Here is a 72,089-nt window from a genome sequence, read left to right as displayed (position 1 = left end):
CATAAATGACTGCCCCCCTTCTGCTCTCCTCCCGTCCGAAACCAACAGGACCCAGATGGAAGGGAGAGGCGGAGGCTGCAGGCTCGTTGTCCCTCCTCCTCCTCTACTGTCCTGCCCACCCCCTGCCACTCACTCCCAGTGCACGGAGATGCCCTCACCTAGCTGTGAGGTACAGGAGGGCACTGTGTGGGTGGTGACCTCCCAGGACTAGGAGCACACATGCCCTCAGCTCACAGAGCTATACACAGCCTCTATATACTGCATGTGTGGACCTCACTGTATATACACAGCCTCTATATACTGCATGTGTGGACCTCACTGTATATACACAGCCTCTATATACTGCATGTGTGGACCTCACTGTATATACACAGCCTATATATACTGCATGTGTGGACCTCACTGTATATACACAGCCTCTATATACTGCATGTGTGGACCTCACTGTATATACACAGCCTCTATATACTGCATGTGTGGACCTCACTGTATATACACAGCCTATATATACTGCATGTGTGGACCTCACTGTATATATACACAGCCTCTATATACTGCATGTGTGGATCTCACTGTATATTTACACAGCCTCTATATACTGCATGTGTGGACCTCACTGTATATACACAGCCTCTATATACTGCACGTGTGGACCTCACTGTATATACGCAGCCTCTATATACTGCATGTGTGGACCTCACTGTATATACACAGCCTATATATACTGCATGTGTGGACCTCACTGTATATACACAGCCTCTATATACTGCATGTGTGGACCTCACTGTATATACACAGCCTCTATATACTGCATGTGTGGACCTCACTGTATATACACAGCCTATATATACTGCATGTGTGGACCTCACTGTATATATACACAGCCTCTATATACTGCATGTGTGGATCTCACTGTATATTTACACAGCCTCTATATACTGCATGTGTGGACCTCACTGTATATACACAGCCTCTATATACTGCACGTGTGGACCTCACTGTATATACGCAGCCTCTATATACTGCATGTGTGGACCTCACTGTGTATACACAGCCTCTATATACTGCATGTGTGGACCTCACTGTATATATACACAGCCTCTATATACTGCATGTGTGGACCTCACTGTATATACACAGCCTCTATATACTGCATGTGTGGACCTCACTGTATATACACAGCCTCTATATACTGCATGTGTGGACCTCACTGTATATATACACAGCCTCTATATACTGGATGTGGGGACCTCACTGTATATATACATCCTCCATATACTGCATGTGTGGACCTCACTGTATATACACAGCCTCTATATACTGCATGTGTGGACCTCACTGTATATATACATCCTCCATATACTGCATGTGTGGACCTCACTGTATATACACAGCCTCTATATACTGCACGTGTGGACCTCACTGTATATACACAGCCTCTATATACTGCATGTGTGGACCTCACTGTATATACACAGCCTCTATATACTGCATGTGTGGACCTCACTGTATATACACAGCCTCTATATACTGCATGTGTGGACCTCACTGTATATACACAGCCTCTATATACTGCATGTGTGGACCTCACTGTATATACGCAGCCTCTATATACTGCATGTGTGGACCTCACTGTATATACACAGCCTCTATATACTGCATGTGTGGACCTCACTGTATATACACAGCCTCTATATACTGCATGTGTGGACCTCACTGTATATACACAGCCTCTATATACTGCATGTGTGGACCTCACTGTATATACACAGCCTATATATACTGCATGTGTGGACCTCAGTGTATATACACAGCCTCTATATACTGCATGTCTGGACCTCACTGTATATACACAGCCTATATATACTGCATGTGTGGACCTCAGTGTATATACACAGCCTCTATATACTGCATGTCTGGACCTCACTGTATATACACAGCCTATATATACTGCATGTGTGGACCTCACTGTATATACACAGCCTCTATATACTGCATGTGTGGACCTCACTGTATATACACAGCCTCTATATACTGCATGTGTGGACCTCACTGTATATACACAGCCTTTATATACTGCATGTGTGGACCTCACGGTATATATACAAAGCCTCTATATACTGGATGTGTGGACCTCACTGTAAATATATACACAGCCTCTATATACTGGATGGGGGACATGTATCATTATTTGTGTATAGTAGAAGCATTTTACCCCTTTTCCCGAATTCTAAATTATGTGCAGAAGCGCTAAATTTATCAATCAAGCGCAATGAGCTTCATAAATTGCGGGTAAATATAGTAATCTCCTAAATCCACTCTATGGAAAATAGAATCGATGATTTAGAGCATCTTGCTACGTTAAGTCCAAGATGGCTTATATTTGCGCAAAAAAAACAGCTCTTGCTGCAAAATTTTTGGTGTAAAAAAAAAGTACGCAGTTAATAAATCCATGTGTACTATAGATGTCACTCCAAGGTACCCTGATTCAGCCACATCTGGACGACATGCTCTACCAAAATGTGCGCAAAAAAATTGCGCAAAAAAAGGGCTTGCGCAAAATTTTGCGCAAAAAAATACACACAAAACAGGGGTAAAATCTTTGATACATGTCCCCCGATGTGTGTACCTCACTGTATATATATATATACACACAGCCTTTATATACTGGATGTGTGGACTTCACGATATATATACATAGCCTCTATATACTTGATGTGTGGACATCACTGTATATATATACACACAGCCTTTATATACTGGATGTGTGGACTTCACGGTATATATACACAGCCTCTATATACTTGATGTGTGGACCTCACTGTATATATATACACACAGCCTTTATATACTGGATGTGTGGACTTCACGGTATATATACACAGCCTCTATATACTTGATGTGTGGACCTCACGGTATATATATATATATATATATATATATATAAACACAGCCTCTATATACAGGATGTGTGGACCTCACTGTATATATATATAAATACACACAGCCTCTATATACTGGATGTGTGGACCTCACTGTATATATACAGAGCCTCTATATATACTATATGTGTATGTGGTAGGCCTCTGGGGTAGGAGTAATGCAGTCAGGGTATTGCTTCAGTATATCAGGGGTTTCCCAGTAACGATAGGTGCATATGAATAATGACTGAAGGTCCACAAGATGGTTGAACTTGAACTTGGATAAACTTTACTTAAAGGCTTGCGATACATCCAATTACAGTAACAGTCTCATCAATACAGTCTCTAGACACTTCAGTGACTGGCAGTTGTTGCGGACCTTGACTTGTTTTATATGTCTCTAGATTTTGGGTTAATTACGAAGATCCGTCTGGATTTAGGGGATAGATAAGGTCCGGTGATCTTGCAGAGTGTTTAGGGATTGATACACTCACGGTTTGGTAACGATCAGCCGTTGCCGCAAGGCTCGGGCCTAAACTCACTGATGACAGCAGCGCAGATCCTTCTCTCATGAAAGCCCGGGAACAAGAGAGCGAGCTATGGCCGCCACTCCCTTATATGGGCAGGGGCGGGGTCGTTTTAATTGGTCCGAATATCTGTCACTCACTGTTACAAGGAATTGTGGGCGCAATACGTCATAGGGACCTCCAAAGGTCCTTAAGCAAAAACCATAGAGTTTACCCGATCACGTGACCCGCAGGTCCTGTCACGCTCCGTACAGGTAATTAACCACTTATATACATTTGTACAATTATATTTATATAAATCCTGAGTAAACTGTAGGATAACTAATATCTAGATGAGAGGTGACAAGGGGTGAAATAAATAAGAAGGACCCCGACGTCCTAGGGACTCTGGCTATGGGGACCTATATACAGGTACCATATAGGATGCGGTACCGGGACACCACATGTACATCTCTCTATATACTGGATGTGTATATCTCTCTAAATAATGCATGTTTGGACCTCCCTGTATACATCTATACACATCTCTCTTTATACTGGACATATACATCTATCTATATAATGCATGTGTGGTCCTCACTTTATACATCTATAAACCTCTCTATATACTGGATGTGTATATCTCTCTATGTAATGCATGTTTGGACCTCATTGTATATATCTTTACACATCTCTCTTTATACTGGATGTATTTACCTCTCTATATAATGCTTGAGTGGACCTCCCTGTGGACATCTATACACATCTCTCTATATACTGGATGTATTTACCTCTCTATATAATGCTTGAGTGGACCTCCCTGTGGACATCTATACACATCTCTCTATATACTGGATGTATTTACCTCTCTATATAATGTTTGAGTGGACCTCCCTGCGGACATATACACACATCTCTCTATATACTGGATGTATTTACCTCTCTATATAATGCTTGAGTGGACCTCCCTGTGGACATCTATACACATCTCTCTATATACTGGATGTATTTACCTCTCTATATAATGCTTGAGTGGACCTCCCTGTGGGCATCTATACACATCTCTCTATATACTGGATGTATTTACCTCTCTATATAATGCTTGAGTGGACCTCCCTGTGGACATCTATACACATCTCTCTTTATACTGGATGTATTTACCTCTCTATATAATGCTTGAGTGGACCTCCCTGTGGACATCTATACACATCTCTCTATATACTGGATGTATTTACCTCTCTATATAATGCTTGAGTGGACCTCCCTGTGGACATCTATACACATCTCTCTATTTACTGGATGTATTTACCTCTCTATATAATGCTTGAGTGGACCTCCCTGTGGACATCTATACACATCTCTCTATTTACTGGATGTATTTACCTCTCTATATAATGCTTGAGTGGACCTCCCTGTGGACATCTATACACATCTCTCTATATACTGGATGTATTTACCTCTCTATATAATGTTTGAGTGGACCTCCCTGCGGACATATACACACATCTCTCTATATACTGGATGTATTTACCTCTCTATATAATGCTTGAGTGGACCTCCCTGTGGACATCTATACACATCTCTCTATATACTGGATGTATTTACCTCTCTATATAATGCTTGAGTGGACCTCCCTGTGGGCATCTATACACATCTCTCTATATACTGGATGTATTTACCTCTCTATATAATGCTTGAGTGGACCTCCCTGTGGACATCTATACACATCTCTCTATATACTGGATGTATTTACCTCTCTATATAATGCTTGAGTGGACCTCCCTGTGGGCATCTATACACATCTCTCTATATACTAGATGTATTTACCTCTCTATATAATGCTTGAGTGGACCTGCCTGCGGACATCTATATACATCTCTCTATATGCTGGAAGTGTGGAACTCTCTTTATACATGTATATACACCTCTCTATATACTGGATGTACTGAACTTTCTGTATACACACCTCACTAGATACTGAATGTAAGCACCTCCCTGTATACATACCTCTATATATTGAACGAGTGGACCTCTCTGTAAAGATGTATAGACACCTCTCTATATATTGGATGTGTGGATGTCTCTGTATATACTCTATTTATACACACCTGTATTATGTCCAGGATGAATATGGGAGAGAGGCTTGGAAGACTTGAATGCCTGCTTGTCACTGGTTTAAACAGCGGCACAAATGAGTCCTTACCAACGCGTCCTTACCAATGGCAGAGATGCGGCGTGCCAGTGTTTACACCGTTGACATGCAGGCAAGCTACATTCAAGTCTTCTAACTCTCTGTCCCATATTCATCCCGGACATAATACAGTGCACCTTATCTTATATATTAACCCCTTAAGGACTCAGGGTTTTTCCGTTTTTGCACTTTCGTTTTTTCCTCCTTACCTTTTAAAAATCATAACCCTTTCAATTTTCCACCTAAAAATCCATATTACGGCTTATTTTTTGTGTCGCCAATTCTACTTTGCAGTGACATTAGTCATTTTACCCAAAAATGCACGGCGAAACGGAAAAAAAAATCAATGTGCGACAAAATCGGAAAAAAAACGCCATTTTGAAACTTTTGGGGGCTTCCGTTTCTACGCAGTGCATATTTCAGTAAAAATTACAGCTTATCATTATTCTGTAGGTCCATACGGTTAAAATGATACCTTATCATCATTCTGTAGGTCCATACGGTTAAAATGATACCCTACTTATATAGGTTTGATTTTGTCGCACTTCTGGAAAAAATCATAACTACATGCAGGAAAATTTATACGTTTAAAAATGTCATATTCTGACCCCTATAACTTTTTTATTTTTCCACGTACGGGGCGGTATGAGGACTCATTTTTTGCGCCGTGATCTGAAGTTTTTATTGGTATGATTTTTTTTTGATCTGACTTTTTGATCACTTTTTATTCATTTTTTAATGTTATAAAAAGTAACCAAAATACGCTTTTTTGGACTTTGGAATTTTTTTGCGCGTACGCCATTGACCGTACGGCTTAATTAATGATATATTTTTATAGTTCGCACATTTACGCACGCGGCGATACCACATATGTTTATTTTTTTTTTTTTTTACACTGTTTTATTTTTTTTATGGGAAAAGGGGGGTGATTCAAACTTTTATTAGGGAAGGGGTTAAATGACCTTTATTAACACTTTTTTTTTACATTTTTTTTGCAGTGTTATAGGTCCCATAGGGACCTATAACACTGCACACACTGATCTCTCATCCTGATCACAGGCGTGTATTAACACGCCTGTGATCAGCATTATCGGCGCTTGAATGCTCCTGCCTGGATCTCAGGCACGGAGCAGTCATTCGTCGATCGGACACCGAGGAGGCAGGTAAGAGCCCTCCTGGTGTCCGATCAGCTGTTCGGGACGCCGCGATTTCACCGCGGCGGTCCCGAACAGCCCGACTGAGCAGCCGGGATACTTTCAGTTCCACTTTAGAAGCGGCGGTCAAAGCTTCTAAAGGGTTAATACCGCACATGGCCGCGATCGGCGATGTGTGGTATTAGCCGCGGGTCCCGGCCGTTGATTAGCGCCGGGACCCACGCGATATGATGCGGGATCGCGGCGCGATCCCGCTTCATATCGCGGGAGCCGGCGCAGGACGTAAATATACGTCCTGCGTCGTTAAGGGGTTAAAAAAATTGGCTTTACTTTTACTCTTTCTTTCCATTAAACACAGTAACCAAGTCTGGTCCTTTCCACATTACTATTGCTATCCATGCTATACATATCTGTTCAACCACATGATTATGCATATTCATGACCCTTTGACCTTTGCACTGCCCTCCATTTTGTGTGTTAATTATATTGTAATATTTAAACCCCACATGTTTTATGCTGTGTATGTACTGTATCAATCTGAAGAAGGGGTGGACTAACCACGAAACGCGTCATTGTTGTACATGAAAAAAGCTGCTGAACTTTCTACCTCGTGACCAGAGTGTGATATATCCTATTGGATTGCTGAGCGCCTGCTATCAAGGTTTTTTTTCTGCATTTCTTAACCAGTACCTCTGCAGGACACCGGCTGGCTGTTCCAGGGACCTTTGGACTGCACTGATCCATACCATCTTCACAACCCCTATACGGGGTGATATGCGCATTTCCTATATGCTCAAGGTGAGCGGCCATTTTATAGAGCCTGTACCCCCCTCTAAAAAGGGACACCCCCTCTCCTCTATCTAGGGTAACACACAAGGCGCCGTCCTTTGGTCTCTCTTTTTGTTTCTACCTCTATATACTGGGCGAGTTGACCTTCTTGTATACATGTATACACACCTCTATATAGTAGATGTGAGGATATGTATGTAAACATATATACAGTGCTCCCACAAGTTACAATAATAATTGGTTCTAGGATGAGCATTGCATGTTGAAACCATTGTATGTTGAGTCCAGAACTCTATGGAACCCAAAATGTCACCCAAAAATATGAAAAAATTAGGATTAAAGAAAATTGAATAGATAACTAATATAGATGAAGCAAGTGCTTACATATAAAAGTATGAAAGATCTGCTGGGAGCTGTAAATCAGTTAAATCACACTAAATGGACAATGATGTCATCAGGCTACATGGAACAACCCCTTTAAACTAATAATTTATTCTTGAGCTTCATGTTCTGGCTCTGGATAGATTTTTTTTTTTTCATTGAAAATTGTGCATAGAGTAATGGGGTATGCTAGAAAAAACTTACAAAGGGGTCAGTTGTAGTGTTGAGCGGCATAGGCCATATTCGAATTTGCGAATATTCGCGAATATATGGATGAATATTCGTCATATATTCGCGAATATTCGCGTTTTATTTCCGCATATGCAAATATTCGCGTGTGCGAAAATTAACATATGCGAAAATTTGCATATACAAAAACCCGTGCAAGCAAAAATTTGCATATGCGAAAATTTGCACACCAGTCTCACACAGTAGTATTAGAGCCTTCTTTACACCACACAAGCTGGAAGCAGAGAGGGGTGATCACTGTGATGTGTACTGTGAAAAAAAAAATACGAATATTCGGAATTACGAATATATAGTATATATATAGTGCTATATTCGCGAATATTCGCAAATTTGCGAATATGCGATATTCGCGAATAAAATTCGTATTGCGAATATTCGCGAGCAACACTAGTCAGTTGTACAGGCTGGCTCATACCACCCCCTGTCCCACTGGAAGGGCCAGTGAATGTTTATCTTCTTTCCCTCATTTGTAGGAGAACAGGTTGACAGCTGGTAAGGGTTGCTCCTTTGACACTAGTGTTTTTGTGCTTGTGTTGAATAACTGTGAAGAGTTTGAGCCCTGAACAGGTTCCCTTCACCTGGTTTATAAACCCTATCATTGGTTGAACTTGATGGACGTGTCATTTTTCAACCGTACTATATATTATGTAACTATATAACTATCCTGCCACCAAAACAGCTCTGACCTGTGAAGTCATAGGGGGAGATTCATCAAAAGCTGTGGAGATGTTGTGGAGAAGGTTGACCAGTTGCCCATAGAAACCAATCAGATTGCTTTTTTAATTCTTAACAAAACCTCTAAGAAGCCATCTGATTAGTTGCTATGGGCAACTGGGCAACTTTTCATCTCCACAGGCGTTCATAAATCTCCCCCATTGACCCTACTACACCTCTGAAGGTATCCTGTAGTATCTGGCATTAACAGCAGATCCTTTACGTTTAGTACAGGAACATTCTTAGAGATCTCCTCTTTTGGAGAGCCTCTAATCCGGTTATCCAGCCATCACATTTGGCACCCTATCTGATATTCCTAAAACATGACTGTTTCTGTTTTGGGCTGATATCCCTAGTCACATTGCAAGTCTCTTTAATAGGTCAGATGTTGAAATAACGGGTAACTACCTATAGGGAGCGGTAAAGCAAATTGTCTTTATTCTGGAGGAGAGCTTTACCATGTACTTTAACCTCTTAAGGACCCATGACGTATGCATACGTCATGGTCTTTTCCTGGAAGCGGATCCCTGCTGAAATCCTTCAGCAGGGATCCAGGGCAAACGCCGAGGGGGGCCATGTAGGAAATCGCCCTTGTGATCTGCGGCGATACCGGGCTGATCGGGTCTCTGGGACCCGACCGCCCGGTAATTTTGCATGACAGACAGCCAGGCCAGCCAGGACCATGCTGAAGGCTAGGAGTGAGGTGGCAAGCCTGCCACCTCCTCCAATCCCCTGCGATTCTTCGGTTAGTTAACCGACCAATCGCAGGGGGGGGGGGGGGGGCGGTTACTTCCTCCCGTCCTGCCCGGCCCCTGGAAGTCCGGAGAGGACGGGAGGAAGACCGGAGGACGCGGCGGGGGACGGGGGAGTGCTTACTCGTCCCTGAAGACCCGGATCCTGGCGAGGAAGATGGCGGCGGCGACAGGTGAGTGGATCTTCAGCCGCGGTCGGGCCCTTTACAGCAATGCACGTCGCTGGCTCTAAAGATGTTGCCGAACTACTACTTCCAGCATGCCTGAGAATGTTTGGGAGTTGTGGTTTTGCAACAACAGGAGGCACACTGGTTGGGAAACATTGTCTGTTTCCTAACTCAGTGTTTCCCAACCCGTGTGCCTCCGGCTGTTGCAAAACTATAACTACCAGCATGCACTGATAGACTGTGCATGTTGGGAGTTGTAGTTTTGCAACAGCTGGAGGTCCCCCCCCCCCCCCTGTGAATGTACAGGGTACATTCACATGGGCAGGGGCTTACAGTGAGTATCAGGCTGCAAGTTTGCGATGCAGCAAATTTTGTGCGGCAGCTCAAACTCGCAGCGGGAAAATCGATGTAACCCCCCCCTGCCCGTGTGACTGTACCCTAAAAACACTACACTACACTAACACAAAATAAAATAAAAAGTAAAAAACACTACATATACACATACCCCTACACAGCCCCCCTCCCCTCCCCAATAAAAATGAAAAACGTCTGGTACGCCACTGTTTTCAAAATGGAGCCTTCAGCTGTTGCAAAACAACAACTCCCAGTATTGCCGGACAGCCGTCGACTGTCCAAGCATGCTGGGAGTTTTGCAATAGCTGGAGGCACCCTGTTTGGGAATCACTGGCGTAGAATACCCCTATGTCCACCCCTATGCAAATCCCTAATTCAGGCCTCAAATGTGCATGGCGCTCTCACTTTGGAGCCCTGTCGTATTTGAAGGCAACAGTTTAGGGCCACATACGGGGTATCGCCGTACTCGGGAGAAATTGCCTTACAAATTTTGGGGGGCTTTTTCTCCTTTCACCCCTTATGAAAAGGTGAAGTTGGGGTCTACACCAGCATGTTAGTGTAAAAAAATATTTTTTTTACACTAACATGCTGGTGTTGCCCTATACTTTTCATTTTGACAAGAGGTAAAAGGGAAAAAAGCCCCCCAAAATTTGTAATGCAATTTCTCCTGACTACAGAGATACCCCATATGTGGGCGCAAAGTGCTCTGGGGGCGCACAACAAGGCCCAGAAGGGAGAGTGCACCATGTACATTTGAGGTGATTTGCACAGGGGTGGCTGATTGTTACAGCGGTTTTGACAAACGCAAAAAAAAAAAACCCCACATGTGACCCCATTTCGGAAACTACACCCCTCACGGAATGTAATAAGGGGTGCAGTGAGAATTTACACGCCACTGGTGTCTGACAGATCTTTGGAACAGTGGGCTGCGCAAATTAAAAAATTTGTACAGCCCACTGTTCCAAAGATCTGACAGACACCAGTGGGGGGTAAATGCTCACTGTACCCCTTGTTACGTTCCTCAAGGGGTCTAGTTTCCAAAATGGTATGCCATGTGGGGGTTATTTTGCTGTTCTGGCACCATAGGGGCTTCCTAAATGCAACATGCCCCCCGAGCAAAATTTGCTCTGATAAAGCCAAATATGACTCCTTCTCTTCTGAGCATTGTAGTTCGCCCGTAGTGTGCTTCAGGTCAACTTATGGGGTACCTGCATACTCAGAAGAGATGGGGTTACACATTTTGGGGGGTATTTTCTGCTATTAACCCTTGCAAAAATGGGAAATTTGGGGGGGAAACACACATTTTAGTGAATTTTTTTTTTTTTTTTACGTATGCAAAAGTCGTGAAACCCCTGTGGGGTATTAAGGCTCACTTTATTCCTTGTTACGTTCCTCAAGGGGTTTAGTTTCCAAAATGGTATGGCATGTGGGTATTTTTTGCTGTCCTGGCACCATAGGGGCTTCCTAAATGCGACATGCCCCCGAGCAAAATTTGCTCTCAAAAAGCCAAATATGACTCCTTCTGAGCATTGTAGTTCGCCCGTAGTGTGCTTCAGGTCAACTTATGGGGTACCTGCATACTCAGAAGAGATGGGGTTACAAATTTTGGGGGGTATTTTCTGCTATTAACCCTTGCAAAAATGTGAAATTTGGGGGGAAACACACATTTTATTGAATTTTTTTTTTTACATTTTTTACATATACAAAAGTCGTGAAACACATGTGGGGTATTAAGGCTTACTTTATTCCTTGTTACATTCCTCAAGGGGTATAGTTTCCAAAATGGTATGCCATGTGGTTTTTTTTTTCTGGTTCTGGCACCATAGGGGCTTCCTAAATGCAACATGCCCCCCAAAAACCATTTCAGAAAAACGTACGTTCCAAAATCCCCTTGTCGCTCCTTCCCTTCTGAGCCCTCTACTGCGCCCGCCGAACACTTTACATAGACATATGAGGTATGTGCTTACTCGAGAGCAATTGGGCTACAAATATAAGTATACATTTTCTCCTTTTACCCCTTGTAAAAATTCAAAAATTGGGTTTACAAGAACATGTGTAAAAAATGAAGATTGTGAATTTTCTCCTTCACTTTGCTGCTATTCCTGTGAAACACCTAAAGGGTTAAAACACTTACTGATTGTCATTTTGAATACTTTGGGGGGTGTAGTTTTTATAATGGGGTCATGTGTGGGGTATTTCTAAGATTAAGACCCTTCAAATTCACTTCAAACCTGAACTGGTCCCTGAAAAATTGTGATTTGGGAAATTTTGTGAAAAATTTGAAAATTGATGCTGAACTTTGAAGCCCTCTGGTGTCTTCCAAAAGTAAAAACTCGTCAATTTTATGATGCAAATATAAAGTAGACATATTGTATATGTGAATAAAAAAAATTATATTTGGAATATCCATTTTCATTACAAGCAGAGAGCTTCAAAGTTAGAAAAATTCAAATTTTCAAATTTTTCATCAAATTTGGGGATTTTTCACCAACAAAGGATGCAAGTTACCAAAAAATTTTACCACTAAGTTAAAGTAGAATATGTCACGAAAAAACAATCTCGGAATCAGAATGATAACTAAAAGCATTCCAGAGTTATTAATGTTTAAAGTGACAGTGGTCAGATGTGCAAAAAATGTCCGGGTCCTAAGGTGTAAAATGGCTGGGTCCTTAAGGGGTTAAGGTAGTTCACATGTGGAGGATGTGTGAATGACAGTACCAACAAAGCAGATAAAGTCTTCCTCCTGAAGAAAAAACCATATGTGGTTTGAATTGTGCTTTAGATTTGTTGCACATTTTCCCTATTAATTTCAAGGAATTGTAAGAAAAACAAAAGTAATAATATTGGGCCTTGGGCTCTACATACATTTTACCTACAAAAACCAGCAGCACCTCAACATATTTATCCATCTGCACCATGCAAGCATCACCCACATATCAAATCAAAATGAAAAAGTGATGATTATGGCACATAGGAACCAAAAAATGGTGCACAATGTTCTTGAGTATGACAAAAACATCTAAAGGCAGAATACAGTGCAAAATAAGCCAAAGCAACAGGTTTAAACACAATAATACAGGTTTAGAGAACTCCATCCACTTATATTCTACTTTAAATTACAGCACAAATCTACTGCAATTCTTCCATGTCTGAACAGGGCCTGAGCTTCCTATACTTGCCTTATTATACTACCGTTACTTACAGTTGGCAGTGAATATCAATACACGGAGCCAACACTTGCAGAGATGTGTACAGCACCAAAAAAAGCACCATGGTCATGTCTCTATGTATGGGTCTATATCTCCCAGCCAGGTGGACACATCAATATAGTTTTACTTGTCTGATAAGTCTATATTTTATATTTTCTTAGATTTGTCAGTTTGCACTACATACCTGCGTTAGCATTGTAATGTGGTCCTTAAAATGGAGTTACCCAAGAAGTTGTAAGTAAGAGTAACATAGCTGAGCATGTCTAGTACACCACTTTATTTGGTCGTTGAATTGTGGCCTAGGGGGCTGTGACTGCATAATTCATTGGTCACTGAGGATTTAGAAAGAGCGTTCTATAGGTGGACAATAACAACAATCAGTTATACTATATAGGAATACCATTACTCACAATCATCAGTGGTCCTATGCTATGAATTACATTCACAAGACACTGTTCGATAGATCATGGCGCTCTTAGAATGAACGCCGGCTCTGCTAAGAATTACCTGTGTGCTTTGGTCCTCAGGATTATTGAAAACCTGTTGAGCTTTCCTTCTAAGGCAGTTATGATAATATCCCCTATGTATACATAATAGTGGAGGCCGTAATAGAGAAAACACATTGGTATGGCAATTAGATGAAACGTCTTTTGTCTTTGTTGGAAGGTTTTCATTTCATTTTCAGATTTCCAATAATCAGCCATGTAGCATCAGCTTTATTATATTTAGATTCTGTGCTATTTTCCTCTAGAAACGGTATGCATCATAAGTATACAAGCCCCAGGGAACACTTTCAGCAATGATTCTATTGAAAATGTCCTTATTAGAATTCCATCTCTGTACTTTTTATTCCACTGAATCGTGCTAGTGATGTACTCACCCTTTGACACCCCATGTGCAGCCAGCTATGAGGTCTTGTCTGCCGCCTCTGATCAGTGGATACAATTCTTCCCTCTTATGTGGTGAAAGGAGAATATTTTGTTAATCGTTACTCCCCCTTGCTGCTTAAATCTTCTATGAAAATCAGCTCAGCTTTGTCTTGTGTCTGCAAGACAAGCAATACAAGTCTAGTGTTGAGCGGCATAGGCCATATTCGAATTCGCGAATATTCGCGAATATATGGACGAATATTCGTCATATATTCGCGAATATTCGCATATTCGTTATATTCTCGTTTTATTTTCGCATATGCGAAACTTCGCGTATGCGAAAATTAACATATGTGAATATTAGCATATACAAAATTAGCACATGCAAAAATTTGCATATGCGAAAATGCGCATATGCTAATTTTCGCATATGCGAAGTTTCGCATATGCGAATTTTCTCACGCAAGTCTCACACAGTGGTATTAGAGCCTTCTTTACACCACACAAGCTGGAAGCAGAGAGGGGTGATCACTGTGATGTGTACTGTGAAAAAAAAAAAAAACTAGAAAAAAAAACTAAAAAAAAAAAACGAATATTCGTAATTACGAATATATAGCGCTATATTCGCGAAATTCGCTAATATTCGAATTGCGAATATTCGTGAGCAACACTATACAAGTCTATGGGAGGAGGGGCTCCACCCACCAGCCCTGGGAAAACAGCAAATTAGAGATATCATATACAAGTTATATCATGGCCAAAATAGTGCTACTTCTCGTGTACACACACAGGACAGCCTATCCTGAAAAGTTACCTGAAGTGACAGGTACTCTTTAACCCCTTAAGAACCAAGCTCATTTTGGCCTTAACCCCTTAGGGACTCAGCCTATTTTCACCTTACGGACTCAGCAAATTTGAGTTTTTGCATTTTCGCTTTTTCCTAAAAATCATAACGCTTAAAAATTTTGCACCTACAGACCCACATAAGGGCTTGTATTTTGTGTCACCAATTGTATTTCGCAATGACATCACTTATTTTATCATATAACCTGCGGAAAAACAAAAAAAAAATTGGGGGATGAAATTTTTAAAACAACAATGCCATTTTGTAACTTTTGGGGGCTCCTGTTTCTATGCAGTGCAATATTTGGTAAAAATTACGCATTATCTTTATTCTGTAGGTCCATACGGTTACAAGAATACCCAATTTATGTAGGTTTTATTTTAATACTTAAAAAATTATGAACTATATGCACCAAAATTAGTTAGTTTGCATCTTATGACCCCTATAACTTTTTTATTTTGAGAGCTAATTTTTTGCGCCATCATCTTTAGTTTTTATCGGTACCATTTTTGTTTTGATGGGACTTTTTGATTCCTTTTTATTAATATTTTTATGGTCTATGAAGTAACCAAAAAGGCACAATTTTGGAATTTGGTATTTTATTACGCGTACGCCATCAACCATGTGGTTTAGCTAACCTTATATTTTAATAGTTCAGACATTTACGCATGCGGTGGTACCACATATGATAATTTTTAATCTTTATTACATTATTTTATTTAAAAAAGGGAGAAGGGAGGTGATTTAAACTTTTAATAGGGAAGGGGTTAATGAACTCTTATTAAATAAAAAAAAAACATGCAATCTTCAGATTGCATACACTGATCAGCGTAACTGGTGATCTGCTGCTCTAGCCTGCTGCGCAGGCATGGAGTAGTAGATCGCCCATCGGATAACGGAGAGACAGGTGAGAACCCTCCCATTGTCCGGTAAGCTGATCGGGACATCGTGATTTTGTCACGATAGTCCCGATCAGCTCCTCTGAGCTGCCAGGATTCTTTTACGTTCGTTTTAGACGCCGCAATCAACTTTGATCGCGGCGTTTAAAGGGTTGATGCCGGGCATCGGCCCGATCGGCCGTGGCCGACATTAGCCGTGGGTCCTGGCTGCCTGTAGTAATCGGGACCCACCGGGTTTAACCCGTTCTCTGCCGGTGAGAACGGTTTAAACCCGTTATACCGGACCAGGGCGTACAGGTACACCCTGAGTCCTTAAGTCCTTAAGGATTGGGGATGCAGGGTGTATGCGCCGACAGACAGGGGGAGAGAAGGGGCAGAGGTACCCATTGCCGGCGCTGCTGCCCCGTTGCCTCCCCCATCCCTGGTTGTATAATTACCTGTTGCCGGGGTCGAGTCCGCGCTGCTTCAGGCCTCCAGTGTGCGTCCCCTGCGTCGTTGCTATGCGCTGCACGGCGCGGCGCAATGACGAGTGTCGTCACTGCGTCTCACAGCGCATAGCAACGACGCAGGGGACGCACACCGGAGGCCTGAAGCAGCGCGGACCCGACCCCGGCAACAGGTAATTATACAACCGGGGATGGGGGAGGCAACGGGGCAGCGGCGCCGGCAATGGGTGCCGCTGCCCCTTCTCTCCCCCTGTCTGTCGGCTCCGGCAATGGGGCAGTGACACCGATAGACAGGGGGAGAGAAGGGGCAGCGGCGCTTATAGCAGGGGTAGAGAAGCTGCGGTAGCAGGGCTCTAGACCCTAGGAAAGGCAGGGGGAGAGAAGCGAGCAGCGACGGCCTCTCTCCCCCTGCCTTTCCTGGGGGCTTCTGCGGGGTAAGAAACAGTGTATCGGGGTATACACATGCACCCCCACGCACCCTCATTTTACCAAGGATATTTGGGTAAAAAAAATTTTTTACCCAAATATCCTTGGTAAAATGAGGGTGCATGTTATAGGCTGGTGCGTGGTATACCCCGATAAATACGGTATATACTGACCACAAATAATGGTGCTTCTGATGCACACACACAGAACATGCCATCCTGAAGTGTAACCTGATAGTACAGGTATGTTTGAAAGATTTCATGTAGTTTTTAACATTCAATACAGTTTCCCATCATTTGCTGATTCATGTGTGCGTTCACCAATACAGTAAGGTCTGAATTGAAAGCAAAGGTCTGGTGAAACTGCAGGCTGATGAAGTCATGGTATACACTTTGACCTCAAGATAACATATATTAAAATGCACTTACATAGTAACATAGTTCATAAGGTTGATAAAACGACCAGAGTCCATCTGGTTTACCGTAGAAGGTGTGGATCCTTTGATATTTTGAACTATCTTCCTTATACTAGCCATTTAGGATATACAGTTAGACCTAGAGTTCCTACAGTCTATTGCAGTGTTTCCCAACCAGAGTGCCTCCAGTTGTTGCAAAACTACAACTCCCAGCATGCCCGGACAGCCAGAGGCTGTCCGGGCATGCTGCGAGTTGTAGTTTTGCAACACTAGGAGGCACCTTGGCTGGAAAACCTGGTCTATGGGCATACCCTGAATATGTAACAAGAGTATATACAATATAATGTACAAAGTGAATATTCCCTCATCTGAGAAGAGGATACACCATAGAGTAAAATGGGACTGGTGGTGGTTTACATTATGGACAGGGTGGTTCAGACCTATTCTAGTACGGGTATGGGATAACATGAGCCTCCAGCTGTTTCCTCTCTTTGACTGCTATTGTTGGTGTGCTCTTTTTTAAATAATAATAATAATAATAACAGAACAGGAGGTCCTATGCAGGATCAGGGCCATTCTGAGCAGCCACTCCGTCTTTTCATGGTGTCTCATAGTTACTATGGTACACAAAATGAACAGTGACATGGCCATCAAAAGTGCTTCATGTGATTGTTGACAAGTCCATCCTTTATACACACACTTATCTACTGTTATCTAAATGAGGGAACCAATTTTAAAGACATTTTACAACGGACCTCTGCTACATTTCCATTCATTTACCTTTTCTTTTCTTTATCTCCTTCCTATTCACCATTCATCTACTGCAAATCTTTATTTTGTTTAAATCCTATTTCCTAAAAGAAAGTTTAATTGTTCCATTCACAATTACTGTAGACACTTGACCTCCAGGGATTATAGGACTGAATCAATGGGTTTACATTATAGTTATGCCACTAGATCACTGTCGGACTGTCATCTTTGCATTGATCGCTGTTGTTTATTAAAGGGGTTATGCAGGAAAAAACTTTTTCATTAAAATGGTTTAATTTACCTTTAAAACCGGCCACTAGGGGTCTCCCTCCTAGTGGCCGGCTGCAGCCTGGCGTGACATTACGCTTGAATTCTGACCGATGCCGGCCAGGCATCAGTCCGAATTCAGTCAGGCTGCGCTCGCTCCCTGCCTGTCAACTAGACAGGCGGGAGCAAGCGCTTTGAAGGAAGAGGATGCGCGCAGGCTCCCTGGCCTCGCAGGCCGGCCCCAGCTCCCGGGGACATGTAAAATATTATTCGCAGCAGCTCCGCTGTGACTGTTCTCACTGCTTATTCTTTTTCGGGGGGGGGGGGGGGGGGTTGAGCGGAGCGGCGGGGCGGGGGGGGGGGGGATGCGGGCTGCGCGGCGGGGAGCGGGATGTGCGCCCCTCACAGATACGGTGTTCATCTATAAAGTATGCCTTCTGTTGTTTCCCCACTACAACTCCCAGCATGCCCTGACAGCCAATAGATGTCAGGGCAAGCTGGGAGTTGTAGTGGGGAAACAGCTGGAGGAATTAATAGGTGAACTAAGGGCGGAAGTGTGCCCCCCCAGCAGGCATCAGTGACGTTGTGCCTGCTGGGGAAGTCTGCCTGGTAGTGAACACACTACCAGGCAGACAAAAGGCATTTTTAATATGTTAAAAAAAAAATAATGGCAGGGAGGGGGTTAGGGAAGAATGGGCAATAGGCAGGGACAGAAAAAATAAATAAAAAAAAAGGATGGTGGGAGCTACACTTTAATCCTTTCAGTACTTATGAGCTGCTGAAGTTGAGTTGTTCTTTTCTGTCTAAGTGCTCGCTGATGACACGTGTCTCGGGAACTGTCCAGAGTAGAAGCAAATTCCCATAGCAAACCTCCTGTCTGTTCAGTTCCTGAGACAAGTAGAGATGTCAGCAGAGAGCACTGTTTCCAGACAGATAAGAACAACTTAAAGGGGTACTCCGGAGGTTAATTTTTTTGACTATATGGCATCTTCTTTGTAAGTTTTTTTTTAATGCAATATACATGTCATATGTTTTGGCAGCATGTGTGTGTTTTTCTTACCTCTTTGTTGGGCAGGACGTTCTGTAGTTCAGAGGGTTTTCTTTTACTGTTGTCCACAGTTCTGAGTCTGTTGTGAACAAGATGTTACAGCTTTTTTTTTTCTCTGTCTGCATTAGAGGAATAAGCCACGCCCCCTCATATCATCCAGCTGAGTACACAGCTCCTCACCTCCCCTCCCCCCTGCTCTGTATTCTAAGGACGCAGGTCTGCACAGCAGAAGGACCTCACAGAGAAGATAAGTGTTATCTGAAGGGGAGGATGACAAGGTGCACGGGCTGGGGATGTATGGACTGCAGGGGAATAAATCTCATACTGGGAATTATCTCTATGGGGGAGATTTATTAAAACCTGTGCAGAGGCAAACTTGCCCAGTTGCCCATAGCAATCAATCAGATCGCTTCTTTCATTTTTCATAGGCCTTCATAAAAATGAAAGCAGCAAGCTGATTAGTTGCTATGGGCAACTGGGCAAGTTTTCCTCTGCACAGGTTTTGATAAATCTCCCCCTATATGTGAAGGGGGAGGGGGGGGACTCCTGAATGACACATGCTGGGAGTTGTAGTCCCTGGTGTGTGTGTGTGTATGCTAGTGTTTACAAACCAGTGTGCCTCCAGCTGTTGCAAAACTACAACTCCCAGCATGCCCTGACAGACTTTGGGCATGCTAGGAGTTGTAGATTTGCAACAGCTGCAGGTACACTGGTTGGGAAACACTGTTCTAGCCTATTCAGCATACACATCATGTTACACCAGTGTTTCCCAACCAGTGTGCCTCCAGCTGTTGCAAAACTACAACTCCTAGCATGCCCAAAGGCTGTCAGGGCATGCTGGGAGTTGTAGTTTTGCAACACCTGGAGGTACCCTGGTTGGGAAACACTGGTGTGTGCCCTACAGAGGTGTGGTGAACTACAACCCCCAGGAGACTACAGAGGCAGCATGCTGGTGTTATACCACAGACTGAAGACTCCTGAATGACACATGCTGGGAGTTGTAGTCCCTTTTGTGTGTGTATAACAGTGTATCCCAATATAACCAACCAAGGCTGATTATATTAGTGTGCAGTGTATAAGGGGGCTGACCCGGGAAAATAGTAGGGTGGGTAAAGGGCGGAACAAACAAACAAACAAAAAAGGAGCCGCCCCAAACCAGCAAGGCATGTGGCATGCTGGGATTTGTAGTTTTCAGCACAGCAAGAAACAGGAAATAGAAGCAAAGATAGGAAAACAAAGTGAGGGATAAAAAGACAACAAAGAACAGAAATAGAGTAGGCTAAACAGCAAGAATAGAAATGAAACAAAACAAATAGGGTAAGTTAAAAAAATGGAAAAACACGTTGACCACCGGAGTACCCCTTTAACTTCAGTAGCTGATGTGGTGTCCCGGTACTGTATCCTATACGTTACCTGTATAGAGGTCCCCATAGCCAGAGTTCCTCGGACGTCAGGGTCCCTCTTGTCTAGTCTTCCCCTTGTTACCTCTCACTTAGTCAGTAGATATATAGTAATTCTGTTGGATATTTATATAGCTATAGGTATAGAGACTGTATATATTCGGTTATTTACCTGTCCGGAGCGTAGCAGGACCTGCGGGTCACGTGATCAGGTAGAAACTCTATGGTTTTGCTTAAGGACCTTTGGAGGTCCCAGTGACGTGTTCACCCACCATGCCTTGTAACGGTGAGTGACAGCTGACACAGACCAATCCAAAACGGCCCTGCCCCTGCCCATATAAGGGAGCGGCGGCCATTACTAGGACGGATCTGTGCAGCTGTCATCAGCAGTAACCAGGCCTAAGCCTTGCGGCAATGGCCATCTCTCAAAAACTGTGAGTTACTTCAATCCCTATTACCTCAGTAAGATCACCGGACCTAAATATTCCCCTAAATCCGGACGGATCTCTGCAAAAATCCTAAATCTAACAACTCTTTGGATAAGTCAATGGTCCTCAGCATCTGTCAATCACTGCCGTGCTATATAGAGACTGTGGAGGGTATGTATGAAGCTTTTTACCCTGTTTTTTTTTGTCTGTGATTTGTCGCAATTTTTCCTTTATGTAATTTTTTGCGACAAATGTTTGTGCCAAATGGTTTAGAACAAAATCACTCATATCACTTTGTTAGTCGTGATTTCAGTTACAATCATTCTTTGGCCTGGAATTCATTAATTGCGACTTTTCGATTTGGCGCAAGTTTAGGCGCAAATACCTTCATTTAGGGGCAAATCTACACCATGAATAAAGTGACAGAGAAAATAGCTACAACAATAGAATGTCCCAAAGTCAGATTTACTGCCTGGAATTCTGGGGTCTGCGCCTTTTGTAGGACTACATTTGTGCCAAAATTACAAACTTGCGTACGACAATTGATAATTTTGGCGCAAATATGCTCCATTTGACGCAAAGAAACATACATAAAATCACACATTGCTACACCATTATTGATACAAGTCCCCCTGTATTACTAAGACCGTTGCTGTTAATTGGATGTACCGCAAGTACTTCGGTAAAGTTTATGCAAGTTCAAGTTCATCTCCATTGTGGACCTTCATTCATTAAAGCACGCACCTATCGTTCCTGGGAAGGGTGGCGATAGGCCGGAGATTTACCTCAGCGTATTAACCCTCACCCTGGCGTCACGAGTGACAGGGGTTAAATTAACCCCTTATATTCTGAAGCAACACCCCAACTACACTATACCCCCCCAAGGGCTACCACACTGATAATTATTGGAAGGATTAAGGATTTACAAATCTGTTTAACTTTCTGGAGCCAGTTGATCTAAAAAAAAGTTTTTTTTCTTGAAATACCCCTTTAATCTATACTGACTCACCATTGCCCTGAATGTAGCACACAGTGTTCACCTTTATATGCTATACTAAGAAATAGTTATGTTAACCTAATGAGAAGTCTATTAGATTTTAGACCAGTTCTTTTAGTGGAGACATTTTAGTAATGTATTCCTCCTCCCCATGCCTCTCTGGTGTTTCCCGGGGCAAGGTTTTACACATCTCTTTTGTTTATGAACACCTCATGTGAGCAAACTAACACATTTTGTTTAGTTTTCACATGTGTAGCCATCTATTGGCAATGAATGAAATTTAGAGAATAATGGACCCTGAGCTCCAAGGCGTATTCAGTCTATGGCAGCACTCAGTGGCTTGTTGCCACAAGTCCTTATTTAATATGTATGCTGTTTACTGCATTGTTCTTTGCTTGGTTAATATGTTAATGTGCCTTAAGTGACACATACATATGCATGGAACTAGTTTGCTTATCTAATCATGGAATATGCAAATTTCATAGCTTAAAAATAGAAATGGAATGGCATAAGAAGTCATATGACTACTTGACAAATCTATATACATTATGGCCCAGATTTACCAAACTGTGTGAGAGAAAAAATGGAGGGATTTTCCCACCACAACCAATCACAGCTCAGCAAATGAGCTCTGGTAAAGTGAAAGCTGAGCTGTGATTGGTCGCTGTTAGAAAATCACTCCACTTTTTCTCTCACACAGTTTGATAAATTTAGGCTAAGTTTCCACTTGGTTTATTTCTGGCAGTTTTTTGAGCCAAAGCCAGAAGTGGATCCATAAGGAATAGGGCATATAAAGGAAGGACTTACACTTCTCCTTCCTTATGGATCCACTTCTGACTTTGGCTCAAAAACTGCAGTGGCAGTATTCCAAAAACTGCCAGAAAAAAAAACCAAGTGGAAACTTAGCCTTAGGCCTAAATATAATATTTTTTTAATAGAAGTTAACCCCTTAAGGACGCAGCTCATTTTCACCTTAAGGACGCAGCCCTTTTTTTTTGCAATTCTGACCACCTTCACTTTATACAGTATATTAACCCCTTGCAGGAGAACGCCGGGTTTATACAGCACCGCGGCACGGGAGGGTTATGAAGTGAACTCAGGAGCTGAGCTCGCATCATATCCGCACGGTCCCAGCTGCTATCATCAGCCAGGACCCGTGGCTAATGCCAGACATCACCATTCTGGCAGATGTCCGGCATTAACTCTCAAAAGTGAAAGTAAAAGCATCCCGGCGGCTCAGTCGGGTTGAACTGGACATCGCAATAAATTCGCGATGTCCCGATCAGCTAGGACGCAACAGGAGGGTGCCTTACCTGCCTCCTGTGCTTCCGAACTGCGATTGATTGCTGAAAGCCTGAAATCCAGGCTTGAGCAATCAACCGCTGATAACACTGATCAATGCAAAGCTATGGCTTTGCAGTGATCTGTGTAAAACATCAGTGTGTCCAGTGTTATAGCCCCCTATGGGAGCTATAACACTGCAAAAAAAAGTGAACAAAAAAAGTTAAAGATCATTTAACCCCTACCCTAATAAAATTTTGATTCACCCCCCTTTTCCCATAAAAAAAACTAAACGGTGTAAATAAAAATAAACATATGTGGTATCGCCACGTGCGGAAATGTCCAAACTATAAAATATATCATTAATTAAACTGCACGGTCAATGGCGTACACGCAAAAAAATTCCAAAATTCCAAAAGTACAAAATAGCGTATTTTTGGTCACTTTTTATAACATAAAAAAATGTATGAAATGCGATCAAAATGTCCGATCAAAACAAAAATGGTACCAATGAAAACTTTAGATCACAGCGCAAAAAAATGAGCCCTCATACTGGCCCGTACATGGAACAATAAAAAAGTTATAGGGGACAGAAGAGGCCAATTTTAAACATAAAAATTTTCCTGCATGTAATTATGATTTTTTTCCGAAGTAATAAAAAAATCAAACCTATATAAGTAGGGTATCATTTAAATCGTATGGACCTACAGAATAAAGAGAAGGTGTCCTTTTTAATGAAAAATACACTGCCTAGAAACAGAAGCCCACAGAATTGACAAAATGGCGTTTTTTCTTCCATTTTGTTGCACAATGATTTTTGAGTAAAATTACTAATCTCATTACAAAGTAGAAATGGTGATGCTAAAAATAAGCCATAATATGGATTTTTAAGTGCTGCAAAAATTATTTTTTAAAAGGTAAGGAGGAAAAAATGAAAGTGCAAAAATGGAAAAACACTATGGGGGAGATTTATCAAAACCTGTGCAGAGGAAAACTTGCCCAGTTGCCCATAGCAACCAATCAGATCGCTTCTTTCATTTTTCACAGGCCTTCATAAAAATGAAAGAAGCGATCTGATTGGTTGCTATGGGCAACTGGGCAAGTTTTCCTCTGCACAGGTTTTGATAAATCTTCCCCTATGTCCTTAAGGGGTTAATAACTCTTGGAAGTTTTTATCTTTCATTCTGATTCCAGGATTGTTTTTTGTGACATATTCTACTTTAACATAGTGGTACATTTTTCGTTGTTACTTGCATCCTTTCTTGGTGAAAAATCCAAAAATTTAATGAAAATTTTGGAAAATTAGCATTTTCCAAACTAAGAAACTCTCTCTGCTTGTAAGGAAAATAGACATTCCAAATAAATTATATATTGATTCACAAATACAATATGTCTACTTTATGTTGGCATCATAAAGTTGACATGTTTTTACTTTTTGAAGACATTAGAGGGCTTCAAAGTATAGCAGCAATTTTTTTACATTTTCACAAAAAATTCAAAATCTGAATTTTTCAGGGACCAGTTAAGTTTGAGGGACCAGAAAACTCACTGTAAACCCCCGCCCCTTTGAATGTATCCTGTACATTCACATGGGGCGGGCGTGGGGGCTGGTGCACAAACCTCTCCAGCTGTTGCAAAACTACAACTCTCAGCATGGACTGACATACCGTGCATGCTGGGAGTTGTAGTTTTGCCATAGCTGGAGGCACACTGGTGAGGAAACACCGAGTTAGGTAACAGAAAAACTCAGTGCTTCCCCACCAGTGTGCCTCCAGCTGTTACAAAACTACAACTCCCAGCATGCACGGTCTGTCAGTGCAAACTGGGAGTTGTAGTTTTGCAACAGCTAGAGGCACACTGGTGGGTAAACACTGAGTTAGGTTCTGTTACTTAACTTTGTGTTTCTTCACCAGTGTGCCTCCAGCTGTGGCAAAACTACAACTCCCAACATGCACTGATAGACCGTGCATGCTGGGAGTTATAGTTATGCAACAGCTGGAGGCACGCAACTGCAACTCCCAGCATGCAAAGACAGCAGTTTTTTGTTCGTGCATGCTGGGAGTTGTAGTTGTGCAACATCTGGAGGACCACAACTGTGGCCTTCCAGATGTTGCCAAACTACAAATCCCAGCATGCCCTCACAGCATGGACAGCCCCGATTCCCCTTATTTTCCGGAATCACCGAAAATCGCTGGTCTGAATTGACCAGCGGTTTGCGGCGATTGCCGATATGGGGGGGGGGGGGTATACTTAGAGGGGTACTCCGCTGGAAAACATTTTTTTTCTTAAATCAACTGGTGTCAGAAAGTTAAACAGATTTGTAAATTACTTCTATTAAAAAAAAAATCTTAATCCTTCCAGTACTTATCAGCTGCTGTTATGATCCACAGGAAGTTCCTTTCTTTTTGAATTTCCTTTCTGCCTGACCACACTGTTCTCTGCTGACACCTCTATCCATTTTAGGAACTGTCCACAGCAGGATAGGTTTTCTATGGGGATTTGCTCCTACTCTGGACAGTTCCCAAAATGGACAGAGGTGTCAGCAGAGAGCAGTGTGGTCAGGCAGAAAGGAAATTCAAAAAGAAAAGAACTTCCTGTGGATCATAACAGCAGCTGATAAATACTGGAAGGATTAAGGTTTTTAAATAGAAGTAATTTACAAATCAGTTTAACTTTCTGGCACCAGTTGATAAAAAAAAAAGAAAAAAAAAAAGATTTCCAGGGGAGTACCCCTTTAATGAAAATGAAGCACAGTGGACCAACACCAGCAGATGACATGGCTTCCTAAATCATATGGGATTTGGGGTTTTCATGAGATGTAAGCCACAATCATCACAATTATGACAAATCAGGGCTTGAACTATCTTGCTGTACATGTAATGAGTCTATCATATATTAGTTTCACCTTTTAAGTTACATTACTGAAAGAAATGTAACTTTTGCACGATATATCATTTTTCGAGTTTCACCTGTATATTAGATATACTAGAGATGAGCGTATCGAGTTGATATGAATCAGAGTCGGAAAAATGTTTACATAAAAATTAGGATTGACCTTTTTATGATTGGTTCAGATGATTTAATCATACCGGAGAAGGGAGTCCTTTCAAAGGCAGCAGTCCCTACTCCTGAACACTGTATGCCCCGCCCATACATACATATATATGTTTATTGGGTTAGTTTCCATGGTAATCATAGGTTATATATTAGTCTTATGTACAGAAGAAATATTAATATTATAACTACTACTAATTGTATATGAAATTATAATAATCTGGAAACATACAGTTAATGATTTTCATTGTTTGCATTATATCTTCATGATTACAATAAAGGTTGTTATGTTCTTTTCTTCAATAGATAAGAAAACTTATTATCATTCTGTGGTTATCACCAATGGGCATTATTGCTTTCATTAATGAATGTGTTCTAAAATGTTACTGATAGGTTAATTGACTTTCTGAGAAAATGGCCTCAGTACCTGTGTATCTGAGATAGGGAAATTATATTACAAGGCCCAGGAGTTTTAGATCTCTTTATACTTCCATTTATCATTTGAGTAAGAGATGCTACATCGTTCATTCCGCCTGAAGACACTAATAGAATAGCACCACCTGGTGGCCAAATACTCATAGAAAGCGCAAAAAAAAGGTAGATTAGAGTGCACTATTGCAAACAGGTATCCTCATGGACTAAAGAAGATGTATACAACACACCTGATAAAAAATGGAAATAGATTGTAGAAATGTTTCCAATCTTATTTGCAGAATCATTCAATTACTAAATCAGAGATGTTAGCTAATGTATATAAACCCATAATATCTACAGTAAAGAAATTCTATCAGGGTATATTCACACATACAGGATCTGCTGCAGATTTGAGGCCGTGTTCACTTAGTTTACATTGAAATCTGTAGCTTGAAATCTGCAGCATCAAATATGCAGCAGATCCTGGACATTACAATACACCCTAAGGGCCAGTTCACGAGTCTTTATTTTTTACTTCAATGGGTAGTGAAATCTGCTGCAGAAAATCTACAGCAAAAAATAAGACCCTTAGGGTGTATTCACACACACAAGATTCGCAGTTGCAAATCTGCAGTTCTAAAATCCACAGTTTCAGATTTTACAAAGCATTTAAAAATACATATGAATTGTAAAATCAACTGTTGTAAAATCTGTAATTGCGAATCCCCAACTTAAATCAACAACTGCAGATTTTACAACTTCAGATCCATAGGGGATCCTGTGTATGTGAAAACAACCATGGCCACTGTCATCGAAACTATATTTTTAAAAACAATCGCGCCATAGAAAATAAATATCTCTCTAATAGTATTTCATTATTTTTTATCACAGTTTCGCTTAGAAAACTGCTCCTATAAAAGTGGCCACTAGAGGTCCTCATAAAATGTCCCACACCTGTTACTATGGTCTTCCCGAAGTTAGCAACATCAGTCTGAAAACAGGAAGTGAGGGGCTTTGTGTGCGCTCCCTGTATGAGGATCTCCCAACACACAGAGCAGGGGAGAGCAGGCAGTGTGTGAGCTGCTGTGATTGGCTGAGAGGAGGCCACACCCCCTCACACCTCCCCAGCTCTCAGCATCATGAGAAGAAGAAGGATTCAGTGCACAGCTCCTTCCATAGCATAGAGCAGAAGGAGTAATTGTGACAGCATGTTCACCGTCATACAGCAACATGTACACCAGTAGTAAGGAGATGGGGAGGGGGTTTGTTACAGTGTGCCAGCCCAGTAGTAAGGAGATGGCAAATGGAGGGGATTTGTTACAATGTGCACCTCAGTAGTAAAAAGATGTTATGAGGTGGAGGTTTGTTACAGTGTCTCACCCCAGTAGTAATAAGATGGCATGAGAAAGGGGGTGTTACTGTGTGTTATCAGTGTGTGATCCCAGTATTAATGAGATTACTTGAGGTGGAGGTTTGTTACAGTGTGTCACCCCAATAGTAAGGAGATTACATGAGGAGGAGGTTTGTTACAGTGTGTCACCCCAGTAGTAAGGAGATTACGTGAGGAGGAGGTTTGTTACAGTGTGTCACCCCAGTAGTAAGGAGATTACATGGGGAGGGGGTTTGTTTCAGTGTGTCACCCCAGTAGTAAGGAGATTACGTGAGGAGGAGGTTTGTTACAGTGTGTCACCCCAGTAGTAAGGAGATTACATGGGGAGGGGGTTTGTTTCAGTGTGTCACCCCAGTAGTAAGGAGATTACATTAGGAGGAGGTTTGTTACAGTGTGTCACCCCAGTAGTAAGGAGATTACGTGAGGAGGAGGTTTGTTACAGTGTGTCACCCCAGTAGTAAGCATGGGAAAGCTGGATAACATACATGTTGATAGCCATATTGCTTGTCATTTAGCTTTACTACATAGTAGAGGCCTGCATTGGGATTGGAATCCCGCAGGACCCAACACAAAACGTGTGGGCAGTCAGAAGGCTGCTGTGATCGGGAGTTGCAGTCAGGCCCAAATCTCGCAACATCCTGCACCACTATGGCAGTCTCAATATAATTCTGACTCACAGTGCTCCTCCCAGTCCTGTCTGCTCCCCCTGCCGCCACTGCACTGCCATTTTGTGGCGCGTTCAGCCTGCCCCGGAGGATCGTCTACTCTGTACTCCATCTTCTTCCGCTGGCCTGGTAGGTCAGAGCTGCATCCAATGTTACTCACAATTCACGCACACAGTGCGCTGTGCTGCGGCCCTGGCTGGATATGTAAGTGACTACAGTACATGCCTTGGTGATCCTCCCACCCAGGGCCTCTGTCTGCACTGATATTCACATCGGGGTAAGTACACTGCAGAGCATTGCACCCTAGCGGCTTTTACAGACCCTAGGTTGCAATGCTCTGCAGTCTCCACATACCTCCCATGTGTATAGCAGTGTGTGTGTAGTGTACATTCCTATACAGGTGGGGGTATGTGCAGTGCATTGCATCGGTCAGTGACCCAGTGCCTCTTAGTCTGCAGTCACTGCTATTCACATCTGTACATGCACTAGAGTGCAATGCTCTGCACATACCCCCCCCCCCCCCCATGTATAGGAATGTGTACTACACACACTGTTATACATGGGGGATTTGTGCAGAGCATTGCACCCTAGTGTCTGCACATTTCTATGTTAGGGGATGGGATTGGACAAAAATCATCGGGAGCAGGCTGGAGCAGGATTGAAAAACCAGTCCCGTGCAGGGCTCTACTACATAGTGTATAAGGAGAACAGCAGGCAGACTCCAGAAATCCTCCTTCCTATCTGTGTAACATGTGCAGCATAAAACCAGAGAGGAAAGGGTTACAGAGCAGAGTGCAGTGATTGGCTGACAGCTCAGTGACACAGTGAGGGTGCAAGTTTAGTCATGCACAGTGAGGGCAGGAGAGGGACACGCCCCCTGCCTGAGAGAAGATGGAAATTCAGTGGGATCTGATATCAGCTGATTTTAAAAGGAATACAGAACCTAGACACACAAAGGTTATATGTACATGATCAGGATGAGGTACTGAGTAACATAACTTTTTATTTTTTCTGTGATATGATGGGTATGCTTTCATGTACATTTATTCATTTGTATTAAAAATAATAATAATTGTTCCCAACACCAGCTGTTACAGCTCTTGTGCAATCCATCTATTCTTCTAGCAGTCCTGGACCTGCCATAATTCTTGAAAATCAGATAGGTCAATCGCTTATTTATCAAATGAAATATCAAAGTAATTCTACTTTTGGTGTCTTATGCAGCATGGCCCTGTATGGCGATATGAGGAATCATGTACAGTATGTTGCTGTATAATACACAGTGTGGCAATGATGCTAGTGGAGAAAAGCTCTGTAATACTGTATTCTATAAAGCAGACTATTTATTTTTTGTCCGTTGGCGTCAAACATAAATCCAACGATTTTTTTTAAAATGCCTCCATATGAAATCAGTCTGACAATAGGATATATATGTGTTTTGTTTGTAATTGTTTAGGATTTTTTTTTATTAGGGTTTTAAGGGAATACTACAATAAAGATTTTTACATTTTAACTATATTTTGGTAGATTTTTTTGACAATAGGAACCCACACATTTCTGTGCTGTCGTACAAAATAAACTCATGTATACAAACAAAGAACTCTACAATTAAGCCTTCCTGACCACACAGATGTTTTTATGTCAGAATCATTTCAGTTGTAGGGGCAGAGATAAGGTGAATGTCTCTTTAAGCTATTTCACATTGCAATCATGACAAAATGTGGTCAGAGTACTCAAATGTATGCAAAATAATACCCTTTCTAATTCAAAGGGCCTCCGCACATTTCTTGTCATAGTAGAATTATTAGAACAAGTAAATCAAGAGTGCTGGTTTAATGTATGTGTGAATTCTATATTCACTCTTACGCATAGGAGTAGTCCGGCACTACGAGGATTCTATGGAGACTGTAAGTGGGGGTGGGTGTACTGCTAACTGCGGACGAGTGGCGGTGCTCAGGTAAGTGTAGCAATACAAACTTCGTATATAGATGAGGAAAATGAATACCGGCAACTCACCAACTTCTCTTAATCCGTCTTCTTTTATTAAGGCAAATGCTCACATACCATCATAGGGAGGGGACATACATCAGGGGGGGACCACAGGCGACAAGCTCCGTTTCGTACTATATTAGTACTTCATCCGGCCATTCTATATTCACTCTTAGCTCCTTTTCTAAAGAGGGCACACAGAATTTCACTAAAAAAAATCCAAGGATGCGTTAATTCACATCCATTTTTACTTCTTTGTGCTCTATTTGGCTTGTCCCTAAAATGTAGGAATAGACAAAGTTATAAAGTTGATTTTGTACTTTGGAAAAAAGGTACAGTCTTGTATTCAATTTTAGCTTTATTAGTTGAATACTGGTATGCAGAAGTGGAAAGTATGATTGTTTTTTTAAGTATTGTACTTCTTTATATTTTTGTGTCCCTTGAGTAATTAATGTTGTTCTTACTTTATACACAGTGCTTCTACCTGAATGTAATAGTCTCCTCCTCTTCCTGTAGTCGTAATCGTTATCAGCAGTTTACTGCTTAGACCAGGGCTACTTTTGTGATATAAAACTTTTTGCTCACATAACACCAGTATATTAACCACCCCCTTCTCCCAGACATGCCATCTAAAGTAACATAGTGTAAATAATCTCCCAGCACATTATCAGCATGTTCTGTCTCAGCAGTGCACTTTCTCCACACTTAGGGTTTATTATAACAAAACAGGTTCAGTTTTTTTAAAATTTATTTGAAAGTACTAGTATGCTTTAAGAATTAGCTAAGTGTAATTGCAAAGTTACAGGTATCCTCTGGGCATGCCTAATTGAACAACAGACTAACGTCTGGGGATCATCTTCCAGATGCTGGTGTAGTGTCTCAGAGCATCCCGATGAAATGCAGATGAGGGAGGGGATCTTCGAAAAGTGTACCACGGCACCTAACCCCATGAAGACCCATGAAACATGCAATCATATATTGAACTGTAATATATCAAGAAAAAAGGGCAATCCTGCACTCACCGCTTGGGTACACCGTGTCCAGCTCCTCTTGTCTGAATGTCACATCCGAGGGGTAGAAGTATTGGAGGAAAAAAGCTGCGTTGGCGCTCCCAAGGAAGTAACCCAAGTCGTGGGTATTGATACAGCATAAGAAATCAAAGAAAATAAAAGAAAATAAGAAATAAATATAAAGCAAGCAAGACGCGTTTCGGGAGTCACAGCTCAACCTGCAACCACCTGCAATTGAAAAAGGGAGCTGTGACTCCCGAAACGCGCCTTGCTTGCTTTATATTTATTTATTTATTATTTTCTTTTATTTTCTTTGACTTCTTATGCTGTAAGAATACATTATTTTGCATAAATACTCACGAATTGGGTTACTTTGTTGGGAGCGCCAACGCAGCTTTTTTCCTCCAATACTTCTGCATTACTCTACGGACTCTCCTCTGGGCTCCATCCTCACGCTGCTGGCCTGAATACCAAGCTACCATCACCGGCAAGGAACACGCTACCCCCACCTGGGTACCCTACCTATACCGACTAAAGACCTACACCGCACCCGGCGCTACCTCCGCTTTTTTCCTCCATTTATTGCACATCCGAGGTGTAGGCATATCCAACGTGGGGCGCTCAGAGGCGACTGCCAGCGGTTTCATGCTATGAGATTAAGCGCTTCATCTGGCCGGATGAAGCGCTTAATCTCATATCGTGAAACTGCCGGCAGTCACCTATGAGCACCCCATGCTGGATATGCCTACCCCTCGGATGTGACATTCAGACAAGAGGAGCTGGACACGGTGTACCCAAGCAGTGAGTGCAGGATTGCCCTTTTTTCTTGATATATTGCATTTTTTGAAGTCTGTACTTCTTTTGATCCTAGCACCGCCGCAGGACACATTATCTATCTGTCTCCTGTTGAAGTGTATCCTTTACTGTTCCATGGATAATGTATAAGAGTTTGTCGTTTTATTTATTGGTGGTGCCACTCATTTGCTCTCTTTTGCGTGCATATATTGAACTGTAGCTAGTGCAGAAGTACCACCTTATGTCAAATTCAAAATGACTACATACAATTGTATCCTGAGTACCGCAAGGGACAGCATGTGCTAAAAAGGAAATAGAAGTCTAGCGTCAAGTCAAGTCAAGTTGTAGTCACAAGTCTAGTAATGTCTCAAGTCTTCAGTCTCGAGTCTCATCCTTTGAGAGCTGTGTAGAACAAGCTAGGGCAGGAACCCATTAAGCCACACGTGACCCAAAGGGTTAGAAAACTACTGTACATCAGGAGGACTACACGTCACATAGGGCCAATTCTCAAGTCTGACAAATTACTCCAGAACTGTAACAGTGACAAGTTCCTGGTTAATTCTCAACTTCTATAGTGTATATCATTAGAGATGAGCGAACTTTTGAAAAATTCGATTTGGCCGATTCGCCAAATTTTCCGAAAAAATTAGTTTTGGGTTGAATTTATTCGCGGTGAATCTATATAAAAAAAACCCTGGCTATTTATGGCCTACAGAGAGCCTCAATAGGGGTGTAGAACGCTTTGCTTTGTTCTAACACGCATATGGAGTGTTCTGGCGTAGTGAAATAATACTGTTATTCAGTATGACATGCATATTACAGGCATCGCAATTAGAATCACTGCCGCAGAGCGGCACAATGACAGAGCCTGGAGGGGGCATCAGCATGAGGAGACCATATAGTGCAGGGGTCGGCAGAATGCATTTGAGTGGCAAGCAAGCGAGCCGACCTGCAGGTAGTCCCGGGACACTGTCACTTTAAGCGGCTGCTTAAAGATCCACCCAGGTCCGGAAGATGTATCCCTCCCTCTCACTGCCCGGTTATTGCTGTGCTGCTCTGGGAAGAACTTAAGAGAGAAAGTTTTCTCTCTTTTCCTCCCCTGTCATCTTTCAGCTGCCGTGCTCCACTGTCTGTTGGCAGCATGGAGGGGGATCGCTCTGAGCTCTGTACCGGCCGCAGTGAGGTGTATGAAGGAGGTCAAGAGTCACTGCTACAGACCAGTAAGTCGTCTGTATGTTTCTGTGAAATGCTCAGCTCCTGGCTCTGACAGCAGCTTTCCTGCCCCAGAGACAGGCTCTGGTCTCTGTCAGTCTATAGATCCCCATAACTGTGTTATCTACAGATTCCCCCATAAGTGTGTCATTCACAGCTCCCCATAACAGTGTTCATTCACAGATTCCCCATAAGTGTTTTTCATTCACAGCTCTCCCATAAGTGTGTCATTCACAGTTCCTCCATAAGTGTGTCATTCACAGCTCCCCATAAGTGTGTCATTCACAGCTCCCCATAAGTGTGTCATTCATAACTCCCCATAACAGTGTCCATTCATAGCTCCCCCATAAGTGTGTCATTCACAGCTCCCCCATAAGTGTGTAATTCACAGATCCCCCATAAGTGTGCCATTCACAGCTCCCCCTTAAGTGTGTCATTCACAGCTCCCACATAACAGTGTTCATTCACAGATCCCTATAAGTGTTCATTCACAGTTCCCCCATAAGTGTGTCATTCACAGCTCCCCCATAAGTGTGTCTTTCACAGCTCCCCATAAGTGTGTCATTCACAGCACCCCATTACAGTGTTCATTCACAGATCCCTATACGTGTTCATTCACAGTTCCCCCATAAGTGTGTCATTCACAGCTCTCCCATAAGTGTGTCATTCACAGATTCCCCATAAGTGTGTCATTCACAGTTCCCGCTTAAGTGTGTCATTCACAGCTCCCCATAACAGTGTTCATTCATAGCTCCCCCATAAGTGTGTCATTCACAGCTCCCCCATAAGTGTGTCATTCACAGCTCCCCATAAGTGTGTCATTCACAGATCTCCCATAAGTGTGTCATTCACAACTCCCACGTAGCAGTGTTCATTCACAGATCCCCCATAAGTGTGTCATTCACAGCTCCCCATAAGTGTGTCATTCACAGCTCCCCCATAAGTGTGTCATTCACAGCTCCCCATAACAGTGTTCATTCACAGCTCCCCCATAAGTGTGTAATTCACAGATCCCCCATAAACTGTTTAATTCCCAGATCCCCCTATAAGTGTGTTGTCTAAGGAACCCCCAAAGCAGTGTGTGATTTGCATATCCCACAAAGTTGTATCATCTTAAGATTCCCCATAAATGCATCATCCAGAGATCCCCCATAAGTGTGTCATCCACAGATCCCCCTATAACAGTATATAATACAGATCCCAATAACAGTCATCTACAGATTATGTGGGGCAGTGATACTGGGGTCTGATTCTGGGGTCTATATTATGGTGGGGTCTGATTCTGGGGTCCGTATTACAGTGGGGTATGATTCTGGAATCTGTATTATGGTGAGGTCTGATTCTGGGGTCTGTATTATGGTGAGGTTTGATTCTGGGGTCTGTATTATGGTGAGGTTTGATTCTGGGGTCTGTATTATGGTGGAGTCTGATTCTGGGGTCTGTATTATGGTGGAGACTGATTCTGGGCTCTGTATTATGGTTCTTACTGATTCTGGGGTCTGTATTGTATTGGGGTCTGATGCTGAGGTCTGTATTATGGTGGGGACTGATTCTGGGGGTCTGTATTATGGTGGAGTCTGATTCTGGGCTCTGTATTATGGTTTGGACTGATTCTGGGGTCTGTATTATGGTGTGTGGTGATTCTGGGGTCTGTATTATGGTGGGGACTGATTCTGGGGTCTGTATTATGGTGGGGTCTGATTCTGGGGTCTGTATTATGGTGGAGTCTGATTGTGGGGTCTGTATTATGGTGAAGTCTGATTATGGGGTCTGTATTATGGTGGAGTCTGATTGTGGGGTCTGTATTATGGTGGAGTCTGATTGTGGGGTCTGTATTATGGTGGAGTCTGATTCTGAGGTCTGTATTATGGTGGGGTCTGTTTCTGGGGTCTATATTATGGTGGGGTCTGATTCTGGGGTCCGTATTATAGTGAGGTATGATTCTGGAATCTGTATTATGGTGAGGTCTGATTCTGGGGTCTGTATTATGGTGAGGTTTGATTCTGGGGTCTGTATTATGGTGAGGTTTGATTCTGGGGTCTGTATTATGGTGGAGTCTGATTCTGGGATCTGAATTATGGTGGAGTCTGATTCTGGGCTCTGTATTATGGTTCTTACTGATTCTGGGGTCTGTATTGTATTGGGGTCTGATTCTGAGGTCTGTATTATGGTGGGGACTGATTCTGGGGGTCTGTATTATGGTGGAGTCTGATTCTGGGCTCTGTATTATGGTTTGGACTGATTCTGGGGTCTGTATTATGGTGGGTGGTGATTCTGGGGTCTGTATTATGGTAGGGACTGATTTTGGGGTCTGTATTATGGTGGGGTCTGATTCTGGGGTCTGTATTATGGTGGAGTCTGATTGTGGGGTCTGTATTATGGTGGAGTCTGATTGTGGGGTCTGTATTATGGTGGAGTCTGATTCTGAGGTCTGTATTATGGTGGGGTCTGATTATGGGGTCTGTATTATGGTGGGGACTGATTCTGGGGTCTGAATTAAGGTGGGTGGTGATTCTGGGGTCTGAATTATGGTGAGGTCTGTATCATGCAGGGTGATGATTCTGGGGTCTGTATTATGCAGGGCAGTGATACTGGGGTTTGTGTTATTAAGGGTGGTGATACTGGGGTCTGTATTATGCAGGGCGGTGATACTGGGGTCTGTATTATGCAGGGCGGTGATACTGGGGTCTGTATTATGCAGGGCAGGGATACTGGGGTCTGTATTATGCAGGACATTGATACTGGGGTCTGTATTTTGCAGGGTGGTGATACTGGGGTCTGTATTATGCAGGGCAGGGATACTGGGGTCTGTATTATGCAGGACATTGATACTGGGGTCTGTATTTTGCAGGGTGGTGATACTGGGGTCTGTATTATGCAGGGCGGTGATACTGGGGTCTGTATTATGCAGGGCGGTGATTCTGGGGTCTGAGTCTGGGGTTTGTATTATGTAGGGCATTGATTCCGGGGTCTGATTCTGGGGTTTGTATTATGTTGGGGTCTAATTCTGGGGTCTGAATTAAAATGCTTATCCATGCTAAACAAATACTTTTGGCTGTTGTGGGCAATTCCCTCTCTTCGTATTGTCCTCACTGTAAGTTCCTTACAGCAGGGACAATATATTGAAAACATTCAGAAAAAAAAAACACCCTGTGACAAGCCACACCCCCACAAACCACACCCACAGTAGGCCACACCCATAATAACACCACACCCATATTTACGGCACACCAAGTGACTTCAAAATGTTTTTTTGGCACAGCAGTACCAAAAGGATGCTTATCCCTGATATAGTGGCTGAATGACACAGTGTGAAGGTGTTGGCAGCATGAGGAGAACATATAGTTGCTCAATGACACAGCCTGGAGCTGGCAGCAGCATGAGTAAGGCTTCACAATCCCTAAGAGTAAAAGATGAATTTTGAAATTTAAAAAGAAGATTTATGGTAGCTAGTGCTACCATAAAATTTTTTAGGCCCAGGCCCAGCAGCATCAGTAAACCATATATTGGCTGAATGATACAGCCTGGAGGTGGCTGAATCATGAGTAGATCCTATTGTGGCTAAATGGCACATCTTAGAGGTGGCTGAAGCATGAGGAGACCATATAGTGGCTGAATGACACAGCTTTGATGAGGCTGAAGCATGAGGACACCATATAGTGGCTGAATGACACAGCGTGGAGGTGTTGGCAGCATGAGGAGACCATATAGTGGCTGAATAACACAGCTTGGATGTGGCTGAAACATGAAAAGACTATATAGTGTGTGAATGGTAACGCCTGGAGTGTGCAGAAGCATGAGTAGACACTAGGGCTTCACAATCCCTAAGATTAAAAGATGAATTTTAAAATTTAAATTGAATATTTATGGTAGCTGGGGACCAGCACCTTAATTATGTTTTGCAGTTTCCATGGCAGCACAATTAGAGAGACTGGAGGTGGCAGCATCAACATGAGGAGACCATATGGTGGCACAATGACAGTGCCTGGAGGTGGTAGCATAAGCATGAGGAGACCATATGGGGGCACAATGACAAAGCATGGAGGCGGTAGCATCGACATGAGGAGACCATAGAGCCGCACAATTAGAGAGCTTGGAGGTGGCAGCATAAGCATGAGGAGACCATATGGCAGCACAATGACAGAGCCTTGAGGTGGCAGCAACAGCATGAGGGCCATGCCAACTGAGGGTTGAGTCTAAGGAATCCACTGACTGTTGACTGGGGGTGTCGGTTGTCACTGGGGATGAAGTGGATGACCGAGTTAACTGATCAATCACAGCTGCTAGGTTGCTGGTCGAGACACGACTGCTAGCTGACACCGGGAGCTCAGACCTCTTGCTGCGACTCCGGCTTCCACACGCCCCTACTCTGCTGCGACCGCTGCCTGCGCCTGATGAATTTAGGCCTCTGCCATGCCACTGTGCATGTCCTGGGACTACTCTGCCTGACATACTTATTGCGTATATGAGGGGAGTACAATATGCTTCCCTACTCTTAAAACAGTATTTGTCTAGAATAGCAGCAGGTGTGTACTATTGGCTGTCCTTTCACAGTATATAGGCCCTTGACAGATTAACAGGTACAAAATAGTATACTACTTAGATGTACGTAAGTGGTATGCACTTATGGGGCAGAAAAATGCACTAAAGTACACTTAAAAATACGTATTTTAGTAAAACACCAGCCAGTTATTACTTTTCCTTGGTCTTTCACAGTATCTAGGCCCTTGATAGATTAACAGGTACAAAATAGTATACTACTTAGATGTACGTAAGTGGTATGCACTTATGAGGGCAGAAAAATGCACTAAAGTACACTTAAAAATACGTATTTTAGTAAAACACCAGCCAGTTATTACTTTTCCTTGGTCTTTCACAGTATCTAGGCCCTTGATAGATTAACAGGTACAAAATAGTACACTACTTAGATGTACGTATGGGGTATGCACTTATGAGGGCAGAAAAATGCGCTCGGGTACGCAAAAAAAAAAAAAAAACGAATAATAATTTGCCCACAATACCAGCAGTACACAACAATGCTGCAGACACAGTCCCTGTGTACTAAACCCAAAATTGCAAAAAAGACTCTCTCTCAAATACTAATAGGAATGGACTGCTGGGTATGGATTATACTGTCTACAGATTAGTATAACCAGTTGTTGTGGAACAAAAACACAGATTTGCCCTAAAAAATTATTTCTCCCTCCTGTGAAAACGTTTCTGCAGCTGAGGCAACACACAGCTCTCTGCCCCTCTCTGTAATACAATGCTGTTCACAGTGACTGAGGGGTTAATTGCTGCAGTAAGAATTAATTTCTGTGCAAATACGCTGTGCTCTGTGTCCTACAGAAGACTGAGCTGCTAGGAGGTGAAATGCTGCTGCAATAAGCTTTTCTGTGTAATACAAACACAGCGATGTCCATCCTATCTCGCTGCAGTGTAATGAATGACATGACGAGCTGGAAAATGGCTGCCGATTATATAGGGCTGTGACATCACAGGGGTGACTGGCTGCTGATAGGCTGCATGTTATTCAGGGTCATCCTGCCTACTTCCCTTCCCACCTTCCCAGCGTTCCTTGCCATGTACTGACATGTGGATCCGCCATTTTAGATGCCCTGGAGCCTGGACCACAGTGGAGTTTAATGAAATTTTCCTGAAATTCGTAACAAATTCGGGTTCGCTCATTTCTATATATCATGTACAATATCAGAAGCCTCTGTGATTACAAGTGTGTTTCTTTTGTATTGGATCTGCATCACAAGTAAAGAACACATTGTTCTTTCTAAATCCTGGCTTTTAAGGTATTTATTTCCCAGCGTCTTGATATCAGCTTCACTGAAGAAGTGGTTAGTGGAAACTGTAATTAAAGGGGTACTTCACTCCTGCCATCTGACACTACAACCCTCATGATACACTACAATCACAACCCTATTTCTGGCATCACAAACCTGACAACCTGTCAGCTAAGTATCCACCATAACATCATCAATATCCCGCCATATCACAAAGGCTTGTGTAAGGAGCCTGGCAGTGGCTTACCCAATCAGTGGCCTTGGTGATCATGGCTCATACTCCTGTGATCATGCTCCCATTACTGGTGATGCCCAGAGTATGGGCTGTGATTGGCAAGGCTGCTGATTGGCTGCATCGGTCATGTGATTACTATTCCAAAAAGGTAGACAGAAAATGAATGCAGATTCGGAAAGGTAAGTAACTGCTGGGTTATGATTTTAAAACATTTGGGGTTCTTTTTAAATAAAATAATAAAATGTGGCTAACCCCTTTAAGGCCTCACAAAGTTTATGGCCATACAGTTGAGATACATGCGCTGTAATGACAAATATAATTATATCTAGTGACATTAACTCTTATGTAGAAATACCTAGTACTCTTCTACCTTGTTACCTATGAATTTATTTATCATGCTGTTAGTCCGGCGCCCCACTGGATGTTTTAATGCACCAAATTCAATAAAGAAATGTAGAGCCTGATCACCTAACCGTGAGTGCCACCTGGTCTTCTATGCTTCTTTTTGGAATGTATTTATCATAATAGGTGTGAAGCTGTTGTAGTAATGGAAAAGCTGCAGAAGAGACAGATACGCCCTCTAGTGACCACATCATCATGTTAGATGAAATGGAAATACAGGGGTTTTCATTGAAAGATTAAAGAATGAGGAAAAATTCTGAAGTTTGGATCAAGAGCAACAAAAAATTATGATAACTTCTATGATTTCCAAATGTCTACATTATATAAAATCTTGATACTTTTCTATTTATTCATTTCCACTGCAGCGTCCAACTAAGTTGAAGATGGATGATATGGGTCTTCTATAGTAGGCCCCACTCTGTTAGCAGCTTTTTGCTCTGATAATATAATAGCTCCCACGTGATATACCTCTTTGTATAACATCTATCCGTCCTAAGTGTCTATGGAAAGGAGTTTGCCTTTAAGAAGCAATCCTATTATGTTAAAGCATAAAATGCATATATCAAAGGGACACCTTATTTGTCTAATATTAGGACCAGACTGTGGCAGTTTAATTAGATATTGACCTTATATATCAAAACCAAAGACAGTTACCCCCATTACCAAAGACAGTTACCCCATTGTCAATAGAAATCAGAAAAGACAGGTTTGTATGTAGCCTACTGTATCAGTATATGTGACTAATAACTATAATACTTTATGTGGCAGAGGAATAGTCAGCTCTGCTGACATTAGATGACTAGCCCCAGCAAACACATTCCTGCTAAAATAACCACTCTGTAGTATCTTTTCTTAGGACACTGGGCTGTACATTTGCTGTTAGAAATAGTAACATCTAGTTCTTGATTTTTGCATACATTTCTAACTGTTTAGATTGCTGTTCTTTTGTATCGATTGGGTGTGACCATACAGAGTCTGACAAAGTATTGATGGTGTTGTAGGGTCTCACCCTTTTAACCCATCAGAGGCCTTGAAATATGACTAGGAGTATCAGCCAAACTTTAGACACTCATGTGAGTAAGCAGTGATGTATTTGTCCCTTAGCCATTAAGGCCCAAACCCAAAAATGGCGGGATGTGGGGGGGGGGGGGGGGGGGGGTATGCTCTCGCAATGCTTGGTCTCCAGTTCTGGTGACAGTGGCCATGGAAATAGAGCAGCAGTGAGGCTGAGGCAGGGGCACACAAACTTCAGGAGCAGCCTGTGGGAGGGAGGAGCGGGCTCCACCTATGCCCATGACAGCCTTTGCTCATTCCCCGGATGCACAACTTGCCCTCACATCATCTAACTCTTTCTGCTTAAAGATGGTCCCTTGTTCTCAGTCATGTCCACTAGTCCCTGACATACTTTGAGGAAGAAATAGCTGCTGTTTGAAGTCTTGTGGTGCTGTCCTAGCAGATTCCGCTTAGCTGCCGGTGACTCCATGAGCATGGGGCTCCTGTTCAGCAAATTTGTGTCCCTGCTGCAGCAGGTGGAGTATGGCATGCCGGACCTTCAAGTGATATCTGGGATACCCTCCACCTCATTACCTGTCCCTGTGTCACTGCTTCCCCTCACCCCATGTAACTACCCCAGAACATGCCCCTCACCCTGTACCTTCTGCCCTTCCCTCTATCATCAACTGCCCCATACCCTGTGTGAATGCCCCTCATTCCCTGTGAGACCCCCTTCCTGACTCCACCGGCCACATTTAACCCCCTTGTACCCTGACCCTTGCTTTCTGATGTAACCTTATGTACCCCACCCCCTCTGTGGTACTGTCACCTCTAGACTTTGAGGGGATGCAGGAGAGTTGTTGCCCATAGCGACCAGTCAGATTTCTCCTGTAATATTTCTAAAGGAGTACTCCAGCGGAAGGGGTTTCTTTTATAAAGATGCCCAGGCTATCTTCTATTAAAAATAAATAAATAAATAAACCTTTACTCACCACCTGTGCTCTGGTCCCTCCTGTAATCCTCTTCCTGGAGTCAGGGTTCCATATATAACAGTGCCGCTCAATTAATCACATGCTGTAGGGGCACAACGCTTGGCCAGCTATTCGCTTAGCTGCACTTTGACACTTGACCCCTGGCACAAGAAATTGGATCGTATAGGGTACCAGAACAGTGATATTGGACGCTTTTTTTTAAACAGACAGACAGCCTTGGCAATCTTTATAAAAAAAATATAAAAAAAACTTTAGCCGAAGTATCCCTTTAAAGGTCTTTCTACATACACTAGCATTGATTCAGCTTTGCTTGCAGTCACTAGTATATGGGCATTTTACTGTGTGGATAACAGAGTGAAAGCATTTCTGTCATTTACAAAAACGCATGTCATTATGGCAGGGCAGTATGACAGTATTATGATGTTGCTGCATGACAGGACCAGACTGGCATCTGCTAGAGCAGCATAGCCTCCTCCACCCAGTGCCCGACGCTTCTCATCTACACAGTTGCCTCTTTTCTTCTTCCTGATGGGCCTCCACACAGCATTAGGATATATACACCAGGCATAATACAATATACAGTAAAATATAATTCTATAAACTACACTACATTGTCTATACAGTACATAGCATGCTAGATACGCAGCATATACTCAGCAGGCATTTCACACTGCAATATGTAACTGCACTGGCTGCCTGGTCAACAATAGAGTGCAGTTTTAATCATGTTCTAGCTGTGGCACCACAGTTCTGCCTGAGTTAAGCAAGACCTAGTGCAGCAGCTCTTAGAAGGTACTTGTTCTCCTTCCAGATGGAGTCTTCTAGGCAATGCTCCCTGTGAAGAAAAGTATGTAAAGTAGAGGTTCTCCAGAAGAAATAAATCTGTATTTTTATTGCCACCTAGAGGTAGCTACTCTGTAATTCAATTCAAGTACCTGCGGTCGTATTTGATGCAGAAAACACAGAGAAGGTCTGATGCGAGTTTTCTGCAGATTTTCATGCGTCAAATTAGCAGCGGATGTGAATAGACCCTCAAACAGTGTTGTCTAAAAATGCGGTATCTCTGGTTTGTGATTTTCCCTACTGGTGTTTCAAGGCTCTTTAGGATAATGTAAAACGAAGCACATCCACAGCATATTTCACACTGCGATTGCACTTACGGCAGTCACAAGGGCAAGCTCCCTTCTGCGGCTAGGTAGCTTTGCGTGCTTCCCATTGCGCATCTGCTACAAGCAGGCACTGTTTCTACAGCGGGAAATCACCGCTACGAGTGACGACACACAAAAGGTACCCAGCTTCAGCATCCACAGCATAAATTAGGCTGCCGATGTGCTCCTTGTCACTCTACCCATAAAGTGCACCTGCAGATTAAAGAAAGAAAAAAAATCAAAAAAGAGATGAGCTCCTAGCTAGCGTAATACGGTAAGGCAACAAAAGCCCCAGAAAAATGCAATTCTGCTTACCAAAGGTGGTTGTGATGAGAGACAACACCTTTATATGCCTGTAGACTCGCATAGACGAAGTAAACTGGTTGGTGGTAGATAGTCCTGCTGTGTGGTTGTCCGTTTGTACTTCCGATGCTATGGCAGTAGCAGTGGTAACGCAACAATAGTGAGGTGCGGGAGTAATTACTCAGGAAAGCTGGGCGGAGGTCAGCAGCGCCTTCACAGTCAAAGTTAGATGATCACTCCAAAACTTTACTTTGTAACAATTAGTTTTGAACCCGACCTGGGTTCTACGTCAAGCAAATGAATAGCACATTAGACATTAGAAGCACCAAAATCTTAAAACCATGTTGGCTCGTTCACTACCGGGACTCGGTGTACTTGACATCATAGTGCTCATCTTTCTATGACTGTGAAGGCGCCACTGATCTCCGTCCAACTTTTCCCAGGGAAATTACTCCCACACCTCAGTATCATAAAGTGCATCTGTCAGTTAGCCTGAGTACATAAAACCACTAACACAGTGTATTAATATATTCCTCAGTGACGTTATGCCTTTTTGATTGAAATTAAGTAACAGATGCACTTTATTGGGTCAGGCAATTCACTCACAACAAAAACAATAATTTGCAGCAGAATCTGAGCATGTTGTAAATTTTCAATTTCCCAGAGTGCCCTATCTGTTTGTGGAAGTGCCACAGATTTACATAGCTGATTTAGTTTATTGCAGTGCTATTACATAAAATGCTTGGTAAATCCACCCCAAAATTCATAAGGAAATCCATATGTACAAGATACTGATTACATTGTGGATTTTAGGCTGGTTTGACAATGTCATTTCTACCCTCATATACTCCAGGTTGTATATATAACACAAATATAGTTCCAAATGCAATTGCATTAGAGTTGATTCTTTGGAAGTGCAGACATCCCTAATGTTACACAACCATGACTTCACTGTCTTCTGATTTTTTGTGTTCTGAGTTTTACAAAACAAGTCACACCCAGCATGTTATTTCAGCGCAATGTTATATTTGGTAGGTTTTATTAGGAAAACATATTAGTCTGGGCTTGAACATCAAACATACTAGGAATAGAACACCTTAGTCAGAAATATTTAACTTAACAATTAAGTTAAGCCTTGTTCACACTATATTTTTTGCATCCTGTTAAATGTATTTTATTTGTTTTTATGCAAATGTTATATACTTTCCCGTTGATTTTTATTGTATTCTGTTTAATTTGGCTCCTGTTCTTAAATAGGATAGAAAAAAGGAGATGGTAACACTTTAATACAGTAATCTGCTTTCATGCTTTTTCCTCTGACTGCTTAGAATAGCCACATGGCTAGTTCCGGGAAACGTCCTGCTAGTTCTGAACCTTTCCATTTAGGAATCATGGAGAATAATGGCCCACAATTACTAAGACAGTTTTTTTTACAGTCTAAGTAAAAACATTGGTGTAAATTTATCTTTGAGAAAAAACTGTCTAACCCATAACAACCAATCACAGCTCATCTTTCATATCATAATGCACTCTGGTACAAAATGTGAAGGGGGGGGGGGGGTCTATTTTATTCGCATTATATATGCTAAAATCTTCATCCTCATCATCCCCGGGGGAAGTTGTTGCCCTAGGGATTGTGAAGATAGGAAGTTACCCCCGGTCACCCCATAAGTAGGGACCCGTCACTTCGCCATGGTCCCGCCCCCTTGTCTTGATTGACGGACTGTGTCATCGACCTGAGAAGATAGAGCAGAGCGGTGACACAAGTCGTCAATCAAGACAAGGGGGCGGGACCATGGTGAAGCGACGGGTCCCACCCAGGGGACTACTTATGGAGTGACCGGGGGTTACTTCATATCTTCACTATCCCTAGGGCAACAACTTCCCCAGCACCACGGACGAGCGATTGGACTCTGTAAATATAACTATTCATGGAACTACTTATGGGGTGGCTGGGTGGGGGGGAGGGGGGGGGGTGGTTTGGCCCGACTTTATAACTTCATATCCTCATCATCCTTGTGGACAAAACCATCTCAGGGATGGTGAGGATGAAGATTTTAGCATGTATAATTCGTTGTCAAGTGTTATTTATGCTAAAATTTGCTGATTGGTTCCCTTTAAAGGGGTACTCCGCCCCTGGCATCTTATCCCCTATCCAAAGGATAGGGGATAAGATGTTAGATCGCCGCGGTCCCGCTGCTGGGGACCCCGGGGATCGCCGCTGTGGCACCCCGCCATCATTACAGCACAGAGTGAGTTCGCTCTGTGCATAATGACGGGCGATACAGGGGCGGAGCAGCGTGACGTCATGGCTCTGCCCCTCATGACATCACCACCACGCCCCCTTCCATAGACTTGAATTGACGGGGGCGGGCCGGGATGTCACGAGGGACGGAACCGTGAGGTAACGATGCTCCGGCCCCTGTGTTGCCCGTCATTACGTGCAGAGCGATCTCGCTCTGCGCAGTAATGATAGAGGGGTGCTGCAGCAGCGATCCCCGGGGTCCCCAGTAGCGGGACCCCGGCGATCTGACATCTTATCCCCTATCCTTTGGATAGGGGATAAGATGTCTAGGGGCGGAGTACCCCTTTAAGCATTTATCATTCTCCAGAACTCTTAGCAATAATCCTTTCACAATGTATTAGTTTGAGGGTGTCACCTATTGTCACTGAAAAAGTTGCACGGACGATCATTACAATGAAAAGAGACATTAAAAGAGAAAGCTCTAATATTTCTTCATAAATTGTGCAGGTCATCATTTCTAGATAAACATATAGGGCAATCAGTTTCCTATTACTAAACATACAGGTTTATACCTTTATTATCTTAGAAGATTTTGCAGTCAAATATCATTCCCAATTTTTCTTTGGATAGGTAATAAATGTTTACAATGTTAAGACAACTACAAAGTACATGTAAAAACTATACTATTTTGAAGTTTGTTAAAAGATATGTCTGACAACAAGCTTGTTGACCAATCAGGACTAGTAGAGATGAGCGAATCGAAGCTGACGAACCTGAATTTGTTACGAATTTTAAGAAAAATTCGATTTGCAATGAATGCGAACATCTCCGATATTCTCTCGTGCAAATCGCTTCATTAAACTCCATTTACTGCGGTCCAGGCTCCAGGGCATCTAAAATGGCAGATCCATGTCAGTACATGGGGCAAGGAATGCTGGGAAGGCCGGAAGGTAAGGCGGGAAGGCAGGTAGGATGACCCTGAATCACATGCAGGATGCAGCCTATCAGCGGCCAATCACCCCTGTGATGTCACAGCCTTATATATTTGGCAGCCATTTTGCGGCTCGTCATTTCATTCATTACACTGTTTAGTGAAAGGACCAACATCGCTGTGTGTGTTACACAGAAAAGCTTGTTGCAGCAGCGTTTCACCTCTTAGTCACCTCAGCCTTCTGTGGCCACTATATGGTCTCCTCATGCTGCCACAAACTCCAGGCTGTGCCATTCTGCCACTATATGGTCTCCTCATGCTTCAGCCAACTCCAGGCTGTGCCATTCAGACACTGTACGGTATCCTCATGCTTCTGTCACCTCCATGCTGTGCAATTAAGCCACTATATGGTATCCTCATGCTTCAGCCAACTCCAGGCTGTGCCATTCAGCCACTATATGGTCTCCTCATGCTTCAGCCACCTTCAGGCTATGCCATTAAGCCACTATATGGTCTCCTCATGCTTCATCCAACTCCAGGCTGTGCAATTCAGCCACTATATTGTCTCTTCATGCTGCCACAAACTCCAGGCTGTGCCATTCAGCCACTATATATGGTCTCCTCATGCTTTATCCACCTCCAGGCTTTGCCATTTAGCCACTATATGGTCTCCTCATGCTTCAGCCACCTCCAGGTTGTGCCATTTAGCCACTATATGGTCTCCTCATGCTGCCACAAACTCCAGGCTGTGCCATTCAGACACTATATGGTCTCCTCATGCTTCAGCCACCTTCAGGCTATGCCATTAAGCCACTATATGGTCTCCTCAGGCTTCATCCAACTCCAGGCTGTGCAATTCAGCCACTATATTGTCTCTTCATGCTGCCACAAACTCCAGGCTGTGCCATTCAGCCACTATATATGGTCTCCTCATGCTTTATCCACCTCCAGGCTTTGCCATTTAGCCACTATATGGTCTCCTCATGCTTCAGCCACCTCCAGGCTGTGCCATTTAGCCACTATATGGTCTCCTCATGCTGCCACAAACTCCAGGCTGTGCCATTCTGCCACTATATGGTCTCCTCATGCTTCAGCCAACTCCAGGCTGTGCCATTCAGACACTGTACGGTATCCTCATGCTTCTGTCACCTCCATGCTGTGCAATTAAGCCACTATATGATATCCTCATGCTTCAGCCAACTCCAGGCTGTGCCATTCAGCCACTATATGGTCTCCTCATGCTTCAGCCACCTTCAGGCTATGCCATTAAGCCACTATATGGTCTCCTCATGCTTCATCCAACTCCAGGCTGTGCAATTCAGCCACTATATTGTCTCTTCATGCTGCCACAAACTCCAGGCTGTGCCATTCAGCCACTATATATGGTCTCCTCATGCTTTATCCACCTCCAGGCTTTGCCATTTAGCCACTATATGGTCTCCACATTCTTCAGCCACCTCCAGGTTGTGCCATTTAGCCACTATATGGTCTCCTCATGCTGCCACAAACTCCAGGCTGTGCCATTCAGACACTATATGGTCTCCTCATGCTTCAGCCACCTCCAGGCTGTGCCATTCATCCACTATATGTTCTCCTCATGCTGCCACAAACTCCAGGCTGTGCCATTCAGCCACTATAGGGTCTCCTCATGCTGCCGCCAATTCCAGGCTGTGTTATTCAGACACGATAGGGTATCCTCATGCTTCAGCTAACTCCAGGCTGTGCAATTCAGCCACCATATTGTCTCTTCATGCTGCCACAAACTCCAGGCTGTGCCATTCAGCCACTATATGGTCTCCTCATGCTTCAGCCAACTCCAGGCTGTGCCATTCAGCCACTATATGGTCTCCTCATGCTTCAGGCAACTCTGGGCTGTGCAATTCAGCCACTATATGGTCTCCTCATACTGATGATACCTCCAGGCTCTGTCATTGTGCCGCTCTGCGGCAGTGATTCTAATAGCAATATCTGTAATCTGCATGTCATACTGAATAACAGTATTATTTCACTACCCCAGCACTCTCCATATGCGTGTCAGAACAAAGCAAAGTGTTCTATACCCCTATTGAGGCTCTCTGTAAGCCAGAAATAGCTATTTTTAATATAGATTCGCCGTGAATAAATTCGACCTGAAACAAATTTTTTCGGAAAATTCGGGGAATAGGCCGAATCAAATTTTTCAAAGTTCGCTCACCTTTAATGACTAGGACAACTATGAAAAATGCCAAGAACTTGTTAAAGGGAATCTGTCAGCTCTACTTGATATTGGAGCTGCAGACACTGTAGGATAACTGCTAGTTCCAAAAGGAAACTGCACCTTTCCTGCAACATGTGGTGGTTGCCAAACTAATAAAGTCCCCTTTATTATTTAAGTTTGTCAATCAATGAGGGGCTGTGAGGTGAGGGCAAGGAAGGAGGCATACCAGGCTGTGGCAATTGAGCAATTCTGAGAACTAAAAAGGCAATCTGGCTCCACCTCCTTGGCACCTTAAAAGAGCTATTGAGAGACTACTCCCACTGATCGCTTCACATCAGATTAAAAACTCATCCTGGATTACTTTATATATAAGGTAATCCATAGGACATATGTTGCCACATACTGTATACTGTTAAATCTTGTAAATTACATCAGTACATATCTATTATCTTATACATGATTCTCACTTGGAGTATTGCTCAGTGCTTGCATTACTAAGACATGGTGGTAAGATGATAACGTCTCAAGTATAGACTTAATGAGCCTCTGTGCCAGTCTTGTGTATGTTATTCTAACTAACAATTACCCATTTGACTTGACAGAGAAAGATTCACACATCTGTGTTGAAGGAGCCTCCATTGTATTCTTATCTTTCCCATAAATTTATAGTTGGGAATATGTTCAACTAGGCCCCAAGATGTCTGAGGGTCCACTATGGTTAATTACTGAAGTTGTCAGAGTTAATCCCTATACTTCTAATTTAGTAGCCATATGTCATGTGTGTAATGTGGGTTTAAAATCAGCTTTGGACAGTTAACCCTTAATGGTAATGATGTGTATGGGTAGTTGTCATTACATCAACAGAATGGGATGTGCAAAAATTTTTTCTGGGTATTATAGTGACATCATAATCATTACCATATGTACACGCCCAGCCTACATTCACTGGGGAATTGCAATTTAGGAGGGTGTGTCTAACTGATTAGAACATGGTAGTAAACCACATGTTCAGAAGAGAGATACCTAGTAAAAGACTTAGAGATAAAAAAAATGAAGTCTCACACACAAAGGAAAGCTTCCACCATTCTGAATCCTGCCCCTGAAAGAGGTCCAACAAGATGGAAGCGATGAGAGCCATGTAGATCCCAGCAAGCCAGATGAATCTCATGGTAGAGAACTATGGCTGCCCATGACAATGCAATGATGGACCATCCAACTTTCCTAGGAGCAGAAGTGATATTCTTACACATGTTTAGTTAGAGACAAAAAATATGGTATTCCATTTAAGACTAATTTGAATAATGTGGATGGAATTATATAATTTAGATTTGTGGATAGAAGCATTAATTATCTACATATTGAGATTATAGTCTTAGTATACTGTGTGACTACATTCTACCTGCAGAAGAATCAAGACTCAATCTATCAAAGCATCAAATTACTGCTTATAGATATTGATAGTAATATCCTTCACCAAACTATGTGTTATAAGTAAATTCCCCATACATGAAACTTGCTTCAAGTTCTTCCTTCTAAAATATACAGCAAGATCATATATCTCTGCTATCGGTCTTACAATGCTTTCCAGGGGAGTACCCCCTTTTCTTTTTTTTTTAAATCAACTGGTGTCAGAAAGTTAAACAGATTTGTAAATTAAAAAATCTTAACCCTTCCAGTACTTATCAGCTGCTGTATGTTTCACTGGAAGTTCTTTTATTTTTGAATTTCCTTTCTGTCTGACCAAAGTAAGTACTGGAAGGATTAAGATTTTTAAATAGAAGTAATTTACAAATCTGTTTAACTTTCTGGCACCAGTTGATTTAAAAAAAAAAAAAAAGGGTTTTCCAGTGGAGCACCCCTTTAATAATCTTACCAAAGTCATGTATAGTCCAGAATTGGGTGGAATTATATAAAATTCCATGTTTATATCCTTAGATGGAATTGTCCATTCTTGGAATCATGCGATGTGTAGTTGGTTAGAAGGGGGCAGGGAGTGTAATTTGCATTCCATATTGATATGTCTATGATTAGATATTGCCCATCTTGATATCATGAGGTTCCTCTGGACAGAGTGATGGATCACCTTTTTCTTATATGATATTCTAAACTAGTAGCTCATGTTGTATCGTAACATAGTTGCTCATTACTTACATCTACTATATGTAGTCAATTAACAAGCTTGTAATGCTTACTAACATATCTAATTGATATTCATTTGCATATATAATTGTGTTTGTTACTCATTTATGTTTATAACCTTATAACCAATAAATCTGCATACTTTCATAATACCTGTGTATATTGTATATTGCAAAACTACATCCTTAGCGTTAATGTCATCCCGTCATAAAAGAACTTGATATTTGAGCAATCAGAAATATTGGCCAAATTATAAAAAAACTGATCATACCAGATTGTTATAGATCAGGGGTTTCAAGCTCTCTGCACAATGGCGTAGCAAGGGAGGGCTCCCATACTCTAGCATTGTCGAGTGGAAGCTGTAAGCTCCCGCTCCTCCATTCACTAACCTTCCTCATACGCTGGGAGTACACAATGTGTGAACTGCAGGGACATGATCCACGGCAGCCTGGCACCATGACGTCACATAATCGAACCGGCGCCTGGAGATCCCGTGGCTCACATACTGTAAGTAAGATGAGTATGCTCAGGGCCCAGGGGGCACTATATTGTACAGAAGGAGGAGGGGGGGGGGGCAGAGAAAAGGGAATATTTCATGCAAGGGGGCAAAGCACAAGGGGCATTATATGTGAAGAGCACATGACAGGTGGGGCCCCCTGTGCAGTGCTCTTCACATATAATGTCCCCTAAGGGGACAGGATAGGGAGCATTATATGTGAGGAGCACAGCACAGGGAGCATTATATGTGAGGGGAGCATGATGGGGGCATTATATGTGAGAGGTGCATGATGGAAGCATTATATGTGAGGGGCACAGCAAAGGGGGCATTATATATGAGGGGCGCATGATGGGAGCATTGTATATAAGGGGCGCATGATGGGGGCATTGTATATGAGGGGCGCATGATGGGGGCATTGTATGTGAGGGGCGCATGATGGGGGCATTATATATGAGGGGCGTATGATGGGGCATTATATGTTTGAGGGGCTCATGATGGGGGCATTATATGTGAGGAGCACATGATGGGGGCATTATATGTCAGGGGCACATGATGGGGCATTATATGTGAGGGGCGCATGATGGGGGCCTTATATGTGGGGGTGCATGATGTGGGCCTTATATGTAGGGGGTGCATGATTATGGCATTATATGTGAGGGGCGCATGATGGGGGCATTATATGTGAGGGGCGCATGATGGGAGCATTATATGTGAGGAGCGCATAATGGGGCATTATATGTGAGGGGCGCATGATGGGGGCATTATATGTGAGGGGCACATGATGGGGGCATTATTTGTGAGGGGCACATGATGGGAGCATTATATGTGAGGAGCGCATGATGGGGGCATTATATGTGAGGGGCACATGATGGGAGCATTATATGTGAGGAGCGCATGATGGGGGCATTATATGTGAGGGGCACATGATGGGGGCATTATATGTGAGGGGCACATGATGGGAGTATTATATGTGAGGGGCACATGATGGGGGCATTATATGTGAGGGGCGCATGATGGGAGCATTATATGTGAGGAGCGCATAATGGGGGTATTATATGTGAGGGGCGCATGATGGGGGTATTATATGTGAGGGGCACATGATGGGGGCATTATTTGTGAGGGGCACATGATGGGAGCATTATATGTGAGGAGTGCATGATGGGGGCATTATATGTGAGAGGCACATGAAGGGGGCATTATATGTGAGGGGCACATGATGGGGGCATTATATGTGCGGGGCACATGATGGGGGCATTATTTGTGAGGGGCACATGATGGGAGCATTATATGTGAGGAGCGCATGATGGGGGCATTATATGTGAGAGGCACATGAAGGGGGCATTATATGTGAGGGGCACATGATGGGAGCATTATATGTGAGGGGCACATGATGGGGGCATTATATGTGAGGGGCGCATGATGGGGGCATTATATGTGAGGGGTGCATGATGGGGGAATTATATGTGAGGGGTGCATGATGGGGGCAATATATGTGAGGGGCGCATGATGGGGCCAATATATGTTAGGGTTGCATGATGGGGGCATTTAATGTGGGGGGTGAATGATGGGGGCATTATATGTTATGGGCGCATGATGGGGGCATTTTATGTGAGGGGCGCAAGTGGCCCAGCCTCACCCAGCCTCTACCTCCAGTGGCCCTTAGATAATTTGAGTTTGAGACCCCTGTTATAGAGCAACAATACAACAATCCGTTGGTATGATTAAATGATGGGTTGATAATTCCTGTTTTAGATTATACAATGATCCTTGGCTTTATTTATGAAAGACTCTACCAAACATTAAAGGGAATCTATCACCAACTTCACCCACACTGACCTGCTGGTACAGGCTTATAGTGTGAGTGACACTGATTTCAAGAGTTTTTACCCATTTCTTTTCTGTGCCCCCATTCCTGAGATAACGAGGTGTGGTGCACTCAGGGCTTTCCCAGGTCGTGTGTAATAAGCTTTTACTAGGGACTATATAGCTTTAGTGTATTGTGTGAATCTGTCACAAACAATTTATTGTATGACACTATAGGCACAAACTGAACACTAAGCTAACTGGCTAGTATATTCACATAATGAACCATATACTCTATTTAGTCACCAGATAACATCATGTATTTGATGACTACAATTATTTGTAACACTGTGGCTGTTGCTGTTCTCTGGACTCTGAAGCATAAAATGCTATTTCCAAAGCATTCACAGTGCTCTTAGCTTGCCTATTTTCCCAACCCTTAAACCCTTTTTTTTTTAATCAACTGGTGCCAGAAAGTTAATAAGATTTGTAAATTACTTCTATTAAAAAATCTTACTCCTTCCAGTACTTATTAGCTGCTGAATACTACAGCTGAAATTCTTTTCTTTTTGAAACACAGAGCTCTCTGCTGACATCATGACCACAGTGCTCTCTGCTGACATCTCTGTCTATTTTAGGAACTGTCCAGAGCAGCATATGTTTTTCTATGGGGATTTTCTCCTACTCTCGACAGTTCCTAAAATGGACAGAGATGTCAGCAGAGAGCACTGTGCTCATGATGTCAGCAGAGAGCTCTGGGTTTCAAACGGAAAAGAATTTCCACTGTAGTATTCTAATAAGTACAGGAAGGATTAAGATTTTTTAATAGAAGTAATTTACAAATCTGTTTAACTTTCTGGCACCAGTTGATTTAAAAAAAAAAAAAAAAAGTTTTTCATTGGAGTACCCGTTTAAAGTAGATACCAGATGCGTAGCTAAAGACTCCTGTCCCTATCACTTACACAGGTACAAGGGTGACAGCATTTCTTCCACTAATATGTGCACATCTCATAAAAACTTTCTGCTATTGATCTCATGAGACATGATTTTTTTTTAACAATTTACTATTTTGTGTACATTGCCATAGTAAAAGCCAAAACATCATTTCAGGCGACAAGCAACCCTTCAAAAGTGTGGGAACTAGCAGGCAAAGCAGGTGAGGTATATTGTCACCAAATAAGGTTGCTTTGGTTCTCACTTTGGGGAACAGCTCAATGGGCAAATTTATCAATCTGTCTAAGACAAAAACTGTGTTTTTCCCACTGCAACAAATTACAGCTGATTGTGGATGTCATATGATTTTATGTAAATACAAAACGCTCCTATTATGCTTTTTAACTTCATTTTACTGATCAGCAGCAAAAGAAATATTAATGAATATTACACAAGAAAAAACTTTAAAACATAGGTATGGTGTAGCCTAACATGCTACCATAATATTAACCAATCATGTAACGGTATCAGATATATGAGTCACAGTTATTATAATTAGTGTTGCTCGCGAATATTTGTTTTTATTTTATTTTATTTATTTTTTTTTTTCACAGTACACATCCCAGTGATCATCCCTCTCTGCTTCCAGCTTGTGTAGTGTAATGAAGGCTCTAATACTACTGTGTGAGACTGGCATGTGAATTTTTGCATATGCGAAAATTTACATATGCTAATTTTCGCATAAGCGAATTTCCGCTTATGCTAATTTTTGTATATGCTAAGTTTCGCATACGCAAATTTTTGCATATGCGAAAATAAAACGCGAATATTACGAATATGCGAATTTAGCGAATATATGACAAATATTCGTCCATATATTCGCGAATGTATACAATGTAGAAATGTCAGCTGGCACTGCTTCCTTCCCGGATACAACCCTCACCTTAATCTTCCTCTGCCCAACATAGTCGTAAAGGCACAGTCACCTGCTGGCGCTTGTGAAACTGGTGGTGCACAGACTGTACAAAGTTCAAGTGTCCATATGTCGCAAAACAGTGAAGCAGAAAAAGACGGCAGCTCACCATAGAATTCAACACAAGCTTCTTTATTGACCAGCGTGTGCAGGTTACAAAACTTGAAGTGCAGGTGCTCTACCCCAAAACCGCACGAACAACGTCCGTTTCGCACTAACTGTGCTTCCTCCGGTTCGTTGTCGTACTATCCCTCCTCCCCTTATATAGTTCCCCCCAATCAAGATTCCAACAGGGTAGGAGTGTCATACAATTGCGACCATCTCAACTACATACCATCCGTTATGACATCATATCAGTGCGCGGTCAGCTGACGCCGTTGCCGTAGATACGGGCAGGACGCGGCCATCTGTATCGGAAGTTGCGGTGTAGAAAACTTCGTCAGCTGGTCCGCTCAAACTTCCTACATATCCACAGCAACCCGGCATCACGTGACTCTCTCCGCACTGTTGGGGAAGAAACAAAGGGGAAGGTAAGTACAACTAAGTGAATTAGTGATTAAAACAAAGTATTAAACAATGATTAAAAACAGTATAAGTTACCTTACAGAAAAATGCTCATGTCTATTTTTTCATTTAAACCACCTGCGCCCATAGCTCCTGTTCTTAAAATCCACCTACTTTCTCGTTGTAAGAGGAGCTTATTTCTGTCTCCACCATTGACGGCATTATCCACTATTTCCAACCCGGAAAATTTCAGGACCGACTGGTCCCCTTTGTGTACTTCCCGCACATGCTGGATAAGTCTGGGACAGCCCACTCCGGTGGAGACAGATCTAAGATGCTCTCTGATGCGGGTATTCAGGTTCCGTATTGTTTTCCCGATGTAAAAAAGTCTGCAATCGCAGACAATTACATATACTACAAACCTAGTTTTACAGGTGATAAAATCGCGTATTGACCAGGATACTCCCCCGAGATTGATGCTCTTATTCTCTGCATTAAAAGGACATAGTTGGCATTGCCTGCATTTAAAATTACCCTGTGGTCTCGATTTTTTCAGCCAGTTGTCAGATTTCTCTCTAAACTGATTCGGGCCCAGCACGTTACCTATGGTCTTATTTTTTCTGTACGAAAAGAGGGGGCGGTTGACAGCGGCATCCCCCAAGTCACAGTCCTCCTCAATGAGATGCCAGTGCCACCCAACAGCCGTTTGCACGGCCTGGTCCATAGGACTGTGCTTAAAGGAGAATACAAATCTGTCAGACGTCCCCTTCCTTTTCTTTTTCCTGGAATATCTGGCTGCTGCATATCCTACCTTACGGGCTTTATTCAGGGCCAGTTGGACAATGTCTCTGGGGTACCCCCTATTAATAAATCTCCTTCCCAGTTCCTCTGACTGCTTCTCAAAGGATTCATCTCTGTTGTTGAGACTCCTAAGCCGGAGGAACTGGCTAAATGGGATAGACTTCTTGATGTGAGGGGGATGGAAGCTTTCATAACGGAGTAACGCATTCACTGCCGTGGGTTTACGAAACCCACTCGTTACAAAACCATCCTCAGAAATTTCTACCCTCACGTCAAGAAAGTCTAATGATGTTTCTTCCCCAACAGTGCGGAGAGAGTCACGTGATGCCGGGTTGCTGTGGATACGTAGGAAGTTTGAGCGGACCAGCTGACGAAGTTTTCTACACCGCAAGTTCCGGTACAGATGGCCGCGTCCTGCCCGTATCTACGACAATGGCGTCAGCTGACCGCGCACTGATATGATGTCATAACGGATGGTATGTAGTTGAGATGGTCGCAATTGTATGACACTCCTACCCTGTTGGAATCTTGATTGGGGGGAACTATATAAGGGGAGGAGGGATAGTACGACAACGAACCAGAGGAAGCACAGTTAGTGCGAAATGGACGTTGTTCGTGCGGTTTTGGGGTAGAGCACCTGCACTTCAAGTTTTGTAACCTGCACACGCTGGTCAATAAAGAAGCTTGCGTTGAATTCTATGGTGAGCTGCCGTCTTTTTCTGCTTCACTGTTTTGCGACATATATTCGCGAATATTCGCGAATTCGAATATGGCCTATGCCGCTCAACACTAATTATAATATCTTCCTTCTTCTTTTGCTGCTCAGCAGTGATAACAAGCTAAGTGTCTTTACTCCACATATAATATACATTATTATTTATATTTCTTTATTTTGATTTCTTTATCTATTAATTATCATCTATTATTCCTATATTTCTTACTGATTTTTCATTATATTTCTTTATTTTCATTTAACATTTATCCCATTTGCATTTATTTTATACCCTAAATATTAATTTTATCTTTATTAATTATAATTATTATTATCTCTTATTGTTATTTCTATTCCTTTTGTCCCATTTTGTTCTGCTCTTCCTGCTTTTACATTGGCAACTGTATTCCGTCTCTGATATATTATATATTGTTTTAAATAATTAAAATTTTCTCTCTCTTTTATACTAACTTACCTTTCTGACATCTCCGATCGCTATCCCGAACATCCTTCTTTGGTATTTCTTCCCCTGCGCTCCGCATTTGCTTCTTCTTTTCTTCTGCGTCATCGCCGCCATCTTCTCTCTGCTCCTGTGTTCTCGCGAGACTTCGGCAGAGTAGTCATTACCTGCCGTTGGGTGGGAATCCTGTCAGTCAGGTTCCCTCGGCGACGCAACAGCTCTCTCTCTGTATTGCATAGTATATTAGAACTGATTGGTTACTCATTAGTAACCTTTATAATAATTTTCCAACCTCTCTCCTCTATTGTACTACCACCTAGTGGTTGAATTACTAACTGCTTTTTTAAAAGCATAAGTTTTTCTATATATTTTACCTCAGAATTATGAGTACAGCACTATCTCCACTACTATCATTTATTATAACTACATCAAATAAATATAAAATTATTCTTCATGGACATTACAGAAGAATCCAGAAATGTCCCTAGGGATATTCGTTCACAATCCGTCTCTGAGGTAGTTCATAATGAACACCTCCAAAATTTAATAGATAACTCTGTGGCCCGCTCTGTAAACACTGCGGTGCAATCCGCAGTACAATCTGCGGTTATTATATTACAAGATAATATCCAGAAATCCATTTCTACAGCATTATCTCATCCCTCTGTCAGTAATCCTAAAACACCTTCTGATCACTATTTTTCACCTGAGACATCTGTTTCAAAATTAGCTACAGGATTTAACATCCCTAAAAAAGCTAAATCCAAAAAACGCCACACTAATGACGGCGACATTTCACCTTTTAATAAATCTAAAAAGAGTCGCCATGAAAAATCTAAGGACAGATCTATGTCAGATCACCATGACCGTGCATCACAGTCACAAAATTTACCCTCTGCCCTAGAGGACGTACAGGTTAAAAGGGTTCAAAAAACCGTCAGACGATCTAAACCTGACTCTTATGTAGAACCAGAGTCTAATTCATCTTCAGATTCTCAGGATGAGGAAATATTGGATTCCTTTGAATATATGTCTCAGGAAAGTGGCGAATTAGTAGATGACCCTGAAAATCAGGAGGACGACCCTTCGGAGGAAATAGACCCTTCCTCTTTTGATCCCTCCCTTATCCTTCATCCCAGGTCGGGAGAATGGTTACCAAAGCCCCTTGTTGCAAAACTTTTATCCCAGAGGATTAATAAATCTATGGACAGAAGAACACGTAATAAACTGAAGGCAGAGTGTCCTTGTCCTACCCTTCCCCACAGTTCTTCAGTTAACCCTGAACTGGACCCAGTTCTTACTAAATTTTTGACAAAATCGGGAAAAAATCCCAAGAAGGGCATAGACAGGAGTTTTCGTGCATGCCAGGACAAACTCCTTGATATTCTAGGCCCCTTGTCCAAAATTTTGGACATGGTTGAGGAATCTTCCTCCTCCAATAAACCAGTGGACACTGAGATCTTAAGAGGGTGGGCACAACGCATTGCGTGCTTTTTGGGCAATGCAAATACTGCCCTTACCACTGAACGCAAACGTTCAGTTCTTATGCGTATTGACCCCCAGTTGACAAACTTAGCATCCAACGAACCATCAAAACCCACTGATGGGATGCTTTTTGGGGAAGATTTTATCCACCAAATGGGTAAATATGTGGGATCATTTTCATCAATCACCAAATCACAGGCTTCCTTAAAGAAAGTTTTTCCAAATCGAGTTTTCAACAGGGCCGGAAAGGGTAGGAGCCGCTTTTCCGGCCGCTACCTACCCTCTAGACAACAATCAAGAGGCTCCCTCCCAACATATCAACAATACCAACCTTATACTCCACCGCAGAATCCATTCTTCCCCTACTGTGCTAGACCCTGGTGTCCCAGAGGACAACGTGGAGTTCAACGCGCTAAACCAGCTACAGGTAAGTCCTCCATTTTCTCTTGCCAATCTTCCATTAGGCGGAAGACTAATACATTTTTTAACACAATGGAGTATGATTACGTCAGACTCTTGGATTCTAAATACCGTTTCAGGCTTCCTTATAGAGTTTGTTTCCCCTCCCATTCAGTCCACTCTACCTCACCCTATCCGTTTTTCTACAACAGATCAAGAATTGATCAATCTAGAGGTGAAAGATCTTATATTAAAGCGATCATTCCTGTACTTCTCAATTCTCAAGGTTTTCTCAGCAACCTTTTCCTCGTACAGAAAAAAGACGGAGGTCACAGACCCGTAATAAATCTAAGACTACTCAACAATTTTGTTGTGTACAGACATTTCAAGATGGAAGGTATCCATCTACTGAGAGACATATTACTAAAAGACGACTGGTTAGTAAAGATAGATTTAAAAGATGCATATCTGACAATCCCAGTTCATCCATCTTCCCAAATCTTTCTTCAATTTCTATGGAACAACCAAAAATGGCAGTTCACCTGCCTTCCATTCGGCCTATCATCGGCCCCTTGGTGCTTCACGAAACTTCTGAAACCAATTGTCTCTTTACTCAGAAGTCGAGGTGTAAGACTAATTATTTATCTAGACGACATTCTTCTAATGGCTCAATCCAAATCTCTTCTACTCATTCACAGAGATTGGACTCTCTCTCTTCTATCCAATCTGGGTTTTCTGATCAACTTCAAAAAATCCATTCTTCAACCATCTCAAGAGATGGAATTTCTGGGTTTTCTAATCAATACCCAATCAACTACTCTGAGTCTTCCTCCAAAGAAACTCAAAATTATAAGGAAGGAAATTTGCCAAATCCTTTGCAAAGATCTTATTTCTCTCCGAACTATAGCTCGGATTGTAGGTCTCCTCTCAGCATCCATTCAAGCTGTATTTCCAGCCCCTCTTCATTATCGAGCCCTTCAACGTCTAAAGATCAGACATTTAAGAGAAGGCCTGGGTTACTCAGACGAAGTTCGTCTTTCTTCAGACGCCAAAGAAGAACTTCTTTGGTGGCTCTCCCATATTCAAATTTGGAACGGAAAAACCATCTTCCATCCGAATCCAGATATCATCATAGAATCGGACGCAAGTCTCTCGGGATGGGGGGCCCATTGCGATTCCCTATCTACTGGTGGGAAATGGTCTCCTTCCGAATCCCAGCTTCTTATCAATTGCTTAGAGCTTTTAGCTGGGTCCTTCGCTCTAAAGAGTTTTGTAAAGAATTCCTCACATTGTTGTGTTTTGCTTCGCATGGACAATATATCCGCAGTCCAATATATAAATCATCTGGGTGGAACACATTCCAAAGCCCTTGCGGACATTGCCAAAGATTTTTGGCATTTTTGTCTAGACAGACACATTACACTCAAAGCGGAATACCTTCCCGACATCTCCAATTCAATCGCGGACTGGAATTCTCGCTTCCTAACAGATTTCAGCGATTGGAGGCTCCTTTCACCCATTTTTTTCAAACAATCAATCAATTATGGGGCCCTCTTCATCTAGACATGTTCGCTTCTCGACTGAACTGTCAGATCCCTAAATTTTTCAGTTGGAGACCAGACCCAGATGCTTTAGGCATAGATGTCTTCCTCCAACATTGGCCTCAGGAAACACTTTATGCATTTCCACCTTTCAATCTAATCCCTCGGGTTCTTCTTCAAACATTGATTCGGAAATCTACCATAGTTTTAATTGTTCCTTGGTGGTCGACTCAATCGTGGTTTGCCCAACTACTTCAACTTCTCATGGATTATCCACGTGTACTTCCATCTGTTCCAGATCTCCTCCAGGATCCTCTTGGCAATTATTATCCATTAATGCTATCGAACCAACTAACTAACCCTGTTGGCTTGTCTAATATCAGGTATCCCAGAACATCATCTCCACTTTCTCTCACAACTAGAGAACTTCTCTTCGACGCTTGGGCTCCAGGTACCAGATCTGCTTACAGATCAGCCTGGAAAATTTGGCTTCATTGGTGCTCTCAACGGGACTTGGATCCCTTACAAACCTCTCTTAATAACATCTTAAATTTTCTTTCAGATTCCTTTGATGCTGGTAGAGCTTATAGAACTATCAATCTTTACCGCTCCGCCATTTCGGCTAGACATTCCCTTGTCGATTCTGTCCCTTTTGGCCGCCATCCTCTTGTATGCAAACTCTTAAAAGGCATACGCTTTAGACGCCTTTGCCCAAATACAGTTCTACTTGGGATGTGAACATTCTTTTGAATCTTTTTCTTTCATGGGAGGATAACGATTCTCTCTCTCTAAAACTTCTTTCCTTTAAACTTATGATTCTATTATGTCTCATTTCAATCAAACGCATATCTGATGTCAGAGCCCTTGACATTTCTAGAAGACAATACTCTCCGGAAGGAGTTGTATTCACTGTCTATCGCCGTACAAAAACTAATTTACATTCGGTATTCTACCCTTCTTTTCCTCATCAACAAAAATTATGTGTAGTTCGTTGTTTACGCTCCTATGAATCCAGGACTGAATCCTTACATTCTCTTTCTTCCTCCCAATTACTCATTTCTTTCTGTAAACCCCATAAGCTGGTTTCTTCCAGTACCCTTGCTCGTTGGGTAAAATCGACTATGACTATGGCCGACATTGATACCTCCATGTATGGTGCTCACTCCACTAGAAGTGCAGTTTCTACAAAATTATTTCAATCAGGCGCTTCCCTGTCTGGCTGCAAATTGGTCTTCCGATTCAACATTTAAAACGTTTTATTTTAGACCAGATTCACATGTTTCTATGGTTCTTTTGTAATCTGTATTGTTTAATAATCCTATTTCCTTTAGCTTTAAACTAGCATAATCGGAGCGTTTTGTATTTACATAAAATTGAAGATTTTCCTATCCTTGGTGAAGGAAAATATAGATTTTATTAAAGACAAAACGCGAGTATTATCCCTCCCTATGAACCCATCCCTTTGATTTTCTTATTATTTTTGTCTTCACAGCCACTTAAGAAGACTTGCTTCAGAATAAATTTTGTTCTTCGTTGGAATTTCTCTTATTATTAATTCAATCTCTTCAACTATGGAAGACGACCTTCTTCTAGATTCCTACATCTTCTATGAATACCAAGTTTCTACTACTATCATCTAGTTCCAGTTTTACTTCCAAGTTTATACATCCATATATAAACTGTTTTACCTTCGCTCAAAAGAAGAAGGAAGATATTATAATAACTGTCACTCATATATCTGATACCGTTACATGATTGGTTAATATTATGGTAGCATGTTAGGCTACACCATACCTATGTTTTAAAGTTTTTTCTTGTGTAATATTCATTAATATTTATTTTGCTGCTGATCAGTAAAATGAAGTTAAAAAGCATAACACTTGTGTTTTGTCTTTAAAAAAATCTATATTTTCCTTCACCAAGGATAGGAAAATCTTCAATTTTGGGCTCATGCAAACAGACATATGATGGTTCTGTATAAAGCTGAAATAAGGCTATTCTTTTGAATCTGTTTAGGTGGTACTATCGTTGTAAACTTCAAATCTGTAAATCTTCAAATTAATTCAAACCTCATTTTAGGCCCCTGAGTTAATCATGATCCCATTTTAGACCCTGAAATAATTCAGACCCCAGATCAGACCCTAAATAAATTGCGACCCCCAGGCCTTTAAACCACACCACTAAAGGAATAAAGACACCAGCCCAGACTCCTAAATAAATTTAGACCTCACTCTAGACCCCTAAATAATTTTAAGGGTTATTCCGTTGCCCCAGCGTTCAGAACATTTTGTTCCCAACACTTGGAGCGGGTGGCGGGGGGCCGTGACATCACGGCCACGCCCTTAGTGGCATCATGCCATGCCCCTCAATGCAAGTCTATGGGAGGGGGCGTGGCTGCCACCATGCCCCCTCCCATAAACTTGCATTGCATTGAGGGGGCGTGGTGTGACATAAAGAGGGGCGTGGTCATGATTTCACGACCCCCACCGCCCACACCCGGTGTTCTAAATGAACGCCGGGTGCTGCACAGAAATCGCGGGGGTCCCAGCTGCTGGACCCCCTTGATCAGACATCTTATCCCCTATCCTTTGGATAGTGGATAAGATGTCTAGGGGCGGAGTACCCCTTTAAGCCTTTAAACCAGCTACTGAATAACTTCAGACCCCAGATCCTCAGACCACAAATTAATTCAAATCAAGTTAGACCAGACCTCAAAATCTATTTAGTTTCCAATAAATGTCAGCACACAACAAAGAATTGCAGGTGAAATTCGATGAGTTTTATTAGTCTCATGTAATTTTGTTACATCATATATTGGTAGAATGAATGAACATGAAGTAATTTAATGACAGAATTTTAAAGTTTTTCCAATGTTTTAACCACATGAATGCTGCATTGTCTTCCTTACTATCTTGATCACTTTCAAATCTAGTGCTTTAGTCATGACCCATGACTAAATGTAACTAATGCATTTCACTGACTTTTATCTGCAATTGTTTTGGGATTTATTGAAAACTTTTGATGGACTGAGCACCATATTCTTTGTGTAACAGTGTGCAGTATGCAATATCTATACAGTTCTCAGAGCAGACACCTACATTTACGTAGTCTGCAGACAAGCTTACAGAGGGGGTGGCTGGGTATATAAATTCCCAGTGTCTGTCCTTCTCTGCTTTTGGATAATAACAGTTTCAGGCCACTGCCGATTCTCTGAATAGCTGTTTTCTCTTAAATGGAGGTACTCATTATGATTCAAAGTGCAGAAGATCTACTCTTCCTTAAGTTCATATACTTTCTTATTCCATACATTCTTTTTTTCATTGCTGTTCTCCAAGAAAATCAGCTCAGTACTAAAAGACTCTGCAGCCGCAAAGGTCACAGAAATTAACAAATGATACACATGGTGGTACCATTTAAATGCTTTTTCTTAAAGCTCAATTTCTAAAAACAATAAGACATATTGATTCTTAACATCTGCTTGTTCCCATTTTGAAATATTATGAAAAGCCTAGCAGACTTATGTCTGCCATACACTATAGATTGATATCAGCCAAACAACAACCAGCCCAGGTGCACCCATTAATACACTGCTCAAAAAACTAAAGGGGACACTAAGATAACACATCCTAGATCTGAATGAATGAACTAATCGTATGAAATACTTTCATCTTTACATGTGCTGACAACCAAATCACACACAAATTATCAATGGAAATCAAAATGTATCAACCCATTGAGGTCTGGATATAGAGTCACACTCAAAGTGGAAAACCACACTACAGGCTGATCCAACTTTGATGTAATATCCTTAAAACAAGTAAAAATGAGGCTCGGTAGTGTGTGTGGCCTCCACATGTCCATATGACCTCCCTACAATGCTTGGGCATGCTCCTGATGAGGTGGTGGATGGTCTCCTGAGGGATGTCCTCCCAGACCTGGACTAAAGCATCTGCCAATTCCTGGACAGTCTGTGGTGCAACGTGGGTTGGTGGATGGAGTGAGACATGATGTCCCAGGAGTGCTCAATCGGATTCAGGTCTGGGGGACAGGCGGGCCAGTCCATAGCAGCATTGCCTTCCTCTTGCAGGAGCTGCTGACACACTCCAGCCACATCAGGTCTAACATTGTCTTTCATTAGGAGAAAGCCAGAGCCAACCGCACCAGCATATGGTCTCACAAGGGGTCTGAGGATCTCATCTCTGTACCTAAAGGCAGTCAAGCTACCTCTGGCAAGCACATGGAGGGCTGTGCGGCCTCCCAAAGAAATGCTGCCCCACACCATTACTGACCCACCGCCAAACCGGTCATGCTGGAGGATGTTGCAGGCAGCAGAACGTTCTCCACGGCGTCTCCAGACTCTGTCACGTCTGTCACATGTGCTCAGTGTGAACCTACTTCCATCTGTGAAGAGCACAGGGCACCAGTGGCGAATTTGCCAATCTTGGTGTTCTTTAGCAAATGCCAAAACGTCCTACACGGTGTTTGGCTGTAAGCACAACCCCCACCTGTGGACATTGGGCTCTCATACCACCCTCATGGAGTCTGTTGTTTCTGACCGTTTGAGTGGACACATGCACATTTGTAGCCTGCTGAAGGTCATTTTGTAGGGCTCTGGCAGTGCTCTTCCTGCTCTTCCTTGCACAAAGGCGGAGGTAGCGGTCCAGCTGCTGGGTTGTTGCCTCCTATGGCCTCCTCCATGTCTCCTGATGTACTGGCCTGTCTCCTGGTAGCGCCTCCATGCTCTGGGAACTATGCTGACAGACGCAGCAAACCTTCTTTCCACAGCTCGCATTGATGTGTGTTACGCCGAGCGCTCCGGGTCCCCGCTCCTCCCCGGAGCGCTCGCTTCACTCTCCCCGCGGCAGCGCTCCGGTCACGTCCTCTGACCCGGGGCGCTGCGATTCCGCTGCCAGCCGGGATGCGATTCGCGATGCGGGTAGCGCCCGCTCGCGATGCGCACCCCGGCTCCCCTACCTGACTCGCTCTCCGTCTGTTCTGTCCCGGCGCGCGCGGCCCCGCTCCCTAGGGCGCGCGCGCGCCGGGTCTCTGCGATTTAAAGGGCCACTGCGCCGCTGATTGGCGCAGTGGTTCCAATTAGTGTGTTTCACCTGTGCACTTCCCTATATCACCTCACTTCCCCTGCACTCCCTTGCCGGATCTTGTTGCCTTAGTGCCAGTGAAAGCGTTCCTTGTGTGTTCCTTGCCTGTGTTTCCAGACCTTCTGCCGTTGCCCCTGACTACGATCCTTGCTGCCTGCCCCGACCTTCTGCTACGTCCGACCTTGCTTTTGCCTACTCCCTTGTACCGCGCCTATCTTCAGCAGCCAGAGAGGTGAGCCGTTGCTAGTGGATACGACCTGGTCACTACCGCCGCAGCAAGACCATCCCGCTTTGCGGCGGGCTCTGGTGAAAACCAGTAGTGGCTTAGAACCGGTCCACTAGCACGGTCCACGCCAATCCCTCTCTGGCACAGAGGATCCACTACCTGCCAGCCGGCATCGTGACAGTAGATCCGGCCATGGATCCCGCTGAAGTTCCTCTGCCAGTTGTCGCTGATCTCACCACGGTGGTCGCCCAGCAGTCACAACAGATAGCGCAACAAGGCCAACAGCTGTCTCAACTGACCGTTATGCTACAACAGTTACTACCACAGCTTCAGCAGTCATCTCCTTCGCCAGCTCCTGCACCTCCTCCGCAGCGAGTGGCCGCTCCTGGGATACGCTTATCCTTGCCGGATAAATTTGATGGGGACTCTAAGTTTTGCCGTGGCTTTCTTTCCCAATGTTCCCTGCATCTGGAGATGATGTCGGACCTGTTTCCCACTGAAAGGTCTAAGGTGGCTTTCGTAGTCAGCCTTCTGTCCGGAAAAGCCCTGTCATGGGCCACACCGCTCTGGGACCGCAATGACCCCGTCACTGCCTCTGTACACTCCTTCTTCTCGGAAATCCGAAGTGTCTTTGAGGAACCTGCCCGAGCCTCTTCTGCTGAGACTGCCCTGTTGAACCTGGTCCAGGGTAATTCTTCCGTTGGCGAGTATGCCGTACAATTCCGTACTCTTGCTTCAGAATTGTCCTGGAATAATGAGGCCCTCTGCGCGACCTTCAAAAAAGGCCTATCCAGCAACATTAAAGATGTTCTGGCCGCACGAGAAATTCCTGCTAATCTACATGAACTTATTCACCTAGCCACTCGCATTGACATGCGTTTTTCCGAAAGGCGTCAGGAACTCCGCCAAGATATGGACTCTGTTCGCACGAGGCGTTTCTTCTCCTCGGCTCCTCTCTCCTCTGGTCCCCTGCAATCTGTTCCTGTGCCTCCCGCCGTGGAGGCTATGCAGGTCGACCGGTCTCGCCTGACACCTCAAGAGAGGACACGACGCCGTATGGAGAACCTCTGCCTGTACTGTGCTAGTACCGAACACTTCCTGAGAGATTGTCCTATCCGTCCTCCCCGCCTGGAAAGACGTACGCTGACTCCGCACAAAAGTGAGACAGTCCTTGATGTCTACTCTGCTTCTCCACGTCTTACTGTGCCTGTGCGGATGTCTGCCTCTGCCTTCTCCTTCTCTACAGTGGCCTTCTTGGACTCTGGATCTGCAGGAAATTTTATTTTGGCCTCTCTCGTCAACAGGTTCAACATCCCGGTGACCAGTCTCGCCAGACCCCTCTACATCAATTGTGTAAATAATGAAAGATTGGACTGTTCCATACGTTTCCGCACGGAGCCCCTTCTTATGAGCATCGGATCTCATCATGAGAGGATTGAACTTTTGGTCCTCCCCAATTGCACCTCGGAAATTCTCCTTGGACTTCCCTGGCTTCAACTTCATTCCCCTACCCTGGATTGGTCCACTGGGGAGATCAAGAGTTGGGGGTCCTCTTGTTCCAAGAACTGTCTAAAACCGGTTCCCAGTAACCCTTGCCGTAACTCTGTGGTTCCTCCAGTAACCGGTCTCCCTAAGGCCTATATGGACTTCGCGGATGTTTTCTGCAAAAAACAAGCTGAGACTCTACCTCCTCACAGGCCTTATGATTGCCCTATCGACCTCCTCCCGGGCACTACTCCACCCCGGGGCAGAATTTATCCTCTCTCTGCCCCAGAGACTCTTGCCATGTCCGAATACGTCCAGGAGAATCTAAAAAAGGGCTTTATCCGTAAATCCTCCTCTCCTGCCGGAGCCGGATTTTTCTTTGTGTCCAAAAAAGATGGCTCCCTACGTCCTTGCATTGACTACCGCGGTCTTAATAAAATCACGGTTAAGAACCGCTACCCCTTACCCCTCATCTCTGAACTCTTTGATCGCCTCCAAGGTGCCCACATCTTCACTAAATTGGACTTAAGAGGCGCCTATAACCTCATCCGCATCAGAGAGGGGGACGAGTGGAAAACGGCATTTAACACCAGAGATGGACACTTTGAGTATCTGGTCATGCCCTTTGGACTGTGCAACGCCCCTGCCGTCTTCCAAGACTTTGTCAATGAAATTTTTCGTGATCTGTTATACTCCTGTGTTGTTGTATATCTGGACGATATCCTAATTTTTTCTGCCAATCTAGAAGAACACCGCCAGCATGTCCGTATGGTTCTTCAGAGACTTCGTGACAACCAACTCTATGCCAAAATTGAGAAATGTCTGTTTGAATGCCAATCTCTTCCTTTTCTAGGATATTTGGTCTCTGGCCAGGGACTACAGATGGATCCAGACAAACTCTCTGCCGTCTTAGATTGGCCACGCCCCTCCGGACTCCGTGCTATCCAACGCTTTTTGGGGTTCGCCAATTATTACAGGCAATTTATTCCACATTTTTCTACCATTGTGGCTCCTATCGTGGCTTTAACCAAAAAAAATGCTGATCCCAAGTCCTGGCCTCCTCAAGCAGAAGACGCCTTTAAACGACTCAAGTCTGCCTTTTCTTCGGCTCCCGTCCTCTCCAGACCTGACCCTTCCAAACCCTTCCTATTGGAGGTTGATGCCTCCTCAGTGGGAGCTGGAGCTGTTCTTCTACAAAAAAATTCTTCCGGGCATGCTGTCACTTGTGTTTTTTTCTCTAGGACCTTCTCTCCAGCGGAGAGGAACTACTCCATCGGGGATCGAGAGCTTCTAGCCATTAAATTAGCACTTGAGGAATGGAGGCATCTGCTGGAGGGATCAAGTTCTCCTGTTATTATCTACACCGACCACAAGAACCTCTCCTACCTCCAGTCTGCCCAACGGCTGAATCCTCGCCAGGCCCGGTGGTCTCTGTTCTTTGCCCGATTTAATTTTGAGATTCACTTTCGTCCTGCCGATAAGAACATTAGGGCCGATGCTCTCTCTCGTTCCTCGGATGCCTCAGAAGTTGAACTCTCTCCGCAACACATCATTCCACCTGACTGCCTGATCTCCACTTCTCCTGCCTCCATCAGGCAGACTCCTCCAGGAAAGACCTTTGTTTCTCCTCGCCAACGCCTCGGAATCCTCAAATGGGGTCACTCCTCCCATCTCGCAGGTCATGCGGGTATCAAGAAATCTGTGCAACTCATCTCCCGCTTCTATTGGTGGCCGACTCTGGAGACGGATGTTGTGGACTTTGTGCGAGCCTGCACTATCTGTGCCCGGGATAAGACTCCTCGCCAGAAGCCCGCTGGTTTTCTTCATCCTCTGCCTGTCCCCGAACAGCCTTGGTCTCTGATTGGTATGGATTTTATTACTGATTTACCCCCTTCCCGTGGCAACACTGTTATTTGGGTGGTCGTTGATCGATTCTCCAAAATGGCACATTTCATCCCTCTTCCTGGTCTTCCTTCTGCGCCTCAGTTGGCTAAACAATTTTTTGTACACATTTTTCGTCTTCACGGGTTGCCTACGCAGATTGTCTCGGATAGAGGCGTCCAATTCGTGTCTAAATTCTGGAGGGCTCTCTGTAAACAACTCAAGATTAAATTAAATTTTTCTTCTGCATATCATCCCCAGTCCAATGGACAAGTAGAAAGGATTAACCAGATCTTGGGTGATTATTTGCGACATTTTGTTTCCTCCCGCCAGGATGACTGGGCAGATCTCCTCCCATGGGCCGAATTCTCGTATAACTTCAGGGTCTCTGAGTCTTCCTCCAAATCCCCATTTTTCGTGGTGTACGGCCGTCACCCTCTTCCCCCCCTCCCTACTCCCTTGCCCTCTGGTCTGCCCGCTGTGGATGAAATTTCTCGTGACCTTTCCATCATATGGAGAGAGACCCAAAATTCTCTCTTACAGGCTTCATCACGCATGAAGAAGTTCGCGGATAAGAAAAGAAGAGCTCCCCCCGTTTTTTCCCCTGGAGACAAGGTATGGCTCTCCGCTAAATATGTCCGCTTCCGTGTCCCTAGCTACAAGTTGGGACCACGCTATCTTGGTCCTTTCAAAATTTTGTGTCAAATTAATCCTGTCTCTTATAAACTTCTTCTTCCTCCCTCTCTTCGTATCCCTAATGCCTTTCACGTCTCTCTTCTCAAACCACTCATCCTCAACCGTTTTTCTCCCAAATCTGTTCCTCCCACTCCTGTTTCCGGCTCCTCGGACATCTTCTCGGTCAAAGAAATTTTAGCTGCCAAAAAGGTCAGAGGGAAAAATTTTTTTTTAGTGGACTGGGAGGGTTGTGGTCCTGAAGAGAGATCCTGGGAACCTGAGGACAACATCCTAGACAAAAGTCTGCTCCTCAGGTTCTCAGGCTCTAAGAAGAGGGGGAGACCCAAGGGGGGGGGTACTGTTACGCCGAGCGCTCCGGGTCCCCGCTCCTCCCCGGAGCACTCGCTTCACTCTCCCCGCGGCAGCGCTCCGGTCACGTCCTCTGACCCGGGGCGCTGCGATTCCGCTGCCAGCCGGGATGCGATTCGCGATGCGGGTAGCGCCCGCTCGCGATGCGCACCCCGGCTCCCCTACCTGACTCGCTCTCCGTCTGTTCTGTCCCGGCGCGCGCGGCCCCGCTCCCTAGGGCGCGCGCGCGCCGGGTCTCTGCGATTTAAAGGGCCACTGCGCCGCTGATTGGCGCAGTGGTTCCAATTAGTGTGTTTCACCTGTGCACTTCCCTATATCACCTCACTTCCCCTGCACTCCCTTGCCGGATCTTGTTGCCTTAGTGCCAGTGAAAGCGTTCCTTGTGTGTTCCTTGCCTGTGTTTCCAGACCTTCTGCCGTTGCCCCTGACTACGATCCTTGCTGCCTGCCCCGACCTTCTGCTACGTCCGACCTTGCTTTTGCCTACTCCCTTGTACCGCGCCTATCTTCAGCAGCCAGAGAGGTGAGCCGTTGCTAGTGGATACGACCTGGTCACTACCGCCGCAGCAAGACCATCCCGCTTTGCGGCGGGCTCTGGTGAAAACCAGTAGTGGCTTAGAACCGGTCCACTAGCACGGTCCACGCCAATCCCTCTCTGGCACAGAGGATCCACTACCTGCCAGCCGGCATCGTGACAATGTGCCATCCTAGATGAGCGTGGTAACGTGATGACGACGAAAGAGAGCGACAGCCATGCAGTGGAGCATTAAGAGAACAGTCCGGACTGGCAGGAACAGGTGAGTGACATTCTCCAGAGCACACGGGGCACATTGAGCGGCTAACTGGCAGCAGCTGAAGCAGTCTGCGCTGCTGGATAGC

The 72,089-nt window shown here is 43.4% G+C and overlaps 1 protein-coding gene and 1 long non-coding RNA gene across 5 annotated transcripts in view; one reads left to right on the top strand and one right to left on the bottom strand.

The window, feature by feature from the left end:
- The window catches only part of PCSK5 (proprotein convertase subtilisin/kexin type 5), a 459,846-nt gene extending 459,779 nt beyond the window's left edge, over positions 1-67 (bottom strand). Inside the window, exon 1 of one of the 4 annotated variants that reach the window (XM_056523317.1) lies at positions 1-67. This exon is cut by the window's left edge and continues 496 nt beyond it. The gene's annotated coding sequence lies outside the window, so the exon portion shown is untranslated. The other 3 variants (XM_056523326.1, XM_056523339.1, XM_056523335.1) reach the window with 3 other exon arrangements.
- A 30,783-nt stretch (positions 68-30,850) lies between these two features.
- Positions 30,851-63,260, top strand: LOC130307798 (uncharacterized). Its single transcript, XR_008856962.1, has 3 exons — positions 30,851-30,937; positions 54,756-54,824; positions 62,969-63,260. It is a non-coding gene; the product is annotated as an uncharacterized LOC130307798 (long non-coding RNA).
- Positions 63,261-72,089: the final 8,829 nt, after the last annotated feature.

Source organism: Hyla sarda, chromosome 1 (genome assembly GCF_029499605.1).
Source record: "Hyla sarda isolate aHylSar1 chromosome 1, aHylSar1.hap1, whole genome shotgun sequence".
NCBI lineage: Eukaryota > Metazoa > Chordata > Amphibia > Anura > Hylidae > Hyla > Hyla sarda.
Note: the sequence above shows the minus strand (reverse complement) of the source record. Positions and strands in the feature narration are given on the sequence as shown.